At 39.8% G+C, this 72,089-nt stretch overlaps 3 protein-coding genes and 1 long non-coding RNA gene across 6 annotated transcripts in view; 1 reads left to right on the top strand and 3 right to left on the bottom strand.

Moving 5' to 3' along the window:
* LOC144026260 (protein diaphanous homolog 1-like) overlaps positions 1-7,163 on the bottom strand; it is a 15,210-nt gene extending 8,047 nt beyond the window's left edge. Inside the window, exons 1-10 of the mRNA XM_077532847.1 lie at positions 7,144-7,163; positions 6,340-6,527; positions 6,150-6,244; positions 5,519-5,620; positions 5,023-5,262; positions 4,355-4,484; positions 4,041-4,165; positions 3,769-3,933; positions 3,328-3,460; positions 13-102 (exon numbers count right to left, since the gene is read on the bottom strand). Of these exons, the coding sequence (XP_077388973.1) occupies positions 13-102; positions 3,328-3,460; positions 3,769-3,933; positions 4,041-4,165; positions 4,355-4,484; positions 5,023-5,262; positions 5,519-5,620; positions 6,150-6,244; positions 6,340-6,527; positions 7,144-7,163 (1,288 nt within the window). The remainder of the gene's footprint in view (positions 1-12; positions 103-3,327; positions 3,461-3,768; positions 3,934-4,040; positions 4,166-4,354; positions 4,485-5,022; positions 5,263-5,518; positions 5,621-6,149; positions 6,245-6,339; positions 6,528-7,143) is intronic.
* Positions 7,164-37,087: 29,924 nt separating this feature from the next.
* On the bottom strand, positions 37,088-64,701 carry diaph1 (diaphanous related formin 1). Of its 3 annotated transcripts, none has more exons than XM_077531772.1 (19): positions 64,512-64,701; positions 63,834-63,960; positions 55,565-55,591; positions 54,852-55,016; positions 54,332-54,433; positions 52,805-52,935; positions 52,574-52,657; positions 52,439-52,502; positions 51,642-51,781; positions 51,395-51,500; positions 51,157-51,267; positions 50,899-51,017; positions 49,928-50,044; positions 47,648-47,763; positions 44,743-44,807; positions 43,745-43,924; positions 40,725-41,324; positions 38,940-39,054; positions 37,089-38,779 (listed from the first exon to the last, which is right to left on the bottom strand). In XM_077531772.1, exons 2-19 carry the CDS (start codon positions 63,930-63,932, stop codon positions 38,685-38,687), a joined length of 2,436 nt encoding a protein of 811 aa, XP_077387898.1. In that variant the 5' UTR covers positions 63,933-63,960; positions 64,512-64,701; the 3' UTR covers positions 37,089-38,684. The 3 variants fall into 3 exon arrangements, with proteins under 3 accessions (XP_077387900.1, XP_077387898.1, XP_077387899.1); XM_077531773.1 differs by having other exon boundaries at positions 64,545-64,696; XM_077531774.1 differs by lacking the exon at positions 55,565-55,591 and having other exon boundaries at positions 37,088-38,779; positions 64,545-64,697.
* On the top strand, positions 63,614-65,238 carry LOC144025570 (uncharacterized). Its single transcript, XR_013284916.1, has 2 exons — positions 63,614-64,949; positions 65,021-65,238. It is a non-coding gene; the product is annotated as an uncharacterized LOC144025570 (long non-coding RNA).
* A 1,933-nt stretch (positions 65,239-67,171) lies between these two features.
* Positions 67,172-71,513, bottom strand: smim32 (small integral membrane protein 32). The gene is made up of 3 exons (XM_077532223.1): positions 71,109-71,513; positions 70,857-71,006; positions 67,172-68,845 (listed from the first exon to the last, which is right to left on the bottom strand). The coding sequence occupies exon 3, from the start codon at positions 68,819-68,821 to the stop codon at positions 68,474-68,476; it is 348 nt and encodes a 115-aa protein (XP_077388349.1). The 5' UTR covers positions 68,822-68,845; positions 70,857-71,006; positions 71,109-71,513; the 3' UTR covers positions 67,172-68,473.
* Positions 71,514-72,089: the final 576 nt, after the last annotated feature.

Below are 72,089 nucleotides of genomic sequence, written 5' to 3'. Positions count from 1 at the left end.
AGTTAAGTGTACCTGCTTGCCGGGGTCCTCTCTTTCTCCTGAAAGCAGCGCCAGACTGCAGTGCCTCCAAGAGGCCATCCATGATGCCAGTTTCATCACCCTCTGAAAGCACATCAAAACATAACGTGAGTTCTGCATCAAGAACCAATTAATGAGGAAATACATCCCCCACCGGCATTCATGTAATTTGTAATCAACACAGCACGTAAAATACATTCAAATTTTGAGGCGTTTTGCTATGCTGTCTGCCTATCAGTGATTTTCTTTAGACCCACGTGGGCAGGCCATGTTGGAAGATTTGCCATATTAACCCAGATAAGCACTGACCTAGTTGAGCTGCTGTGCTGTCACTGCAGCTTCATGCTGTATTTTTCAAGCAGCAGAAAGCTCAAATTTGTGTTAAACTGAAAAACATCTACACACCGGGAACTGTTGCCTACAGTTGATGAGGTACTGGCAGGAAACTGATCATGCAGAATTGCATGGATGACCTTTGTTTAAATCGTTTTGTTTTTCCCCCCAGTATTTCTCAATGTTTTTGACGGACCCTTGACTGTGTAAAAGTGTGTGTGAGTCAGTGAGTGGGAAGATTTAGTAGCACAGTTCTGCAGCCAGGCAGATGGTTTTAATTATTTCTGAATAGGATGAGAGGGGTCTGGAAAAGAAGGCAGCGGGGTTAAAGGTTTATGTCGCCACCCGCCAACCCCCACAGTTGTATGCGTGCGCACACAGAGGCACGCACACACATCTTCCAATAAGCCATGCGGCAGATGGCTTGCGGCTTCCCCTGTCATGCCAGAGAACGCCTCACACATTTGCTTTCCATGGCTCACATACACCGCTCTGTGCCGATAGTCGGTAACTACACTGATGCTTGGTGATGTAGGCTATGTTTTTCTCCTTTGAGGGAAGCACATTCGACACAAGTCTGCTTACACTAATCACATGGTTGCTTTAAACCGCCAGTGCTAGCACACTGCATGACAGTGTAAACAGTTGTTTTGGCGCTGTCTGGCCTTGAGCAAAACTGTTAGATAAAGACATCCCTCTTTCACTGAATGGAGCCCTTTATTTGCTTTGTTCAGGGTTAACAACAGGGCTAATTATTCCAGCATGCGATAAACATGTATTCTTTTAATTCAACTGCTTTCAGTGTGTGATCTGGTTAGTAGAGTAGCATGAAAGAGTGAAGTCAACATGAAGAGGGGTTATAAAAGTCACGTCCAAAGTTAAGTATAAGCTTGTCACATGTCCACACGTGCACCAAATGTGTTGTTTGTAAGGACTTGCTTGAGGCCACTAAGAACATAAGACAGATTAATTTGTGTAATAGCATTAGACCATGAGAGCTCTAAAAGATGACACTCTGGATCAAATTGATTCAAACAAACACAATTTAGCACATGCATAAATATAATGTGGGGGCAATTTCTTACGTGGAGCAATAGCCCCCCAAGTGGATGTTCATTTACATACGTTGTAAAAGAAGCTGCTGAAAATCAGAGACACGCTGAACAGTATAGAGAACTTGTGAAGTGATTGTGATTTTCTTCAAAGTCCCTCTCTCACCCATGCTTTCCTGTTGTCCTCGCCTCAACCTTCTCCTTTAACCTCTACGCATAGAGACAATTGTGTCTGTGTAAGCCTCAACAGGGCAGCTGCTGCAACCTCCGCTTCACCATACCCTCCCCCACCCTGGTCACACAAGCACTTGCGTGGAGCGTGAGCACTCCCAGTGGTGGTTCCCATACCAGCATCTGAGTGGGTGGGGATGTTACACATGCGCACACCCTTTTCTCTCAAAGCCATGCAGTATTTTTTGCAGACTCTAGTGACACCTAGTTGCATGAATATGGTATGTTCCATTTCCAAGTAAATGGGATGAGAGCAGTGTTTTTCCAGTGCATGGGGAAGTTCCATGTCAGAGCACTGAGGATACTGTGGAATATCCCTGGTAATATAACCACAATACATAATACGTTATTCATTAATCAACTTTAAGTACATATATAATATACAGAGGACTTAAATATGTTCCCAGGAAAAGAAAAAGAAGGGGTGGGGGGTGGCATCGCCACGGCCTTCACTACTATCTGACTCACAATGTCATGGCAAAGCCAAACTCACTGCCTGACCTTCCAGGGTTTAATCAACAGCTGGGGTGCTATGCAGACAGAGATAGTGTGTGAAGGAAGAACATTTGGTGATTTCATGAGATAAGACTACAATAGTAGACTAGAGGGACATAACGAGAACAGGGGGTAACAAGGAAGAAAGGACGTGCAAATGTGTCATTGCTGAAAACAACCATTGTGTCATAGCCATCCAGTGTGAGGGTTATAAACAAATACACACACCTGCTCTTTGTGCTGTATTTGTGTGTGGTTGAATTCAAATAGGGGGTTTAAGTGACCTGAGGCACTCAAATATGCCACCTGTATGTAAATGATCTCCTCAGACACATGCACACACCTTTGATGCCTTAGAATTTTCCACTTGCATGCCTCTAGATGCACAATGCAAACAAAAATGAACACGCTTGCTTTCAACATCAAAACCTTAGCACCATATGGCTAACGCACAGACGACATATTACATGTGGTGTTCTCTCGGCTGACTGTACCTTTATAGTGATTTAATTGAAAGGCACACAAAGGAGAAAGCTTGATGGAACAAAAGAAAGTGAGGAGAAATTAAATGAACTTTAGACTACATAGTTTACGAACAGTGTCCGCAAAAGAGAGACAGAGATAAGCACACGCAAACAATCACAAGGTTAATATGATTGAACCTGATCTGAGTGTATCTGAAATTGTGGAATCCTTGGAGATGCCAAACTGGAGCCACATAGAAGGAATGTACTGAAACTAGGTCACACTCGGAGTGGGAGAAAAAGTGTCTGCCAAGGACGATTCTTTCTGTGTATTAAGGGATGACTAGAAATACATATTTTAGCACAGTACATTTTGTTATGAAAACCATGAAATTATTTGCGTGTGGAAGCAGATTTCTTATTTGCTAGAAGAGTTACAAATAGGTCAGGCAGTTTCTTGTTCATGTATCCACTCTGAACTTGCTTTCTGAAGAGATTTATTGATACTTTTTTTCTTTTTTCTTTTTTTTTTTTAAAGCAAGTCATCTACATTAGATTATCTCTGGTCTTCAAATTGTTATGTTTGTGAATGTTGCACACACACATTCAAGCACATGCAGCCATTCTCCACTGAAGTGTGGACTCTGACTGCCCCCAACTGGAGTATGAAGGAAATAACAAAATGAGATGTATTTTTCTCCTAAAAATCACACATTTAAGAGCAAAACATTAACCTGTGTTGATGTCCAGGAGCTGATTCCTTTTGAGTTTCTCTTCCTTTTCCCTCTCAGCCTTCTCCCTGGCCAGCTTGGCTCTTCTAATCTTTTCTTCTGCCTCCTTCCTCTTCTGATTATCTTTCACTGCTTGCTGATGGAGGGACAGACAAAACTTCTTTCACATTATGTGACATATGTAGTTTCGACATACTACATCACAGATTGTAAGATTAAAATTCCTCTTAAAATGAAGTAGATCAGTTTGGTAAACACTTTAAAACCAGGATGTCAGTTAATCACAAGAGTTGGCAAAACAAGTCACCTCCGACAGGAAGCCTGTCACTGTCACAGTTGATGCATAAACAACAATACATGAATCAGACTCTTCCAACGTCATGTCAATAAACAGGGATTCCTTTGTCCAGTTAACTATAGGGCAATGCATGGATAACAACATACCTGGAACATGTTCTTAAAGGTGTTGAGGTCACCAAAGAACTCCTCCACTGAAAGTTTTCTCGGGTCAAAGACAAAATAGTCTCCCAGGTCGGTATACTGCTTCTCCATATTTTTATGCATCATATCCAGCTTCTCATACTGTTCATGAGCACTGCTTACAAAATTGTGAACACATTAAGTTAAGGAACACAGAATAAATATCCCCATCATAACATATATAAGGAATAATTCAACTGCTGAATTATTATAATCTTGTAAAATAAGAAGGATATCGACATCTTCTCCACAAATAGGTCTTTGTCATTTTGTGCAGGAGGGAAGGTTTCTATGTCTTTCTCAAGGTTCTTCATCTGACGACCCATCATTTCTACATTCTTCTGAAGTGTCTCTGCAGAAACTATACCGAGAGAAACATTGAAGATTGTATTATATATATATATATATATATATATATATATATATATATATATAATATTTAATATTTATTTATTTATTTTTTACACCTATGGCTCATTATTCTGTTGTGTTTGTTTTTAAAGGACAAATGAAGTGAGGACAGCACAGATCACTTTGATGTCCAGTGTACCTCTGCTGGCCTTCTCCACATGGATGAGCTCGTCAGTAAAGTTCATGACTTCCGGGTACTGTTCCATGCACACATCAGCGAGAAAGTGGAGCAGAGTCTGCTTCAGGTCAGCTGATTTGGTGTCACGTAGCTGGTTGGATGAACATTTAGTTTCAAAAGAGTCATTTGATGAAGCGATTGATCAAAAATCTATACAATAGCCAGTGCTGCCAAAATTGTAAAATGGAGCAGGAGCATTTTTAAATGAACTACGGTATGTAGTAAGCCTGAATCCGTTTGTGAGAACACTGCCTTCCAGGTGCCATAGTAACCATGCTCTCACTCACAAAGAATTCTTAAACTAAATCAGGTTGTACTTTTTTCTTCCCTCTAAAGCAAATCCTACTTATAAACCCTGCAAGGCAAATAGAAACTGTGGATACAAAACACAAACAAGACACACAAGATCATCCAGTTGAAAATGCCAAGAAAAAGTTTGTTAATGGAAGGGTCTAAAGCTAATGCTAGCAGCAGTTTCCATTCCCAAACCAGAACATATCTTTCAATAGCATTTTTCAGTTGTTGGTTTGTAAAAAGATATGTAAAAACATATGAAAAAAGGCCTGACAAGGGGACACGTCTTAAAACTAATTTGGAGATTTTATACAGTAGTCATTTATTTATTTTACCTTGCATAGGTATGATATGGAAAAGCCGAAGGCCTTGCCATTGCGGGAGCCTGCGTTCATATAATTGCCAACAAGGAGGATGATCTGCAACAACTTGGAGAAGGACGTGCTTTTTCTGAGCTCCTCGCAGGCTGCCGTCACAGACACCACATCCGGTTTAATGTTGTTCAACTGTTCCTCAAACTGTAGCTTGAACAGGATGGCCTGGAGCCGTGGCCGCAACCGCTTCACACTAGACATCTGTGAAAGGATATGGATAAAGGATGTGTGGGGGCTTGCATGACTGAGGTATTTGATCCATTAGACATCCTTTACAGTTGAACAAAATAGTGTCTGTTTTGCTAAATGAACCATTACTGTGACTAATCAACAAGAGTGTTACTTTATTATCAGTATATCTCCATTTGCTATTTCTCATTTGGCATCACATGTATACAGGATTGTTATTTACAAGTACCCCAAACAACGTTTTGTATATCATTGCATGCCTTCTTACCACCACTCCAAACTGTTCAGCTTCAGCCAAGTCGTCATATTCATCTTTCATCTCTCCAAGGACACTTAACTGCTCTGGTGAGGGGAGCTGTTTGATCAGGTTCTACAAGACACAAACAAAACACACAAATACACAATATAAACTATTTTTTGTTTTAATATTTTGACAAGCTTGCAGTATTATGGAGAGCAGCTCTATAGGACTAATAAGCATTGTTAAACTTATTACATTCTGTCACTCAAAAGTAAGCACTATTAAAGACAAAACTGTTAATATAACTCCTGCATTGATTCTCAATTAATTGTGTAGACACTGGCTATTACTGTATATACTGTAAAGTACAGCGGATCCCCGCTCTTCACTGGGGGAATAAAAGGACCGGGCCGGCCTGCGGATATCAAAAATATACATATTTATTCAAGGTTCAAAATAACTTTTGCTTTGAGAAACATTATTGCTGATCAATGATTTCATTTAAGGAGCAACTTTGTAATTTTTGTGTGTTTGGATTAAGACGGGGAACATGAAACATGATACTTAATAAGGAACCGAGGGAAAAAAGAAAAACCAAAGGATTCTATCGATTTGAAGACAAGATGAACTTTTTTAACCGACCGAGGGTAAGCTGTACCTGGACCAAGGACTCTGTGAGGACTTTCTCGTTAACTTCCAGGACGCAGTTGCTGATTTCTTCATATGGAAGACGGAAAGATCCAAGAAATATGGCTACGTAAACACAGACAAAAAAAGTTAATGTTGCATATAAAGTAATACCGTCATGCCTTGTGGTGTGTCTTTTTAAGCCAACTATTTAGACGTACACAGGTTTTGTGATGACTTTGAATCCAGAACCTTCAGCTCCTTGACTTTCTTCTTCTGCAACTGCTTTTCATCTGCACCTTCGAGTTCCTTTTTGGCTGGGGATGAGGACAGACAAGGCAAATTGAGGAGCAACTCATGAAGAATTTTGTTACAAACACAATCCCCCCCCCAAAAAAACAAAGTTGAACTTGAAAGCAAAGAAAGAAAGGGAAATGAGCTAGGTGATGCTAATCTCTGCGTTAGTTCACCTTAAAAGGTTCTTGATGTGGTTGAAGTAGGGGCTCTAAAGTTCTTACACACCAAACTCATAAAAGGACATTTGCTTGAACATATTCATGCTTAAAAAGGAGAGCCTGATCCAAACTGCTCCTATAAACTGGGAAGATTTGTTCAAACTGTTTTGTTTGTAAAGAGATGGGTCTCAGTAGTCAAAATATTTCCACACAGTGTGGGAAGTGACTCACTAACTTCCCAATTTGGTTAAAACGAAAGTGAATAAAACCAATCCTTCCTTAATAGCAAATGTATATACAGTGCCAGTTAATAATAACTAGGAATATATATATATATAAAACCTTGCCAATAGTATCATCATTTAGAAACTTCATCATTACTTGGTTATCTTTGTGAGATGTTAAAACTGGTGAGATGATCTGAAACATTTAAGTGTGATAAATATGCCAAAAAACAAAACAAAACTGGGACAGATACTTTTTCACAGCATGCCATGTATACGACTAACACAAACTGCACTTAGAGTCATCTCACCTAGCCATCTAATACTCACTCCATATAAACATCACCAGAGTTCATCTTTCTCCATCCGCACTGCACACAGAAAACTGGCTTTTATGAGTGAGACCATGATGTGAGATGATAATGTTGGGTAAGAAGTCCCCACGGCCTGCTAAATGTGCTCGGACGTTTGTTAGCTGTGAGGCATGTTAACTTTTGCAATAGGCTTGCAGATACAGTACGTTTTATGACACACTCACACTTGACAAACGTGTTTGTGTTAACAAGCTTGGACAAGGTCACATTTCTGACTAAGGATGCGTCATTTTCAGTGGGGTGGACAAGAATTAGGCCTGAAAGATGAACAAGTACATTGGATTGGTCCTCACCACATTGCAAGCCAAAAAAAACTGCACTGAGGAAAGGTCAATTCGATTTTAAGGTCAGCAGGACTAGGTCTATTTGTTGGAATAAACTTTGTATTGGTTTCTTTACCAGATGGTACAGAAACGGATTCATAAAATACACCAAAAGGCACACATATACATGGTGTACATACGTATTCATAATTAACCAATCTTTAGGCCCACATTTATTTTTATGTCAGGATTTAGTGAATGTTGCTTTACAACAGCGGGCTGGGCTGCAGACTTGATGCCATAGAAAAACTTTATTAAAAACAAACAAACAAAAAAAAACTTCAGAAGCTTTTTCTTTTTTTTTTTTTTTAAATGGATGTGAGATCACATGTTTACTACATAAAATGATGCCGATTATAGTATTTACATGTATTTATTTACTGACATTTTTTTTTTTTTTTAAATAACAAAGCAACTATCCCCTTGGACAACAAAGACATCTACCTCTTAAAATATGGCATCCATGTGGCAAGCTCATTATGAGTCAAAAGCTACTTTGTTTCCCGAGAGGCTACACAGTTCCCCATTCCAGGCCTCCTAATGAGACCCTCAACCCATCTTTTGACCACTGAGTTAGAACAGACTAAGGCCTCAGTATGATTGTTTTCCTGCATATCTGCTAACATTTTTTCCCTCATGAATCTTCAGCGATCATCTATGTATCATCTTACTACAATAAACTGATAGGCATGTCTATATTGTACTATATGCAGAATCTGTGTATCCTGGCACAAATCAACAACACCATGTCCTTAATGTTGATATAACAAACTGAGAGCTGGATATCAAAACAGGAAGACAGACACACATACACAAACACAGACAAAGATATAAATATATCCACAAAGGTAGGAGGGAACAAGGAAGTGACCATCACACATGGACAGATGTCACAGGACCAAAAAAAAAGAAGAAGAAAAAAAAAAAGACTTGAATAATTTAAATAGTGGCAGCCACCCAATAGGACACATAAACTTAAATTAATATCAGTTTTATATTAAAAGCAATCTGCCCACTACTCCACTTTTAAGACGCACACACACGCTGCAACATATGAGCCACTAATCTAGGTGACCTATAATCTCAAACAATCCTGTTAATCTGAGAGGAGACCTTTGCAGCATGTCACTACGAGGTCAATGTGTGAAAAATGATGAGGGAGTGTGTATGTGCGAGTAGGCATGCTTGTGTGCTCCATCAACTACAGTGCGGCTGCTTGCTAGCCAATGAAAAGAGAGTGAGACGTGCTGACATCACGGCTGATTCATGAAATGGGGGTTTGGAGTAATACGATTTGTAAAATGGCTGCTCTGTGGTTTCCACAGGCCCGTCTGGCTTCCATTTGTAAGCCAATGGCACCTCTAGTGGCGGCTATGGAGCAGTGCGCCACGTTGCAGTTAGTCACTGTGGGGGAGGTGAGGAGCAGGCTGAGCACATGTGATGAGAAGCACATAAACTTCAGCACGTAGATATATAGACTAATATATATATAATTATAGACTAATTTACAGACATATAGAAAATTATATATGTACATAGCACTTTAATCAGAAAATTGCTGTGTGAAAAGTAACTACACAGACACTTTTCCGGGAACAACTCCCCCCTCGTCTAGTTTCATCTGCCCAACAGCTGCTTGGCATTGAGTGATGTGGAGGAAACTTAGAAGGTGTGCAATGAGGGGGTTGTGCGTGTGTGTATGCTATGTGCCATAAAAGACACAATTCTTTCTTCATTTCTACCTCCTAATTTTATTAGAACTAAAAAGGCAGACGTGGATGAGGAGAGGAGGGGTGCACAAAATCACGAGGAGCAAGTCATGCAGAGGTCTCTGTCAATATGTGTGTTTGTGTGTGCGCACGCGTGCACAAAGAGGAGTCTGTTAGTCAGTCAGCAGACCAGTTCCCCCAACCCCCCTCCTCTTATTCTCTTCCTCTATCCTTAAAAGGAGAAAAAGTATGGTGGAGAAGGTAGCCATTCTTTGTGTGAACAAAGGGAAAATATGGGCATATTGAAACTAAGACAACGTTGGATAAACAGTATAAGGGTTTTCATGGCCTCTTCATTTTTCTCTCTCGTTCTACGAGGTCTACGCATCCTTTCATCACTGCTGCCTGTAGTTTATTTTTAACCTGCTAAAAGCTTTCAGATGATGTGCTCTATTGCATGCTGCACGACAATGTTTTCCATGAGCCCTCGGGAGACTTTTTTTTTTTTTTTTAACACTTATATAACTTTTTTTTTCCATTCCTGAAAGCATTCCAGCCTGGAGATTGTCGTAACTGGGACGGAGGAGTGGGTTTTAAGTTTCAACATGAATGTGTGTGTGTGCCTGATGAGAGCTTCTTTGGAAAAATCTGCTCAGAAAAAGAAAACGACACAAACAAATGTTTTGCCAACTTTTTTTTTCTTAGGAGAACAGAGGGAAACTTGTGCTTTTTAGTGTGAAAAGTTAACTTTGACTGAAAAAGAAAAAACAAACAAACTTGCATCAAATTCTTTGTGGAAAGTAAACAAGAGGCCAGAAGTATGGCAGACAGGGGAACAGCTGTAGTCTTGGTTCCTTTAAACTTTAAATGTCCAACATGCTGTCACTCTCTCTAGAAGTGTGTGTATGTGTCACAATCTAAGTGTGTTTGACAGAAGAAGAATAAGGGGGTTTCCACGGTAATTGTGCGCCTGAAAGAGCCCCTTCATCCTGTTTTTCTCTGTGAAAGGAAACGGGAAGAAAAGACTGGACTGTGTATGTGTGCGTGCGTGCACGAGCGTGATTGTGTGAAAAGGACCAGATGGCAGGGTGGGGCAAAGGGGAGGGGGTATGGGGGCAGGATGTGGGAGGGCTTGGATGCTGGGGGAAGGCTTATGGGAGGGGCTAAGACTGTGCTCCCTTGCGCTCCCCTGGCGCATGTAAAGCGTAACTGCAGGCACGACTTTTCAACTATAACAACTTTGATGTTATCCTCAAAATTAGGCTATATATATTTGTAGAAATTAATTAATTATTAATACCAGTGGTTAACTGTACATGACTTTAGTTTAATATCAGTGTTTTAACCAGTGATGACCCTATGTGGCTTGTTACAGTTCATTAAGAGGTCATGGAACATATCACTTTGTGTGCATTTTTTAAGAGGTTTCATTCGCATTTGAAACAAAAAATACAGTGCATAATTATCTTGGCTCTTACAACAAAATATATATTAATCATATACCGATCCACTGCATGATTGTTCTAATTTCTGTTAAAACACGAATATTTCCAGATTTTTTTTTGTATACTGTAAAATGTTTTGCTTTCCTAATTAATGCCCCAAGAAGGAATGTTAACAATATATAACTCAAAATATTATTTGAATTGTGTGTTATTTTATATATACAAAAAAAACAACAAAAAAAAAAAAAAAAAAAAAAAAAACACGGCTACTAATACAATTAAATTTACTTGATAAAAGCGGGTTGGAAAACTATGTTTTGAATTAGTGATTAGCGTTTTCATAGACTTTTTTTTTTTTTGTACACGTGTCTCTTTAAAATATGAATGTTCATTTATATGATACAAAAGTGAATACAGGAGACAAAAAGTGAGGAGCGGTCAGTTAGCGGCTGTTTATCCGTGGAGCCACAGTGCCCTCCACTGGACATATTCATGTAACTGCAAGTATGCACCCCTCTCCAACCCGACACAATGTTTATTACCCACACTCTCAATCTCTTCCATCACCCAAGTTGTGTGTGAGCGAGAAGAGAAGGGCAAAAGGCTGCTGGTGAAGTAAAAAATAAGGTCGGCAGACAAGAAAGGACGTCCACGTAAGCGTTTGGGATAGAGAATTAGAGGACACCCAATTGGATAGTGTGAGCATGTTGTTCTCTCAGGGCCGTTGTGACCTCTCTCTGCTCTTCTGGCCATGAAGGTCCTCAGCAATGACGCGCACAACAGAATTACTGATGACACCCACACATGAACACACAAATACATACACACACACAAACGTGATACACATGCTGCATTGCTGATAGGGGCAACTACATTTGACGTACCAATACAACACCACCTTGAACTTGAAATTCACACTTGCTGAAACCACACAAAAAGCTCATAAATCCCCATTCCGAATAACACACACACACTGGGTGAGGTGAGCTGCAAGGGTGTCCTTATTAAATCAGTCCTATATCAGCCAGTCTCATTGGGAAAGCAGAAAAAGATTTACTACAGCAATTACACCAGCTAATTACAAGGAGGGAAGATAGAGAGAGCAGAGGAGAAGGATGGAGAGTTAGAGTGCAAGGAGGGGAAGGAAATCAAATCAACGAACAGGAGGAAAATAAAGACGGGAGGGGGCAGCAGATACAGAGAACTTCTTTTAAAGGACAAAGATGATGAGGAAGTGACCTTGAGTGATTTACAGCAGCCAGGCCACGAACAGAGTAAACACAAAAAAACACACCCAGCACACAAAGTTTAACCTTGTCTGACTGCAAATGTGAGTGGGTGACTGACTAACAAAATGATTCACTGAGAGGGGGAAGAGGTGGGGGCACAGTAGCGATGTTGTGGCACCCTGATAATCTGTGTGGTACTTCGGTTTTCTATTTTTGATAAGTCAACGTCCTTGATGCAGGAGCCTTCACAGCGGAGTGCTCCCTCTAGCGGGAGGAGAGTGAATAGCAACAGAAGCATGGCATATGTTGATATTAATATTTGACTTTTGTGCTGGGATGTGGTAATGTCGTGACATTAACATGTTTGTAGAAGAATGTGGTTGCCAAATCACATTCATATTGGCACTTTTGGATGTTGACAACTAAACTCTGATAAGGTGAAATACATTGAGAACTCTGAAGTTTTTATCCTACACCCATGCAAACTCATTTACATGTGTGCAGTGGAGGAATTGATGACCTTCAAATTGAGTTTGAAAAAAAAAAAAAATCTAAATTAAAAAGTGAGATGATCTGGAAGACATTCACCCCGTGAGGATCATTTTGCCCTGAACAAAAAGGATTAGGTGTTCAGCTCCTGTCAGCTGTCAAATTTAAAATATCACCACAAGGGTAAGACAGCAGAGAATGAGAGAGCTACAAAAAATAGCCCACTTCTCCAATGCAAGGAGCTTGGATTTATGTAAAGCAAAAGAGATGAAAGGCGGACAGAGAAAAGTGGACGTCGTGACAGTGTCACGCCATGGAGGACAGTTAAAAGCCCGTTGTCGAACGGGGCGGACACGCTCATCCTCTGCTAATCCCTCACTTTCTGTCCTCTTGTCTCCAGCCATCCATCCCGTTAGCCGTCTTTATCTCTGCTTCAGTGATGAGGACAAAGAAAAGCACTCACTCATTTGCTACCTCCTTCTCTCATTCCCTCCCTCTTAGTCTCTCCAGGCAAAGGCTTCCAGGCCTGATTAGTAATTGTGACTTGACCGCGTGGTGGAAGGATTGGCACTCATGCACAAACACACACGGGAGTGTGTACAGACACACAAATGCTTGCAAGTTTAAGTGTGTGTGTGTGTGTTTGTATGCGTGGCAAAGATGACAACAAGGGCCAGTTTTGCTTGGTCTAATTAACCCTTGAGCGAACCCCCGAGACACCAAGGGACTCGAGAGGTGGAGGAAATTTTGCCCTTCATAATGTCAGCCATTGCTTCCAGGAAAAACACACAGACACTTGGAAAAAGTGTATGTGTCCACGGGCGTACAGATCAGGCTGATTTCTGGTGCTCGCCGTGATGTTTTTCTTCCAGGCAACATTGCTAACATGATCAAGCCTAGTAAAATGAAACAGAAACACTGGGAGGAAAGAAAGTTAAAAAAAAAAATAGCGTACTAGAGGAAGGATGAAGATGATGTACTGCAAAGTGGAGCATTTGTGAGAGATAGATATTATTGTGAGGAAGATTGAGGAGCAAAAAGGTTCAGAGGCGAGGTAAAAGATGAGGTCAATAAAGTAGGATTAATGAGTGGAAAGGAGATAGCTTGTCATGAATGTGATTTACACACTGAAGAGGCACACTCAATCCTGTATAATAGTTCTTTCCATGAACTACATTACACTGTCTTTTATTTACTGCTTTAAATAAAATACTACAAGTGTTCTGAATCTGGAATCACTATTGCATAGAGCACAATGAAAGCCTTATTTGCATTGGTGAATTTCTGTCATTGCTAATGCCATCGGGAAACTTCTGCAGGTGTTTGAACTACATCAATAACGTTGGATCATAGCCAAACTAAGTAGCTAGAGGGGGTTATAACCGTGATCTGACAACTTCCACCTCTATGTGGGAACCTGGGGAAAAGTGTCTCTCATCAAAGACTTTCTGGTTTGCTGCAGGGTTTCCAGGTTGTGAAATCAGTTTCACCCCATACCCAAGAGGGAAAAAAAGCACCAAACCTCAAAATAAATTAAACAAGAGGATCAGATATTTAAAGAGGGAGACAAAAATGCAAATCCGCTCTGAGAACATCTGTCTGTTGCCCCCTCTCAGGAATCGGCTGTGCTCTGGCTCGACAAAAAGATGCACTCGCATGCACACAAAAACAAAGACACAAACAAAAGCACACAATACAAGTACACACCTAATTCCGTCATGTGCTTAGCGAGCCATTGGGGAACGTGTTGCCAATCAGACAGCTATGTGAGGCTGGGCAAATGAAAACAATCAAGGAACACACAATATGGCTCACAGACTGGTGTGTGCATGTGTGTGCGTGTGTGTTTGCTGGAGCACGATTGAGTTCAGATTCGTACACACATACTGCCAACTAGACTCATCAGTCAGATCCAATGAATTCCTACAGGGACCCCATAACAAGAGATATTTTTTTTAGGTGTTCTGTAACTAAAAATGATTTATGTCAGGAGTGGCACAGACACACAAAAACAGCGCTTTATATCTTCTCCATCAAACACATCGTCAAGATTTAAATGGCACGTGCTTAGAATTAATATAGTTATAGCTATGAGTAAGTATTATACTACACATTTCTCCCCCTGAGTAAAGTTTAATCAGGATGGTACTTGTCATGGATCTCAATGCTAATCATATGGAATAACAGAAAAAAAAAGCCATTTTTCCACTTGCTGTGGACTTAAAATGACATCACTGTAGCCACAGCTCACCTGTTTTCTGAAACTCAATATGGAGTTATGCTCTCTCTTTTATGAAGATGAGTCATAGTAGGTCATTCATTATCTGAGCCCTGAGCAACTATGATGTCATTTTCAGCTGACAGCAAGTGGCAAAATGGCTGCCCCTAAGATGGCCCAAAACTGATGGATTTTGCTGCTTAACCTATATTCCACAAACACAGTATTGATCAGAATACCGTGTTTAGGCTAGTGGAACACATCCAATATAATGTAAAGAACATTTTTGGTTTGACTTCCCCTTTAAAAAGATGTGGACAAGCTCAAAATGGATGTGACAAAGCTGTGGAAGATCCTGGGAGAATCCTTCAAGGAATGTATGAAGGCTTGGTAGAGGAGGGTAGAAAAGTGTGTCATACTCCAGAGGGATTACTTCTGAGCAAAATTTAAATTACATAGTTTAATTCAAAATATACCCCCTCAACTGCTCCCACCCTTTTAAACACTAGTTACACTTAATAAATTTAACATTTAAAATGAAAAAAGTAGAATATAATAGAACTGTTGATTATAGTCTGCATTCATAAATCAATGTGAGCGAATGCACACTCTGCACCTGGTTAGCACAAGGACGACGTCATAACAATGACAAGCTTAATAACTCATTTTTTTTCTATTTAATCTTAAATTGGCTTACCTAAAAACAGAAACTAGGTTTAGAATGACACAAATAGTCACAAATCAAAATCCGCAATCACCGAACCGTGAAGTAGTGAGGGAACACAAGTTTAATATTTTCCCACAGTATTGTATATTAGCTCAAGTGAGGAAAAGAATAAATGCAAGTAGACTAAATGATCAAAATTTCCTTTTACATTTTATAAGCCAAGCTATTGGGAAATTCTCACCCCCGAAGTTCTCAATGTAAAAGCATATAAATTATTCCTTTATTCCACCTGTTGTGAATGCTTAACACTTGTGAGCAAGCATGTGAGGGTATGTCAAGCTGGCTATCGCTCTGCTGGCTGTCTTGTCTCTTCTCATGGCTCACTGAGTATGTCAGCCTACATTGGCCCTCGTTCAGCAGCTAGTGAAAGATGGCAGCACCATTAAAATTTAACCCACTCTCTCTCCACTCACTGACAAGAGCGTTAGAAAGAGAGCGAGTGCGAGCAAATGGCAGGGACAGAGCAAGCAGCCAAATAAGGGTATAGTAGCATTTATGCCACCACAGATATGCGCGCACACACACAAGCACACAAACCGACTCATTCCCTCCGAGTCAGTCAGATGTGATAGTGAGAGATGCGAAGCGACGGAGCGAAAGATCCTATACAGATGGAAAGTAAAGAACAAGATGGAACAGATTACCACTCGGAAAGCCGCACACACCTGATGCATGGGCGGCTATGGAAATGAGTGACATCAATTCAGCAGTGGAAATGGAGAATGTGAGTGGGCCTCATAGCATATCAGCTTCCTCTAAGCCCCCCCACTGCCACACTCTAACGCTACACTTTCTATAACTAGAACCCATCAGATTTTGGCTTCTCACTTCTCCACAAGCAACCATTCTTTTGCTTTCCTTTCTAAATCCATCCTCCTTTCTGTTGAATACTTTTTGACACGTTCCCTTTTCATTTCTCAGTGAATTTGTGCTCTGTCTGTCTGCATCTCTCTCCTGCTGTTCCTGTCATTTCCTTGCCCGATGAAGTGTGTGAAAGCAGGCGGCGCTCGGAGGCCTAAGGGTCCTTAATTAAGAATCAAGACGGAACACGGTCAGTTAACAAGGACACATTTGCATTGGTTTGCATTTGTAAGGCTCCTTGCTTTCGAAATCCTCCTGCATTCGTCCTCATCATCCCGTTGTGTCTGACCTGAACCTTGCTATTTCAAGTATTCATATAAAGCCAATTATAACATCAATCCAATTCCTCCAATTTCATCTCCACCAAACATGAATGATCAGTATGTCCAGATGCTCTTTTCAGTCCTCAAGGCCTAAAACATGAATTGGACTCGTGCACACCCCTCCACACATGCACACACCTAATCAGAGGCTGAGACTGGTGGAAATCAGTGGGACTTAATCAGCAAGTGTTTGTGCAGGTGTAATCAGACCCAAGACACACACACACACACACACACACAGCTAAAATTATACATACAGGAACACAGAAAATAAGCTCTGCCCATGATATTGAGTTGATCTCATCACTATTGTAAAAGTGCACGCACACAAAGAGATGCGGGAAGAAGGTAGCCATTTCTTGTGTACGTGTGTATATTCCCCATGAAGGTGACTTTGGGCTGGCTGGAGTGGTAATTGGGAACACATACACATGCCTTTTTCTTCCTTATCCCTGCGTTCATGTCAAATTGTCTTGCCAGCCTCACCACCACCACACTTGTAACTCCCACTCTTCCCCTCCTCTACCCCTTGGCGAGGCTCTGAATGTGATTACATTTCTGACACGAATAAGGGATGAACCAAAAGGAAGAGGAATGGGGGAAAAAGTCCAACAAATGACTGACTTTAAGCACAAAAGACTGACTACTGGATAGAAAAAACATTAACAGTTAATCCACATCCAGCATACAAAAAAAATATACTAGATACATATGCATGCCTCCAAAAGAGTACTTGGCAAGGTGGAGTAAAAGCAAAGTACACCTGTCAACCTGATCTTTTCTGTGGAGGAACATGCAGACCTCGCAATGGCCAGCTCATTTCCTCAGACGAGTGACATTTGCCTTCCCCCCACCCCACCATCGCTCTCCTCCCACACTGTTGCTGTGGTGATAAAATTAGCATTCCTTTCCTTCCGTCTCTCCCTCGACGGCTGGACAGGAGGTGAGGACCACGGGGACAGGCAAGACGAGTGAGAGCGCATGAGAAAGCAAGACAAAAGACGACATGAGGAAGAGATGGACAGACTTAAAACGGAGAAACAAGTGAGCGGGGTTTGACTGGCAGGTGAAGAAAGGGAGAGAAGAAAGATGTAATGAGAGCAAGGAGGACAGGGAAATAGAAGATGACAGGATGTAGACTCGTGGAGAAAGTAAATGGGGCGCAAGTGGTGGGTATACCCCCTGAAGGTGTTATCACCATGACAACACCTCGATTGTCTCCTTCACTGTCCAGTTGCATGATGAACTCTGCTACTTTTGTGGAAAGACAAAGCCCACACAGTGATTGTGTTTGTGAAACAAACAGCATAATGTGACTGTAAACTTCATAAGCCTTCTTGGAAACTAGAATCTAGCTATTGCTTAACCCATGAGAGCACACAGTTACAAATATTATATATATATATATATATATATATATATATATATATATATATATAGGGGAGGGAGTTAAAATGAAAACATGAAAACAAAGGGAAACTGACAACTGACCTTTAAAAATACAAACTAATACAAAAAAAAACTGTTGAGAAATGAAAGAGGTAGAGATGATACAGTGGGGGATAGACTGAATTAAATTATGGAGAATATAATATGGCAAAAAGTCAAAGGAAACAGGGAAGAAGAGTCATTATTGGAAAGAGTTCTTCATTGGGGAGAGCTAGTGATGAGGTCAGGAGAGAGGCAGAGAGACAGCGGACCTACACAGACAGCAAGCAAGAGAATCTTAATCAGAAATCTGACGAAGGGAATAATAAGGCTATCTGACAGCAAATGTCAGCTCGAGGAGAGGAAGGAAATGAAGGAAGAGAACAGAGGGAGAGAGAGGTTGGTAAGTGGGGAGAATAGAAACAGAAGGAGACAGGGGACAGCACCTACCAAGAGGAAGGAAGACAATATTTCTGTTGCTCAGACGCAACAAACCGCAAGGAAAGAAATATTCCCTAGATCCCACCAGGGGGAAATAGTAGCCTCGGGTCAGGTCGGTGAATCCTCAGATAAGGATGTAGACCTCTGTGCATGTACACCAAAACATTAAGTGCCTGTCTGAGAAATGTTGCCCTTGAGCCAACCTTGACTGATGTCTGCCTCAAGTTGAGCTCTGCTCTTTGTGAAATTGCGCTATAACTCCAAATGTTCACAGATGACGGGTGACAACTGAAAAGCTAAACATTAAAGCCACATGTCCATATCTCGCCATTAAAACAATGACCTATGGCCTTTGTCTTGAATTTTTAAACACTCCACAGTGTTAAAAGGCCAGGCAAAACCTACTAATTAATTAGCGGTTATATGCATTAAGGGCGGATGAGTGCTATGAATCTCAACTAGGAAATCAAACTTTAATGAATTTATTTTTTTTCTTATTATTTTAAATCATCCTAAGATCATCAGGGTGGTCATTGTAATTCAAAGGCAGAAGTTAAGAGGCAGTGAATCGCATGAAATTGAACTGATCTTAAGATGTGACATATCGATTGTCTAAACTCCCATACACGCCATCAGGCGCAACAACTGGTGAATCTCGATTTTGGTGCCGTTGCAAGGCTGGATTAGCATGTTTGGGAATTTGGCAGAAAGCACTGCACCATACTGGATGCGCCGATGGATCAAAGGTGTTTTCACACAAGATGGGTTGGAAGGCGGTCTCCAAGTGCCCACTTTCAAGTTGTAAATCTGTGACTTCCCTGGCCAACTTTAAATCATCCGCTCGTGGAAGTCTAACTTGCAGTTCCTTAAACACACTTTGCACACTTTGATCGCCTGCATCCAGCTGTGAGTTTCTGCTTGGCCATGCCAAAGACTGTGAGCCTGTAGTGCACCTCTCCTGCGTGATTTTAAAGGGAATGAGAGGAGCCTCTTCAACTGGACACAAAGCTAGTCGGCACAATAAGCCGTTTCTAACTGTGCATGTTTACAAAAATACCAAAAGAAAGGTAACTCCTTACTCCACCATGCACACAGTTAGCGCTCTTTGGGGCCTATTCACTAAAGGTTTGTGTCGCCTTTGCACCTCACTAACCGGGAAAAATGGAGCAATCTGCGAGCACCTAATTCACTAAACACGCGCAGATGGGGAAATCCGTAACTAAGTGCTCTGCCAAACAGATTGCGTCACAGTGCGCCGGTGTTATTTGCGCACATGTAAATTAGGTAATTTGCATACATTTGACGCAAAATATGCCCACACCAATGCAAATGAGACTCACTGATATGCAGCGTCTAAATCATTAATGCCAGCACAAATAGCCACACCTCGTTTGCGTGACGCAAATAACGTTTTTGGAAAGCATGTATTAACTGCTGCAATCTCGATCATGACAGCATTACGTGCCATTTGCAGCACAACATCCACGGCAGATCACGCAGCTGGGGGGGGGGGAGAGAGAGAGAGGGGGGGGGGGGGGATATATTTCCGTGTTAGTTTAGGACATAACGTAACCCGGGCTGATCGGCAATGGTGGGGAGGCATTTTACGATCATTTTTACGTGCCAGATGCATACTGTACGCCCACGCCAACCTCTGAGAATATATTTTTTTTAAATGATCGCACCAATAAATTGTACATTATGAATGAATGACGTCGTTGTCGTCCTCTCTGCTCTGTACAGCTTAATGGCGCTCTAAAACGCTTACTCTCGATCCAACCTCGCTTTCTGATAATGTCATCTTTCTCGCAACTGTTACTATAACAACCATGTTCTTGGCGCAAATCCTTTGGCGCTCATTTGCTCCAAGCTGTCAGTTTTGTGGGCGTGTTTGCGCCGGTATATCATTAGAGCAATATCCTTAGTGAATAGGTGGGTAACTGGGCGCAGACTGCGGGTGCAGTTGTGGTGCAATATTTCGCGCTATTACCTGACGCAGCGCATTCTTAGTGAATATGCCCCTTTGTGCTAAATTTGCACTATGCACTGAACAGAGCTTAAATGGTCAAATCATTACCAATGACTATGCAAAAATATTAATTCCTCAACAAACATGCCTTTTGTTGTTTTCTTCAAAAGTGCTGGATTTGGATAAGCAAGGATTCCACCCAACTGCAGCAGAATATATTTTCATCTTTCATTCCAGCAATCAATTGTTTTGTTAAGTGAACTTGCTGAGTGTGTCATTTGCAAAAAGTAACAACATTAAATATTTCATTGTTTACACACTGTATACATATGTGGACAAGACTGCAGTCTATCTTTGCTTCTGTCGGCATATTACAGTCACCTTTACAATGAAGGGATTTCTTAGAAATCTTTGAAAAGGCTGTATGTCACATCTGAATGTGAATAGAACTGGGCACTATTATGCTTCATAGTGCTGCTAAAGGTCAAAAATTTCAGACCTAACATTTCAATGTTGTTACTTGAAGAGTTTTATGTATCATAACTACATACATAAATCTTTTGCATTTACTGTGAAATAAAATTGACATTTTAGAACACAGTTTATATATAGCTGCTTGGCTAAAAGTGCCCGCTGAAAGGGCAAAATTAAAGCTTACAAAGGTAATATGATCTCATAGCTCAAAGGAATCAGTCAAGAGAATGGTACAAAAAATTATAGAGCTCAAACGTCAACTAAATTGGATTAAAATCAAATCAATATAATTATTTTTGATAATCAATTACACTTTTACTTTTCATTTAAAATGGTCCAATTCCTCAGAATTTCAATTTCTCAATATTTGTTCTCAGTATTTCAGTTTCTCATATTTCTATAATCCTCCATGAACGCAGACTGATAATCTTTGAGTTGCATCAAAATAAAACATTTGTTTCAACTTTGGAAAACAATGAGTTGATACGCTGCATCAACATGCCGGTGTAGGCTACACTCTTTTTGAATGAGTTAAGTGAATAGGGCTTTGCAAACATATGATGAAGATAAAGAGCAATAGGTGCACTCCATTAACCATTTAAATAAAATTGGACTTTTCATTTGTGACATGGTGACACGTTTTTTTTTTTTTTTTCTCCGGAGAAGTGCAAGATTGCACAATTGTGCAAGTTCATTCGCTGATGGAAAATACCAAAGGTGAGTGGGGATTTTGGATGAGAGTCCGAGCTCTATTAATCACTGTTTAGTATAGGCAAGATGCGACCGTAATTTTACAAAAACAAAAATAAAAAATAAATAAACAGATACATTCTGCTAAAACACACTTGTAATGTCACAAACACGTGAGAAAATGTGTTATGGTCCGATGAAACCAAAGCTTGACTTCATGGCCATAATTCCAATATTTGGCACAGACATTATCAAAAGACCACCCTACTTGCATTTATTTTCAATTGATTTGTAGACATTATACTGTAGATGATAACATTAATAGTGAGAACAATTTTTTTTTTTTTTATCTTGGTCTCATTATGTTAAATTACAAAAACAGGACACTGAAACGGGTTTTAAATCAGATTTTTGTGATGGGGGGGGGGGGGGGGGGGGAGATATAGGCCGTAATGCCCAGCATTAATGGCAGGATAAGATGTTAAAAATGATCAAATAGTTAGACAAAAAGAAAAAAGAAATGTTAGAAAAGTTTGAAATACTTACTTTGTTGTATTTCATTTGATCTCAAGAACGTGTACGCATCTTGAAATCCTATACCTAAACATACCTATTGAGCGTATGAGATGTAATCATCAGAAAGTACAAACAGATGGGAATCTTGACAAATATCCCGAGGGATGATAACGGCATTCATCCTTGAACTTCATTTTTGTAAAAAGGTTAAAGCAAGACATAGGTTATCCTTCTACTTAAAATGCTGCACCTGCATTTTCTCATAAACAGGTTTTACCACCACACCTCCACCATGCTTCTCACTAAGGACATCTTCCCAATCACTTGTTCTCTCCCTGCACTCGTTTCCCTCTCTCTAGACACACACAGTGAGTAATGGAGGGAGCAAAGGATAGTGGCAGAGAGCTATAAAAGTGTAATTTGCTCCATTTTACTGAGGAAACCAAATTCACTCTGTGCTGCGTTGTAAGCAGTTAACATTCAAGAGACCAGCATTACACACAATGCAAGCTCACATGCAATCAGCGAAAGGGCACCATAGATGTCATTGCGTAAAAAGCACACGTAAACACCATCTTTTGTCTTCAGAATTCAAGACTTAAGACTTATTTCTCTCTCCTCACTAAATCTCTTAAATTTGGGTTCACCTGTTCAAACCTTTCTTCGCTCTCTGTTTAAATCTTTCCTCCCAATTTGTTTCCTTCCTCCATATCTTTGTCACTTCCCATCCCTCACATCTGCACTCATCCTTTCCCTCTCATCAGGCCACCCTTACAGCAGTCTTTTCTTTCCATGTCCCTCTCCATTTCCACCACTGCACTCGCAGGGAGCTAATAGCTTCCTCCTTTGTTCTTGGCGAACAGCGGGGAACAATGGTGGAGTGGGGCTTGTCGTTGTGGCAACTGCATGTGGCAAGAGAGAGTGGAGAGGCAGAGAAGGTGTCGGGGAGGGGGGAAAAGACGAAAGGCAAAAAAAGAGCAAGCAGGCACAGAGGGGATGCTGATTGTTAGCCGGGCAGCGGGGAAGGAGCACCGGCTAATTACACTCGTTTCTATGCACACCACAATTAAACCCTGATGCACACACGCACACACATACATCACCTGCTAGAATCACACTTACTCTACTCCATCAGACAGAGTGGAGGTGGCAGGGAGGTAGGAGGGAAGGGGGCTTGCAATATGTGGAAAATATTCTTCCAATAATGTATCAACCCAACCCAAATTAGTAGTCTTAATTCACAGTCAAGATTATATTTTTGTCATTCTTCATTTTTAGGATGCAATATGATGTAAGGTTGCACACATTTGCCCATTTCTATGTTGCTCACCTTCTCATTGTTATAATTATGTCTCAACTAGTGTGCAATTTAAGGAGAAACATATCTTTCTCTACATGTTAAAGACTTTACAGTTTACACAAGTCCATTCTGAGAAGGCACCAAATGATTGATGAGTTTTATGACAGAAAGTGACAGAAAATAAGGAGACATCTTTGCAGGTCAAAGCATGCTGTACGATAAAAGTTACTCCCCGCATATACTCCCTTCCCTGCTTCCTTTATCCTTCACCCATGGCTTAACACTGTTTTCCATTAACACGCATCTCAGAGTAACATGTGTTCCACCCAATGTGCCTGTCTATTGTATTATTCATGCAGTTTAATGCTTGGCCAGAGTTTGTGCATGTGGGAGTTAAGAGGTGAAACTTGTTGTTGAGGAGCAGCAATGTCTCGCAACATGTGCAAAGACCAACTGACAAACATATTGCATGCCACACGCTCACACACAACGAAGCAAAGGGTGCTGTGCGAGTGTGGCAACACGCTCGCTAAAACCACAACGGGAGCATGGAAATTCTCACATGACCACGCACGGACATACGCGCACACAGGCTGCCAATGAGCAAGATGAGGAGTGAAAGGAGTCGCATTAAACAGCCAAACTTGTCCTGTTTCACTTTCATAGCCTCAGTCCGTTTTCATAATGCATTAAAACCAAAGCTGAAAAGAGAGACGAGGGTGTGTGCATGTGTGTGTATAAAGACAAAGCGGGAAATGAAAAGGGAGCGAGGGGACAAGAACCATCCTCAAAGTAACCTAAAGCTTCTGGATGTGTGAGGGGAGCGAGGAAACAAGATAAGGATGAAGGGAATGAAGGAGTAAGAAAAAGGGGAGCTTGTCTCTGAGGCAAGATATGGGAATAGAAAGTGTCGGGAGGAGGCAGAGACAGATTGGAGAGACGGCTAAAAGAAGATGGGATGCAATGATAAAAAGTACGAGAGATGGGGAGGATGATTTACTAAAACTTTGATTGTGTGTGTGATGAAAGCATGCAAGTTTCTTTGTGCATGCTCGTGCACATGCCCCTAGCCTTTCACACTGTGTGTGCGCGTGCGTGTGCATGCGTATGCGTGTGTGTGTGTCAATGTGCGTGTGTTACAAAGGGGGCAGAAGGTTCTCTGTTTCAGCACCAGCAGGCTGGTGAGTGTTCGAGGCCAAACTGCCTGGAGGAAGAGATGCCCTTGTTATTCGCTCATTTTTTACTCTTTCCCCAACAACACAGTTACATATTTCAAATAATACAATTTTGTGAAATAATCATTTTCAACTTTCACCTGGAGATTTTAATGATATACTGCCATGAAAAAAATCATTGCAATAAATTAATGAAATGTATCCAACCCGATTTAGGAATAGATTTTTTCCCTGTCACACGGCACGTCAAAGGCAATCCTTAGAGTAGCACTCTACTCTTGCAGCACCAAATTATACACTTGAACAAACCATAAAAACATTTGTAAAAAAAAAAAAAAAAAGTTAAGAATAATGCATTATTCATTGAGAAAACACTGTTTTCTTTCTATCAAAAAACAATGGAAAAAAGCCTATCCTTCAACAACTCACACTTCCAAAAGGTTACTTAGTGTATGTTACATTTATATGCTGTGCACAACACACATGCACAACAATCGGAGATTCAAACCTCACTGCAAAATGTATTTACTAGAGTGATGAAGAAACAATGAACCAACAAGTATAACAGCAGAAATTATTTTCACAAATACAGTACATTTAATTAATAATAACTATCTATGAGCCAAATATCAATCATATTTCCCATTTACATTACTTCAGTTCGATGTGTTAAAAAAATAGAGAGAGAAATAGAGAAATAAGAAAAAGACTAAGCAAAACAGAGCAAGTTTGCACACTACAATTGTTATGGTTTGGTGTAGAGCTTTTGGAGAGACCTCAAAACAAGTCCATGCCACATCCCGTGTCTAATTATCTTAAATGACTAATGTATTATCTGCCTTGACTAATAAGCTTAGAAGCTAAAAGAAAGAAAAAAAAAAATTAAATGAGGACTGAAATGTCTTCCAAAAGAAAATGGGGTGACTTTTGCACATGCCTGAACGAGACAAGGCTACCAGTAGTGCCATGCCAGGGAAAATAGGGAGCAGGTAAGGGCAGCAGGGGAAGGAAAAGATGAGAGAGAAAAAAAAAAAAAAAGACATTGGAGGCAGGCTACTAAAAAGGAAACCAATAAACTGAGCATAAACTAGAGATAGATGGATAATATTGTGTAAGTGGACCCAGAATGAAAATTGGAAACCCACTGCTGCTCAAATGAATGTTTTGCAGCTCATTATGGGAGAAAATGGAGGAGAGAGTTGAAAGGCAGCCTTGTATATTTGCGTGTTTAGAGGCCTGATGACTGAAAGAGAGGCACACTGTAATAAACCACTGAGTGCTCCATGAGCCACATATTGAAAATGTAATCAGCCATGAATAGAAACAATATCAAATATCAACATACCTCACTGGATCTGGACAGACTGGTACACAAAAAGCATCTCAGCTTGAGAAATCACATATGAGCATAAACACATTTTTTCCCTCTGTTGTAACTCCATCTCCATTCACAACCTTTCTATCAGGATATAGACACAGTAGAGCACAAATGAGCAGCTAAATGAGTGGAGCAGTGGGGAGAAAAAACACGACTTGAAAGCTTCATCTCAAGGACAAAAGGAAGCCACTCTGTTTGTTCTGCTTCATACGGCAAAGGGTTTTAAACCCATTTCAAGCAGTCCTGCTTGCAACAACGATGAAACAAAATGGACAACCAGAGAGGCGTACCATGCACACGTCGTCTTGAAAGCACGGCAGCGCTTTTGAAATATCTCTCATTCTCTTTCCATAAAAGCCAGGCAGGCACTTAGGTTTGTTTCAAGTTTTTTTTAAACATATAAATGAGAATAGTAAAAGAGAAAGCAGAGACGAGAAGAAAAGTAAAACATTTACACTTATAGTCCATAATGTGTCCAGAGGAAGGAAGTCAAGGTGCAATGACCAACAAGAGCGAGTGTGTGGTGTAAGGATCCTTTTAAAATAGTGCATACCTACATATAATCGGGACCAGCGTGCCACGTTAACACACTAAACCAATTACTCATCCTATACTTTAGCTTCAGGCCATATGCCCTGAGCAACTGTGATGTCATTTTCATTCGACAGCAGTGACAAAATGGCCGCGCCCCAAGATGGATAAAAACAGGTGGAATTTGCTGCTTAATTCATATTCCAACATAATATTAATCAGTGTAGCGTGTTTCGAAAATATTACTGTAAAGACAATTTTTGGGTTGACTTCATCTTTAAGAAATAACTAATAAAAATAACTCACCCTTCACTTAGGCGTGTGGTGTACCTGTATTTTTTTGTTTAAACATATTTTGGTTATCATCACCTTGATAATTTAAATTTACATTGCACAATTTGCGGCATAGTCACATTATTTTATCTTATGTGAATGACTTTAGAAATTCATTCATTTTCAATCATCTCAAAACATTACATTCATAGTTACCAAGTTGTCTGCTAAAAAAAAAAAAAAAGTAACGAAGAAAGTCGCCATTCACGACAATGTTGTGACTCACTATTTGCTTGAATAGAGCACTCTGGAGCAGCAGCCAAATGTTTAAAAAAAAAAGAAGTCATAATTAACACTGCCATAGCATCGATATCTGATGCTGGCGTATTGATACTGTAGCATGTGAGATAATGCAATATGTCGCCAGAGCATTTTTTTTTTTAAATTTTTTATCCAATATGCACAAGTTAAGGTTCCACCTAAAACAAACATTACCCTCTCTTCTACTACATTCACTGGAATTGGTTTGCGACGACTCCCTCCAATTCCCCCAAACGTAATAGAAAACGAAGGGTCCAGTCGCATGGAGGTGAATCAATAGTGTGATCTTATTTCGATTAGCTCCACAGCTCCGGTTGAAGTACAAGAAAAGGAACAGAGGGTAAGCAGAATTAGAAAGCAATAAAGTCAGACAAATCCTGGAAATTGCTTTTCATTTTTGTGAATAAAGTTTTTCTCAGGTACACACTCTCAAACACACAATGTATGTGAACGAAAGAGTATGTGTGTGAACAGATCACGTACCAATAACATTACACTCCTTAATTCCTAATTAATCCTCCTAAAACTGGATTACGGCACAGAGCATGACAAGGCCAGGATTCACCCTGATGCCTCTGTCTGTGCGTGCGTGTGTATAAAGGGCACATGTTTCTCTTTTTTAAGCTTTTGATCTCATAAGGCTCGCCTGTCCTGCCTAACATCATGCTGGAAAATGAAAGCTGGCACACTTGAGAACTCTAATGAGACAAAAATCACTTGTTCAGCAACATCCTCCTAACATCACAATAATACACATAACCAAGTGCCGAGAACATAGATTTTGAAGAGCCCCCCAAATTTCATAGTGAATGTCAAGAAGTCCTCATATTAGATGACAAATTTTAAGTTATATCTCCACAGAACAAGATGGCAGTTAAAGGAACCACAAGTTGTTTTTTTTTCTACCATTACGAATCTGCTACAATAATGGTGACCACGACTGGTTTTAGTTATCCATATGGTATTGCTTCTGTACAATAAAATCCCCGGCTGACCAGGTAATGATTACAGGAAGGGTGAGTTGATATTTACTAAACTATGAACACAGTTTAGTACTTATTATACTTCGTAGTAATAGTAGCTGTAGTAGTAGTAACAGTAGTAAATATGCTTGAATAAGAATAGGTTTGAAAAAAAAAACCAAAAAAAAAACAAGAGTGCAATATAATGCAAGGGTTTGTGAGTGCAAGGCGCCATCAACAAAGGAGAAGATGGAATGAGTTGGGCAAAATTAACAGGCTTTCATGCACACTGCGCCTCGTTGGAGCACCACAGGCCTGCTTGATGCCTGTAAGTGCCATGAAGTATTAAGCAGCCAATCTCTAAGGAGTCCCATTGGCTGTGTGCGTGTGTGTGTTGACCGACCATTAACTGTGTACAGTTTAAGTATGAAGACCTAAATAACCTATTTGGAGAGCGGGGGAAAAAACAGATTGAGTGGAGTGCCAAACTACAAGAGAGGAATAATGCTTTCTGTGACGTCGACAAGCTCTTAGACAATAAAAGCACACAAGCAACAAAGAGGTCACAAAGCAAAGGCATTTGCCCAGTCTGCCTGTAGTGCACTACATATTGTTTAACAATAGCACACAACAGGCAGGTGTCCAATTTTTTTGTGACATATCTTTATGTGTAACAGTACGGCAATTTAAGAAATACTACGCCTGGCAAGGAAACTCACATTATCGCTTGTGAACAAACAATGCCGAGAAGTGCATGCCCCTTTGTCAGATTCTTACTTTTTTTGCATTTCCTCACTTCAGTGTTTAAGATCATCAAAAATTAGCAAGGCTACCTGACCCTGTGTGGAAGAAGTACTTGCACCCTAAGCCTAAGAACTGGCCGGGCCAACCTCAGCGGCAACAACCAAAATCAAGTGTTTTCTCATACCAGCAATGAGACTTTCACATCTCTATGGAGATAGTACCCACTCTTCCTTGCAGATTTTCTAGCAACATGGGAGGATTTTAGTCAATGTCTGTAAATATAATTGTGAAGTTATGATCCTACATGACGGAGTGAAACATCACTGACATTTGCACATGTGCCTGATCACAAGATGACACGATTGATTGCTGCTTTGGTCCGGTGGCTGCACGGCTAGTTAGTAGCGACTAAATGGCTAAAGTTTATGTGGGCAAGCTGTGCAAATTCTGCTCGCATTTTGCTGTCAACATTATCATTTGGGTGGCTGTTTCAAATCATTCAAGAGGATTGTTGTTGCTTGTTTTTCTGGATATATCTTGCATAACCACTTCCATATACTCCACGTTGTTTTGGAGATACCGCTACACAAGTGATGGTGAGGAACTTCTGTTTACAAAAGAGCTTCACCTTCAGAAAATAACGCCAAGCCACGGATGCTCATTATGTGCTTAACTCTATGTTCAGTCATTGTTGGCTAGCGTCTTAATTTAACGTTCTGTTTACTTCAATGTGCAAACCAAAGTACAAAAGGTCAACTCTGACTGGCTGCTGCCACACATTTCTGTGTCTTTCAATTGGGGGGAAAAAAAAAGACGGCTAAAAAATTGTGTGCAATAAAATGATATTCCAAAGCGGCAATCACAAATATATTGTTCAGTAATTACTACCAATATCGTCAAAAATATCGTCACCACATATTTCCTTAAAATATAGTGCTATCATTTCATGTTGTTCCGGTACCGATATTGGTATCGGCAGAGGCGCCGATAATGCATTAAAACAGTGGAATCGGTATCGATGAGTACTCAACAAGTAACATGCCGATACCATAAATTCCAATGCTAATATAGGATTTTGGATGCAGCATCTTGTGTCTTGCTCGTGCAAGACATTCACTGATATGTGACATGCTCACTGCATGCCGATCTAAGATATCCTATTGGCCCTTGAATGCTCTGAACACGCACACCCAGATTTTTCATGTTGAGGGGAAAAAAAAACAACAGGTATCGGTATCGGCCGATACTGCAAAGCTGGGTATCGGAATCGGTATTGGGTGCCAAAAAAACGGTATCAGAACAACACTATTATCATTTCTAAACTATCACCCACCCCAAGTATGGAGCAATTACTTCTAATTCATTATTTTGGTCACAACACGTGTACAGAAATGGGCACGGTGTACTATTCACATTGAAACCGAACAGAAGTAACCATTCTCCAAAAGTGCACTCAGCAAAAAAGAACAAAATAGTTTTGAAAAATGCTCTGTTAAACTTCACTGTAATTTTCAAGATCAGTGAAGCTTTCCCGCTCTGTTGAACTGCTATCACTCCAAAGCCAACTCCCACAGTTCCAAACTTATAACTTCTTTCCCAGGATGACAAATTAGGGATGTCTGTCTTCCACTAGTAGTCCCCAATGCTCTGCTACCATCACCCTGCCTTGCCAGTCTCAGTTTCACCCTACATTTAATCTGCAAGGTGCGGTGATGAGCACTTGGGGAACTGATAAGATGAAGATGAAGGGGATGAAATGAAGGAAGGACAGAATGAGTTAAAAAAAAAAAAAAAAAAAAAAAAAAAAAAAAAAAAAAAAAAGAGTGGTGGGTGTGTGACTGAGAAATGGCCATGCATTATTGAACATACAGAGTGAAGTTTTACGAGGATAAATGTGAAGGCGTGTTTAGGGAAAACCTTTTCCCTTCAGCCTCCTCACCTACCTCCTTCCTTCATTACATGCCCACCCCACCACTCCTTTCCCTTTCCCCATGAGATCAGCCACATATCTTATTCAGAAGGGAGGTTAAAAATTCAAAGCTGGGAGGGAGGCGGTGGAGACGCGTGGGGCAGAGACACTACCTGAAAGTGGTCAAAATATGAGAATGTCTGAAGGGAGTTTTCTGAAGTATTAATCTAGAGAGCATCCTGCTTTGATTATGCATGCACGTGTGTGGTAAGGGGTGGGTGATGATTGCAACGGGGGAGTGTGATGATGGCAGGGGTGGGAGATGAATAGGGAGAGGGTGTAGAAGTACACATCCATACAGAGCAGTGTAGTATAACAGCATGGTGAAAAATTAAGGTGCCTTCTGGGCAAAGCAGAACCTACATCTCACAGAACACGACATACGCAGATACCATGGAATAGAACAAGGCTTCTGTATCCAAATCTACCCACATACACACCTAAACTGTGCTGACAGACACAGCAAAATAACACTCATAAAATGTGCATTCAAGTAAAACACTAGCTCGATCCAAGAGGCATGGTAAAATGCATGGTAAAATGCCTGTAGTAGAATGTAGCGGATTAAGGGCAGAAAGTGGAGCATGGCCTTGTGTAAATGCCACCGGGTTACCCATATTTGCACTCAAGCTACAAAACTAGAAACTACAGGGCAATTTGCCCTCACTGGAAAAAGAAATATGAAATTAAGATGTTAAGAAGTTGGGTAGACAATTTATCTGTGATTAGCTAGCTAACCCCAAATGGGTAGCGGAGAACTACTATTTAACAACTTGACTGAGATAAGACATTTTTCGATGCTTTTGCAACTTTAATCTTTCCATTATCAAATTACATCTTGCCTAGGTCCCTCATCCATCCTCCCCCACCAGTCTTTCTGCGACTGGATATATGCTTCCCTTGTTCACCAGCTTCTTTTTGCATATGAATCACCATCTATCAGGCATGGAGATAAGAGAAGAGAGATGAGTAAATCTGGAGACATATGAAAAGAAGAATAGCAAATGGGGGTTAATGCTCCGATCTTGTCAACCTTATCTTTGAAGTTGTTGACGTTTAAAGCGTTTTTTGTGTTTATATATATATATATATATATATATATATATATACACATACATACATATATGTTATCAATCCAATTCGTGTGTGTGCGTGCGTGCTATGTATGCGTGTTCCACAATCTTTAGGGACAAGTGGTAGCTAATATTATGACCTTAAAGTAATTTAAGTGGATTTGGGTGGCAGTTGGGCTCAAGACCACTGAAAGATGCCCCTCACATTTACATTTATCCGTCCATCCATCTTCTTGACCGCTTACTCTTCACAAGGGTCGCAGGGGGTGCTGGAGCCTATCCCAGCTGGCTTCGGGCAGTAGGTACACCCTGAACTGGTCGCCAGCCAATCCTTTACGTTTAATATTACTTAAATTCATATATTTCTGACAATGATTATGTACGCAGTATTTTTTCTAATACAGTGTTCCCTTGTTTTCTGCTGAGGTTAGGTTTAAAAAAATACCCAATTCTAAAAATATTCAATCATGACAGCACTATACATTCATAATGCCACGAAAAATTTCTAGCTACAATTTGCCTGCTATCTAGTAATCTAGCAAGTGATTGCTCTGCTTTGAGATTGTGTGCGTTAAGAGTTCACGCATCAAACAGCCTTCAGATACGTTTGGTACCTGTGGAGAGATGTCCTTTCACTTAAGACTCTGAAATCTCCTTCCCCGTGGGAGGGGTTTGAAAAAGGAGTGTGAAGGTTCTGCAAGGTATCTGATACGTGTGGCATTTATGGATAAGAGTAGAAGGTCATGCCCGGTAACCTTGAATGCGCGTTCATTACTCTTTCTAACCCCTCCTCAGGGTTGGCTGTGCTGAGATTCCAGGCAGACAGTGATGACGTTAAAACAGAGCAGCATTGGCACTCTTGTGTTATCTGCAATTTAAAATAATCTGCAGGAAGGATACAGGGATGTTGGTATTTTGAGTAGAACGTGAGATACGGCCAGTGCCATCATCCAGACGAGCAAGCTTTCTAATCATAGCAATGGATAGCTTTGACTTATCTTCCTTTGGTACGCTATGAATATCAAAATGAAAACACCTCTACCTTGACGAACACGCAATACCTCATAGATGAAACGAAGGAAACATAAAAAATAAAATAAAAAGCACACATAATGAAAACAGAGTGGGAGGAATAAGAATACATTGCTATGACCAATAGGAGCACAACGTGAAAGAGGAGTGGGTGGAAGGAGTGTAGGTATGTATACATTTCTCTCTTTAGACGCTCACATTCTAACATCGGCTTTTATGATTGTTTTTTTTTCCCTTCATGGCCTAAAGATTGAATACACCGAATGGAAAACAAGTCACATATTTAGCATCGGCAACACGATTTTGCGCTTATCACTCATTCCCTCAATGTAATCCATACACGCAGATTACAAAATCCAGACACATATGCTCTAAAGAGCTGCTAAGCTGTCATATTATTGAATACATTTAAATGTTAATAGGTGTTGCCGATTTGAAAACTGGTTGGCTGACTGGCCGGCAGTCTAGAAAAGGAGGGAGAGCAAGGAGAAGAGGCCCCATTCCAACTCAAAAATGGTATAATCTCCAAGGAGGAGGGGAAAAACAGCAAGGGAATTAGGAACAAACAGGGGTGATGCTGCAGGAGGAGTAAACTTTATTTGCATGTAAAACAGAGCCGAGATGCAACGAGGGAGTGAGTGAATAAAGAGAACGGGGACAAAAGTCTATGTTTGTATGTGTGTATCTGTGTATCTGGGTGTGCTTGCATTTGTATACACATTCGCGTGATTGTGCTTGCATATGTGAGCGGGTGCGTGTGTGGGCAACACAGATGTGTTTCAACCTGATAAGGCCTGATGAATGAGCAACGCTTTAAGGTTCTTCCTCAACCATAAAAAGATAGTGAAAAAGGGAGCGCTTGCAATTGCAACACCAAGAATACACACTAAGGCTTAGAGATCGAACACAGTCAATCTAATGCACCACTACTGATCAGGGGGGCTTAAGCTGTATACTTAGGATTTAAACTTGAGCACTAGAGCGCACATAAAGACCTAAATGTACACACAAACCCATAAGGTGCCCTATAAACAACAAACCATTTATCCCCACCCCAACGCTTGCAATTGAAAATCAAGTTATCAAAAAATCCTTTGTCAGTGCAATAATCACAATCCATGAATTTCCAAGAAAACATACCAAAACAGATCAGCTAAATCAATGTTTCTTAGTTTTTTGATGCAAGGGACCAACATTTAGAATTATTGTCATTCTACATTCCATTATTGTCCAGGAAGAAACTTAATTGCTGCAATTAGAGTGCCACATTTCCATCAAGCATATCTATTAATGTAAGTTCACCAAGGATATGCTTTTTAACAGTCAAGCTTGATCTTGCTTGTGGTAGCAACCTCCGAATGAATTATGTTGGTGTTTTGTTTGTTTGTTTTTAAATGTTTCTATTGTTATGAGCACAAAAATAGACTGGAACCAGCCCACTTGCCACTATCTTTATTATTATTATTATTATTATTATAATTTGGTTATCAAGCAGAATAACTTTGTTCATTTCATTTGTGAAATGCGAAGCCCCAATTGGTTGAATTGTCCTTTCTGTGTGACACCAAAATATAAGAGTGGAAGTTAAACACAACAGATACAGTACATAGGAGCATTTAAGAAAGAATGTCAGGGAAGATGTTATGCCACTTGTGAATCTTGTTTATGGATGCTTAGAGCACAGCGTCCACGTCACAACGGTAGTGTTACAAGAATAAGAAATGACGGGCAAACAAAGGGGATGAATAAAAAAAGAACAGAGAAAGTCAAGTGCAGTATATTTCCCTAGCTCTCTCTATTGCATTGGTGACCTTTGAATTAACCTGTTTCTTCCGTTCCAGCCTGAACGCCTCATGATTTATTCAGAACGGCTTCCACTGTGGACTTTCAAGATTGAGGAAATAATGGAAATGTTTTAAGTAACTTTTGAACACGCGCTCACACATAGCAAATGTCATACAAGTCATATATCACATCAAGGCTAAACAGTTAATATTCCAGTCATATTTACTTGTTATTGTTGTTGATTTAGACTTACTGTAATGAGCAGCCAGGACGGAGATGCTAATTACATAAGAGACCAAACTAATCTGTGCTATGGTCCAGAATTCTGGGTCCTGAAAGCAATTTTCGACAGGTTAGATTGGTTAATAATTCATAAAAATTACACTCACACATGTGGACTGACCAAAAATTACTACATTTATTTTATTGTGACTTATGAGGTTTCAACCCGACTCCAACAAAACCTTTCTGGAAAAGCTATTCCATGTTCTATAAACTCAAACTCAAGTAACACACGCAAACGCACATTAACTCCCACGTCTTTATTGGCTGTTAACTAGAAAAGCAGCCGTAGTTGGGCTGGCAGGCTGTAATATCATCCATTTAAAATATGGAGCTACAGTCAGGAAGTAGAGCAAATGGAAAACATGATTTGTCATTCAAACTGACAAAAGGGTGCATACTCTGACATTATTTTACATAGCCACTGGGGTGATATTTCAGTATAAATCCTACATTGTATCGTTGCACTTGAAAGGAAGAACATCAAGAGGGATTGACGTTTCCTTAACGTCTTCCATTAGCAGAGATTTTCATTGACCAAGAATACCCTTCGGCCCACGAACTGTTCAGAGTCTACAAATGTTAATTATTTTACATAGATGCTGTAATGATCTCATCAACACTGGGCTATAATTGTTCATACCCTTGGTCTTTAACATGCTGCATCTCTTATCCGTTTAACTGATTGGTCTAAGCCCCCCCAAGAAGCCAAAGGCAAGCATGTGCACCTGCAATCACACAAGGGCCCTTATTAATCAATTACTGCCGCATTAAGGTGAAAAATGAATTGGACAGACTTGAAAGGGGAACCAAGAACACAAAGTACACGCAGACACCTAAAAGGAACAAAATGTTTTTTTTGTTTTTTAAGAATTCATGGAGATCAAAAGGCTTATTAGAATTGTTTTGCAAATGTGGCTAAACTGAGCCGCCTACTCCGTTGAACAAAGCACACAAACATGCGGACCCCCTCCAATGATAACCATTGCATCCGTTTGTAATAAACCCAGTTTGGTTGCAAAGGGACAGAACATATTACAGGGTTATATATTACACTATGGGACGCTGTCATTGCATGTGAAACGATACAGTATAAAACCTCACTCGGGTCGGGATATTCTGCCAGTGAAGAAAAATTAGGTCACCTTACTACAACAGACCACAGAAATGTAGTAATTAAGACAGAGACCAGGAGGAAGAAAAGAGTGTACAGGCTGGAGAATTGGGATATGAAAATGATCCTTCCATTATGAGGATTAATAATCGTATATGCTCCTGGCCCTTTTCTCTTCTTTTCTCTCTCAAGTCAAATTAATCACTAACGTTCCCGGAGCCCAGCCTTCTCCATGTTCAGTGTTTTGCTTTTCCACCACTTCCTTTCTCTGATGTTCTGTTGCTAACTGTGCTATCAGAAGTCCAGGCTTCAAAAGCTAAGAACTATCGAACACTGAATAGCAAACAGAAAACAACAGACTGGAATAAACTGGTGTAATTTTTCACTATCACTATTATTGTCACCATGAAAGACAGACAGAACAAAGTGCTATATTATACAGAAAACAGACCAAAAAAATAAAAAATAAATAATTGGGGAACGTAAATCCATTGACAAGCTTACTCCAAGTAGGAAAAAGCCTTGCACTCACATGTACTAATGTGAACTGTGCTGTTTATTACTACATAAAATCACACCAGGTGTCTGATTACAGGCAAAACACCCACAAAGCCCACAGGAAAATATTGTTTACCAAAGTCACACAAAGTTGTACAAGGTTCCACAGAGCAACCTGCATGAAGTCGGCAATTACGTCTGAGAATGTTCTAGCCCACCCGATGAAAACATAGCCGTTTGCGTTTTTTTATTTCCCAAACCTCGCTCAGTTTAATGACAGAGAACAAAACACATATTGCTAATAATGCGTGAGCACCATCCTTGAATGAGTGGAAAACACCAGGAGATGATCTGTGAGTGTGCGTGCGTGTAAAGTCAACAGCAGCAGCTTAATGAGATCAGGCATATTAATAGAATTTAAATGAAGAATTAAACCAACACAACACGGCACATAACTTGTGCAACGTTTAGAAAGTGCTTGATGATGGATTCTCTCTAGATGCTAAGAGAATAATTACACACAAACACCAGATAATGAATGCTCTGTGCCTCCGAGCAATTTAAGTGTTGCAAACCAGACCTAAGAGGCTGTCAACATTTTGCTCTTGTCAAGGGGGGTGGGGGGGATATTGTAACCCTAAGTTAATTTGAATAAATCAGAGCAGAAATTTATATTTTATATCCTTGGCCCTTTTCCAACATCCTTCTTGTTACTGACAATATGTTGAGCAAACGCACACACCCTATGTGCTATGTCTGTCAAGGACTGTGTGCAGGCACTGGACGTGACTGTCACCATCCCATTGCTGCCCTTCCAAAAGGTTCAAAGTCCATAAGTCATAACCCTGCACTGAGCACAGAATTCCCCAGCATGCATGAAGTCTGTGTGGGTGGGTGTGCTGCTTGGCTGTTGATGGAAAGAACGAAGGGTCAGTAAAGGTGAATGATGGCTTGGTGTAGTGTCTGTCTGCCTTTGCGGCATAATAAGGAAAGGGAGGCGCAAGAGCAGGAGAAAGGGCACCGAGGAAGGAATCAAGAGGAATGAAGCTGGGTTCCCAAAGGTGAGGGATAAGGAGGATAAGGAGGTCGGGAAGAATGCATTAGGCCTTGGGATGTACATTTAAGTAAGAAGAGGATAGATGAGGGGTCACGGGTCACTCCACATATCTGGAGCTCTGTGTTTATAGGGCCACACAAACATGTATACAAATAGAGCGTGTGGGTTGAATTACATTTGCACTCTAAGCACATCATACATAAAGAAGATGCTTACACATTAGCTTCAATAAAAGCCTTCAGTCGTTTTCACAGGCAGAGACAAATTCAAAGTAATACGGCATACGGACAAATGTAAAATTCCCGAAGGGGGGGGAAAAAAAAACAAAAAAAACATTGAATGCAGGCTGAACCCCAACCGTCGGTATTATATGATTCTTGGTTCTAACAAAAGTTCTTCTACTTTTCCGACCTCTCAGATAGAATGCCAATGCCGTGCACACGCACACAAACAGACAGGTGGGAGCTTATGAAAAGGGCACAGTGTCTTTATAGTCAGCTCTCAGAAAAGGTTATTACACATCATCTGGAATAGGCGGCTGTCTTGGCCTATAAAAAAAAAAAATGGAAGTGGCGGTATATGGGTCATGGAAATGGGAAAGGAGGGGTTATCAAATTAAGGTGTGACAGGGGAACGTTACGATTTGCCATGCAGGTGAACGTAGTTCGGAGAGCTGCCAATGGTGACATTTTAACTGACATCAAGTGCCAGAATCAGCCGTGTGTGCAGGTGTTCATTTGTTTATTCATGACACATCCGTGTGCGTGTGTCTGAGACTATAGACGAAGGTCAGATGAATGCACACAAAAACATCATCACGTGTACACACTGCCTGTGAGCTGGTAGTGCTCTCATTATATGAATATGGAGGAGTTAGAGCAGAAGGCTCGGTGACACTGGGACAAGGTGATGCGATTGGACAGGTGTGCTTGTGAGAGTGAAGAGCCCTGTGTCAGCGCTTTGTGCCAGGACAGCAGGTGGCACGTCGAAGGGCATCAGCGACCTTCTCCTTATCTCTCATTTCACCTTCAGCCCAGAGTCTGTCCTTCCCATGAATCCCTAAAGTGCCATTTTATCTGATATAGCACAAGTCGAGAGGATGATCCCATACGCAGGCACATGTGGGTGACTTGTACATGAACTAATGCGGGATATTGTTTTGACAGGGTGTTCAGGACTAATGCAAATGAGTGGTGTGTCCTCTAAGTAGAAAATAGTCAGATAGGCTGAGAATTGGGGGGGATGAAATCAGACTATTCTTACCTTTAGTAGCTGGTAAAAGAAGAGCAGGAGGATTCAAATGGACGCATTGTGTCAGCGGGAGAAAGACAGAGAACAATGTGGGAGAAGTGAGAAGCAGAGAAAAACATTGCTGTCGCTGATTACACATAAATGATGACAGTTAATATATGTAAAGCAGTCACACACTCACTCTTAGTCTGAGAGGAGAAGGCCAAGGTGAGTTTGGCAAAGAGCTCATTGTTTTCATATTTATCCTCTTTGGCAGAGGTCCAAAAGCTGTTCTCAGAAAGGTCTTCAGGTCCAATCTAAAAGGAGAAACTGATGTCAACACACTAATTATGAAACAGACAGATGGAATGCCACATGAAAATAAGATTCATGTTTCAGAAACTAATCATTAAACCTATTCCACAACAGTGTTTATATGTGCACCTGCCAAGTTGTGAGCTAAAAACAGTGAGGCTATAACATAAAGAGGCAAGGGCATTGTAGTAAAGGGAGGGGATGCGGGTACAGAGGAAGGGGGGCTGAAAAGAGGAGGAAGAGAGGAAACAAGCACTCATTTTCTCTAATCTGCACACTGTCTGCACCACAAAGCAGCTTTAGCTTCAGAGCTTCACTTAGAAGTCTGAAGAAATAAAGAGGGTTGCACTTTTTCTACACCTCCCACTGTTTTGCACTTTCTATTCTGGTCACAAGTTACAATTAACTTTGTATGTGGTTCCATCACTTTCTGAGTGTTCTCATTAGGAAAAGGAGAGAGTGAAGGCACTGGTAGTAAATTTACAGATATCAGACGTTTCATTATGGACAAAGCCTTAGGGAAAGGGGGTGTAGTAGGATGGAAAAGGCCTAATGGCGGGTAGAGAAAGTAATATAAGGATGAGCAAAAGGAATGAGCAAAAAAGCAATAGAGCACACAAAAAGCAGGTTGAGTCATAAAAAAAAGAAAAAGTTAATTTAAATTACAAAAGAATACGGTCCTTTCTAGCTACGATTTAATTATCTTTCAGTGGAGCAGTTACAAGAAGAAGCCTTATTAAAAAGCAATTTCTGTGACATCCTCGTCAAACACTCGCCAGACTGTGCAAGCCACAGTGAGAGGGAGAGAGAGAAGCTAAACATTGATGAAGTCTGTTGAAGCCATTAAACAGTAGCTTGAGGCTAAAGGAAGACAGAGGGCCATTTTGATGTTTTAACCATCACAGATGAGAAGGAGGCACAGAGCATGAAGGATAGTCATGAGATACAACAAGTATGCAAGGCTGTGCACTCTTTAACCTCACTGTTAATGCTACGAATCAGAGCTGCGTGCAACAACACGATGGGCTACTTAAAACCCCTGTCAAACTTCACTCCAGGAAATGATTTTAAAAATATGAATACAAGGTGGAACAGGTTAAAACACACAAAAAGTAGCTATATGAAAAATTCCCTCAAATGTCAAAACCAATCTTGGTGTTCAAGCATCATCGTGCATGACGAGATGTGCTTTCATTAACAGCTACGAGGATCAACTATTGCCAACCACCTTGCCGTGAAAATGAATAAATGTGGCCAACAACTAGTTTTGCTCAATCTTTCATCTGCTGACACACAGCAAGCTGTTCTTCGTCTTTCGAACACATGTAGGTTTGCTACTATACATTATTGGAAAAACAATGTATGTTTGCTACAATACACTGTTGAAAAACAATCAGCAATATTCTATTTGGCTTTAAATGGTACTGTAATTTTATACCCCGAGACCGCCACGTGTTGTTTTGTTCGTCACTGGGTTTCATCAAGGTTACAAATTTGTTCTCAAACATTTTTAATGGTCACAAACAGTTTTTTTCTTGCCGCAAAGAAATTTTGAACATTTTCAAAATGTGATGGCGACAAGAAAAACTGTTAGCGACCATAAAAACTTAATGAGAACGTCTGGCGAGCGTCAATTGTACTGTAAACACTGTATATATGACTTAAATATGACCTTGCTCCAGTTGGCTCTCTTCAGTTGCACTTCAGGCTTGTAGTCCTTCTTAGGCTGGAGGCCATAAGGCAGTTGAACTGGTGCAGGGGCTCCCCAGCCTCCCATGCCAAACGGTGGAGGCATACCAAAACCTGGAGGTGGTGGAGGGATACCAGGACCACCTGGTGGTGGAGGCGGTGGGGGTGGTCCCATTCCGGGCAAGGGTGGAGGGGGGGGTGGTCCTGGTGGTCCTGGCATGCCAGGCAGGGGTGGAGGTGGTGGAGGGCCTGGCATGCCTGGCAAGGGTGGGGGTGGAGGTATGCCTGGTAATGGCGGGGGTGGTGGAGGTCCCGGCATGCCTGGTAACGGCGGGGGTGGTGGAGGGCCCGGCATGCCTGGTAAGGGAGGCGGAGGAGGAGGCATGCCGATTTGCCCTGGAGGAGGTGGTGGTGGTGGCATGGTTGCATGGCCTGGCAAGGGTGGAGGAGGAGGTGGTGGAGGCACACCCCCAATCTGGCCAGGGGCAGGAGGTGGAGGTGGCACACCAGCCATTGGCACAGGAACAGTAACTGTGACAACTTTAGTCTTCGCCTCTTCCAAATCTTTGGATAGCGTTTCAATCTGAAGGAAAGGACGTATGCACTATAATTAATACTATTTTCATGACATGTATTATCATGTTTAATAAATCACTTGTCTGCTTTATACTCCATTAAATCATATTTCCTGGCAAATTCTGCCTTGTCCAAGTGATGGGCATGCCAAGAAAGTGATTCGATTAGGCGGAACAAAGAAGGAAACAGAGTTGACATATAAAGGGATTAAAGTCTGGGCAGAACGGTGTGTTGAGAGAGATGAGAGGAGAATGGGGGACAGGCATAGAAAAGCCAGGGATAGCTAGGGATTTAAGCCTCAAAGAAAAGTGTGAAGAGTTTGGAAAAAAAATGACAAACTATCACAAATTGATGCTAATATAATAACAAAAATAAGACTTGACTGTTCTATTGCCTTACTTGCTAACATACTGGTACCTCAATTCATAATATATTTGACAGTAGTGAGGATTTAATGTGGATGCCATGTGTGGTTATGATAAAATGAAGGTTAAACCAAAGTCAAGTAAGTATTTATAAAAGTTCAGATACTACGTTTCTTCACATTCACTTGACAGAATGTGTTTATATGCAGCTTGATGAATAGTGTTGTTTTATCAGACTTTGAAAAGATGACAGTAACAGACTTTAAGGGCCTCTGAGGCAAGCTTCCATAATGAAGCAGCAGATGAAGAGTTGGGCGTCGCATCAAACAGAGGGATGTCTGAATATGAAGAAATCTTTGGTGGGCAGTGTCTCAAACAGAAAGAAAGGGAGCCATCTTAGTTTGAAAAGCCTGTTTGATGTTGATGCTTTGGACAACTCTGTGTGCATGTGTGCGTGTTTGGGCTTTTGAGTGGCAAGAAGATGATTCTGCTGGCTCCCAAAGCTTGGATGAATCTCATTTTGGAGATTGTGTAGTCCAAATAAAAAGGCTCACAAAGGCATGACAGGAAGAAATTTATGTGGTGACAAACACAAGCACGGCAGCAGATTGTTCTGGGTCACTTGGAATGTTAGTGAGTTTGAGTTTGGGTATCACAGTGCAGCAGAGTCCAGCTGGTGTAGCAGCAGGGAGCTGACAGCCAGAAAAAAAAACAAAAAAAAAAACGAGAATAGAGTCCTAACACATTGTCCAGTAAAAAGTGCCATTTTGCCTAAATGCAGTTACGAAAGTCATGCCACAGTACTAGTTGGTGTGGTTAGTAATCCTGTAACCACTATGGATTAAATGTGATTTCAGATAGATATATTGTTCCCCATATATGTTCCCCCCACTTGTACTCTGCTGGATTTAGCTACCTTCACAATATCCTTTCACTTCACCCCTACTACTATCGTTGAGTAAATCATTTAAACCCACAGGGAAACTCGTTGCTCAACTCTATGGCAGTTGGTTGATGTTAAACAAAACCAACGGTAGTACACATTAGGGGTGTGAATTGCCTAGTACCTGACGATTCGATTCGTATCACGATTCACAGGTCACGATTCGATTCGATACCAATTAATCCCGATTTATAAGTCGATTGTTGCGATTTTTTTTCATTCAAATTTAGAAAATACTAATCAGTAAGCTTGTAGAGTGTAAGATTTATATGAAAATGTATTATTTATCTGAAATTTCAGTCTTATAGAGGTTGTAATCTGTTTCATGTTTGAACAGCATTAAAATAAAATATTAAGGCTTAATGTTCCGTTCATATAACATTCTTCCATGCTCAAGGTGTGAATCCTTAAAAAAAATAAAATAACTAAAAATAAAATAAAATAAAATAAAAAATAAATAAATAAATAAAATAAAAATCGATTCTGCCGATTATTGAATCGATTCGAGAATCGCGCGATGTAGTATCGCGATATATCGCCGAATCGATTTTTTTTTAACACCCCTAGTACACATACACCATAAGAGAGTACCAGGCAGGCCGCAACATCCAATGACTGCCTGAGGAAATTGACAGCCGCCAAGGAGGTAATGATTAGCGACTAATTAGAGGAGTGGCTCCAAACCGTGTTTTGCAGCGCGAGCAGCTAACCACTTGCAACAAGTAACTTACTGAAGTGGCACAAGATATTATTGCGCACAAGAGGCCCCCAATAGTACCCGAGCAGTGGGGAAAGCACGGATGATGGCTGTTCTACATGGACGCACCGCTGTGCTGCTACTGTATATATCATTCTATAAGAACGTATGGATTTCATCCTAATTGCGAAATGTGTACAGGCCCAATCAGCCAGGGATTTTAAGGCACATGGTTACCCAACACAGTGCCATACTGGCCCAGGTCTATCATGCCACATTCAATGATATGACATGCAGATGCTGTACCCTGATAAGTACAATTAAAAATATGAAAAAAGTGAGACTATAAAAAGTGAAGGGATAACTGTACATTTTTCTCACTGTTGCTTTAAGACAACAAAAGGCAATGAGCCCTCATGTACCTGCTGTTGCAGAGTGCTTAGCTGTTGCTGCAGACCCTGGTTCTCCTTTTCCCGCTCATGCTTAGAGGAGGTCAGCTGCTCCTTTTCTTGGCTCAGCTCATGTAGCTTCTGTTCATAGTCTCCCTCGAGTTTCTTCATCTCGACCTGCAACTCGTGGCGTGCAGTCAACTCCGCATTCAGCTAATGCACATAACAATAGGCAATAAGTCTTGAGACCTTGTGAAGGCAGAAATGAAGTTAGTTCCAGGTCCTATCACATTAACTTCTGAGGCTTCAACATATATACAGATGGGATAAAACGAAAAAAAATATTAGCAATAGTTTTAATTCTCAATATTGTGGACATTGAAGAATCAGTTTTTATTACCCTTTAGGACAATATCAACAGAAATGCTCAAATTCATTAGCACCCATAGCTGCTCACTTTGCAGGCAGCAGATCCTTTACATTGGCTGTCAGCTTCCTGACAGCCTCAACCCTAATTCCTGCCAAAGACTGTCTGCAATTACCCCATCACACACAAGTAGAGCTAATATGTGTGGGTGGCCAATGACAAAAAAAAAAAAAAAAAAAAGTGTGCTATGTGTATGTGAATTTGTACAATGGATATGATCCAGTGTGTGACAGTTTGAATAAGGGCTAGTTTGAGCTCCCTCTGCAATTATCCCGTCACTGGGACGGAAACATTAGAGGAGCAGCACACCGCAATTAAAGCATTTAGCCCCTTATTCGAGGGTGTGTGATGCTAGTCTTCAGGTGTATTTTTGTGTCTAATAGCTGTCAAGCATGTGTGCTTGCAGGCGAGCACACTCATTCTTAGCATCATCTTCCGTCCCCCGCTCCCCTCATTTGTCAGTCAATGTCAGTCAAATACCAGCCACAGAGAATGTTATTAAATCCTGCTGCATAATATTGGTGTGGAGAAAATCTATTTTCTTCTGGGCCTTTATGATTATAAAGGCTTGAATGCAATGCGGATTAATGTGTGAGTATTGCACCTTCTTCTCAAGCTCAATAGCCTTGGCCTCACTGGTTTCCACCTTGGTTTGGTCGACCATGTTGTCTGTAAATAAATAAGAGAGAATGAGATTGGAGATTGCCAAGGTACAAACAAAATTCGTGTGACCAGTCAGTTAACATTCATAACACAGACATCATTTAAAATTTATGTATATAAGATTTTTTTAAGGTTACTGTAAACTACACTGACATAATAAACGTGGATGAATCAGTGTAATGAGATTTGAACATGGAAAATTATGAATTACTATTTAAAATAATAATTCTAGATGTGAAGGTGAGAAGGACGATGGATGACCAGCAGGGTCCTCTAACAGTATAATTGCAGCATCTACAGGTGGTTCAGTGCTCAAGGACTTATTGAACATGTTTGGTAAAAGGGCTAATTAACATGAAAATGAATGTCCTAGAGTGGCTGGATCAAAGACAGCTGGATGAAAAAGATAGTAATGACAGACACACCATAAAAACTTCAAACAGAGAAGGAAAATTATTTAAATGCACAGAAAGTGAAGCATACAGAATGTCGGTGGTGACGGGGTAGTTGGGGGTACATAATGTGGGAGCTTGCAATGCTGCAATGACAAAATGGCTCCTGGGCAAAAAACAAAACAACCCCCCCCCCCCCCCCCCCCCCCAAAAAAAAAAAAAAAAATTGCAAGTTAATCCGGTGCAAGTAAGGTAGAGCAAAATGGGAAATATATTTTGTCAGAATATCAAAATAATATGGCAACCCACAAACAGATTGTGCATGTGTGTCACCCTTTTTGCATGGTTATTCGATATATAATGGAGGAGGGATTCTTCTGTCATGGTGGCAAGGCTAAATGGGACAAACTTCGAATAGAGAGCACTAGGGGAGATAGAATGTAGGGGGGGAAACTGTGCTGAGTTTCAGAGTTCAAAGAAAAACACTAAATAATGCATGCGGGGCAGAATTGGGCTGCTTTCCACTGATAATAACTCTGGCAGCCTTAAAGGAGGCCAGACAGGCTCAATGTGTATGTGTGGGGGTGTGCGTGTGTGTGTACGCATTTAGAAACAGTGCAATTAGAGCCTCCTCCGGTGAACAACTGAGACCTTCTCATAAAGGACTATTGAACTCTGGAGACATTGCCTGCTCCACTGGTGCATTTGTGTTGATGACAGGTTTTTTTTTCTTCCTTTTTCTTTGGCCACACATTAAGGACCCATGTCTAAAAGGTGCCATTTTTAATATCTGAAACAGGCACAAAAACAATATTACAGAAAATATTTCATCCATCCATTTTCTTGACCGCTTATTCCTCACAAGGGTCGCGGGGGCTGCTGGCGCCTATCTCAGCTGGCTCTGGGCAGTAGGCAGGGGACACCCTGGACTGGTTGCCAACCAATCGCAGGGCACACAGAGACGAACAACCATCCACACTCACACGCACGCCTAGGGACAATTCGGAACGCCCAATTAACCTGCCATGCATGTCTTTGGAATGTGGGAGGAGACCGGAGTACCCGGAGAAGACCCACGCGGGCACGGGGAGAACATGCAAACTCCACCCAGGAAGGTCCGAGCCTGGACTCGAACCGGAGACCTCAGAACTGGGAAGCGGACGTGCTAACCACTCGACTACCGTGCCGCCCCGAAAATATTTCAATACTTCATTTATATATTTATACTTCATTTATATAATATAATTTAAGAAAAATGCCAATCACAAACTTATTCACTGCTAATAAGACACTCCATATTTTGTTAAATACGGGTAGTCGTAATATTCACTGAGCAGCACAGTGTCGAGTGGTTGTTAGCATGTCTGCCTCACAGTCGTGATGTTCTGTGTTGCCAGTGAGTGACATTCATCTTCTTCCTCTGCTTGCGTGTGTTTTATCTGGGTACTGTGGCTTCTTTCATATTCCAAAAACATGTCGGTTAGGTTAACTGAAGATGCCAAATTGTCCTTGAGTATGGATTTGAATGGCTGCATTTGTCGAGCTATGCTGTGCAGTTGGCTGGTGACCGTTCCAGGGTATACCCCACCTCTCAGCCAAATTCAGCTGGAATTGGCTCCAGCTCACCCAAGGGCCTCATGAGGACAAGCACGACAGAAAATGGATAATTACACTGTAACTTAAATGTTTCAACATCTACTTTTAACATACCACCCTCTTCTTGATTGAGCTGAGTGAGTAAAGAAGAAATAACATTAATTAGCTTGGCAGTTTCCCTAGCTATTTTTGAACAAGGTTCCCACGAATAGGCTACATCAAGGTCAACTGAAAAAATTATACAGGAAAAAAAATTGGGACAACTGACGTATACAAAAAAAAAAAAAAGTGCCACAAAATGTAAATAAATACAGCAGTATAACAGTCACCTGCACCAATTGAAAGGGTGGGGAGTTGTGCAAAGGTCTTCTCTTTTGCAAAAAACAAACAAACAGCAGAGATCCTCTCATTTGCAGGAGGAATTTTATAGGATGTGCTTAAAAACCAATAACAACTTGGTGTGATCATCCAAGAGGGTTCACGGATTAAATATCGGCGACATCAAGTTATTCTATATAGTCTTATGGGTATGGTGCACCAGTTTTCACTGTACTAAGGAATGGTATAGTCAGACTATTTTCTCTCTGGCACCACCCTGTGGTCTGTCTGAGCTGCTGCACGTTTCACTCAGGGACGCTGCAATTGCCTTGTGAGCAAATCAGCCTTGAATTCAACATTAATGAGGTTGCTACAAATTTTGAGTTATTTCACGTCTGACTGTGCAACCGACAAACACATAAATGTCTGTCAAAAAATGTCAATGAAGTTCTAGATCTATTTCATCACCATCACAATGATAGCACAATAAATGTCCTGGGGAGAAGCACAATTTTTGCGGTGCATTTTCTTCCAACTCACCAATTAAATTTTCAATGTTGAGCCTGATGTTCCGGCACTTAAAGTCGGGGTCTGCTCCATTCTTGTGAAGCACGATCTGAGCAATACACTCATCTATTAACTTGTAGTACTGAGGCCTGAGGGAAAGAGTGACAGATTGACAAAGCAATGATTAGGAGAAACGGGAAGGCACTAAAGGGGGAAGGCAGACAAGTGTCTAGCAATGGGGCATGACTCTACTATATCTCATGACAATTGTTGCAATTTATGGTTTTCATAAGACCAGTATGGCCTTTTTGTTACGGACAAAGAAGAAATGAATATGAGGGCAGTGTTGGAAGGAGCAAGTACGTACACATACTTCCAAGTGGCATTTATTGTTATTTTTTTCCGTCTATAACTGTGATTTGAAGTGTGTGTCAGCTTGACAGTTTCACTTTCTTGTGTACACAGTTTGGTAGTATGTGTTGATACAGAAGCGTGGCACTGTGTCTCAACTCACCTTTACAAACACTCCATTTTGGAAGGGTCTTATTCCTTGACCCCATTTCATGCAGTCATATGTTATTTATTCTGTCTGGCTACCTCACCTATCTTTCTTAGTCACTATGCCTTTGCAGGACACATTTTCCACTCCATCACCATACTTCAACAGCGTGCGTGTATGTGTGTTTTCTCCAAAACTAGAGATTTAAGCGTGGAGCGAGAGAGACACCTAGTGTAATTTTTTGAAAACTGTAATTAGAATCAGAATCACACTCTTAATATGGCATCTGTCTCCATGTTCCTCCCCAAGGGTCTGTCTTGCAGTGCACTTACACTCCATCTGCACTCTACTTTCATCAGTGTAATTAAAAAGTGTATATTTCCTACAAACAAAAACTCAGGCCAGCCTCCCCCGAGCCTGAATCCCCATCTTTTGCGCAGTGCTACATTCCTCTGAGCCACTTGTATGAAAAGATTTCAATCACAGTATTTAATTGTCCGTGTTGGTAATTAACAATAGAACACCCTTAAATTAACACAACAACATAGTCAATGTGAAAACATGAACACTTGCCTAATTTTCTGTGCATATTGGTCGTTTTCGGTGTTGCTATGAAACAATGCAGTTCTTCCTTCAGTGGTAATATGCAAAATATGTTCGGAGATGCACGACATAGCACAATATATTTCTACATCTGCTGTGCCAATCAATAATTATAGCTTGCTTCCCCCTACCTTTTTGCAGCAAGAGCTTTGAAAGAAACGGAGAGGAATAAGCATTTTGCTAGAGATAAGGGTTGATAGGCACTTATTTTTATTAAAATTGAATTGGCATGTAATTTCACAAATTTGGAATGATGGCTCAGAAAAACAGCAAATTGAGAGTGTGTGTGCGCGTTTGTGAGAGCGAGAGAGAATTGTACGGATGTATTTTGTACAACTCTACGGAGCTGTCAGACTGGGAATCACCGAGTAGAAGAGGACTGTGGGCTAGACCGTGTCATTGCCAATAAGTTTGTGTAAATATGTTTAATATGCATGAATAACGTGAGGTGTGTGACTGAAGTTTGAAGCCATCAAACAGGAGTTTACTCTTTGAATTCTTAGCAGTACTATCACACTACAAACTTTTATAGCTACTTTATTGCATTCATTGTGATGAGCCAGTGAAGGGTATAAAGCTTATATTCTATTTTGGAATAAAAATGGAATGATGCAAAATTTCAACCAACTTCCTCTTGTCTGCTGAGTGTGGTCTGATTCTTGTGTGTAAATCATGCAACAAAAATATTGAAAAAAAATAATGTCATAAATAATAAACTAATAGTAATTATTTGAACTCAATAGGAAATATATTTATTTAAAAATTTCCAAACAAGAAAAAAAACAAAAAAAAAAACACCTTTGTTCGTTTGTTTTTGAATAAGAAAAACAAACAAGAATACTTGGTCCTGAGTAATATATAGAATTGGAGTATCACACAAAGTGGGATAAAATAAACACTGAAAATTATGTAGCCGCAGGTGTTTGGGAGAAGCAGAGATTATGATCAGTTGGTTCTGCCGTGATCGTCACAGCAATGATGTGGAGATCAATACCACATAACACTTTCCATGTTTCATATCAGACTTCTTGTTATGCCATGTTAAAGAAAAAGGACCTCCAACTGAGATTACAAAACCTGGCCTCTTGCCTAAGATAGGGAAAACTAACACAAACATAGGTTTGCAGCTTTAATATGTAAATATGTCCTCCTATGACCAATGCTTGAGACAATAATAGGATGACTGAAGTGCGTGTCAACACGTGCATTACCTGACCAAATAATCATTGCGGATCAACAGGAGGTGCTGCATTACGGACAGGAAGTTGCTTTCAGCTTTGGACTCCTTCACTGTGTTGACTAAAATGTCAAACACTTCCCTCACATCAGTAAAACAAATACAGTTAAGGCAAAATGTTTAGTCACGTGAGACACTCAAATTCAACCCAATCTGCCAAAAAAACAAAAACAAAAACAAAACACTGTTACTGTACCATATTTACCATACGTGGTTCTTTGTGTAGTGTGTAACAAAATACACATCAGTATTGAACTGAAATTTCATCTTGAGGGAATTTAATCAGTCCAATAAGAACAAACAAACAAAAAAGTAGAGAACGTTTGTGGCCATGATGGGGACATTTGAGACACCTGGTGTTGAAATCTGTAACTGCAAATTGCATCAAAAGATATTTTAAACCACTAAGGATTAATTTGATAAAATCTGTCAAACCCCTATTCGATAAGATTGTCATATGCCAGTCAGAAATATAAATATTTTTGTGTCAGACAAACAATGCATGTTTGAGCACAGTATCCATTTGAAAAGATTCAAGAGACTATGTAATCTTAAGAGTTATAGAAGTGATTTTGTATTTAACATTTTCCAGTAAGTGAGTTTTTGCGTCAAAGTGAAGGGGAATAGCACAGTTTGGACTAATTATATTGGGGCAAGGACAAAGCTGACCACAGGCAAGATGTTTGCACCACTGCATGACTAATGCATGCCTGTAGGATGCCAAATGTCATGACTCAGTTTAGATGTAAAAGGAAAAAAAAACATGCTAGATTAAATTTAGCAAGTATGACTCCTGTAATTAAGCATTGGTTGAAGGCAACATCAGTCAAATTAAAAACAGTAATTATTTCAAATAATTACAAATTATTGCAAATATTAAATGAACTTTCTTTTGTTAGCAAGGTCATAACTAGGCACTGATGCCACATCGACCTGAAAGGATATTCCATCTCAATGCGGATGTCGTCAAGGCGTGCTTTAAGCTCCTCCGAGTCGTCTTCGGCCTGCTCATCAAAGACTGTGAGTTGCACCCTCAGCTCTTCATTTTCTATCGTCCGCACCTCCTTTAAAAGACAGCGATGACAGAAGTGAAATCTAACATTTTATTTTATTTTAAGATTTGTTTACCACAACATTAGCTTTTGACTTGGGCAGCATCAATGTGAATGTTTAAAATGCACTGTGAGAAAGTATTTTCTGTACCTTAAGGCAGTCTCTCAGTCCTAATCTTAGCAGTTCAGAGCGAATATGGATCCTGAAGTCCAATTCCTCTCCGCGACTAATCAGTGCATTGATTAGCTGCATGCATCCACCCTGAAAAAAATAAATATTAACATGATGAGATAAAGTGTCGATAACTATTTCAAAAACAAACACAGCAAAGCAGGTGTTTTATAGTGTCTATAATTGCGATCTATCGAGCAAGTGTGTGTTTTTCTACCTTCAGGGCAATGTTGGAACTGTTCATGCCAGCCAGAAGTGGCTGGAATCTCTCAATGTCCTGTCTTTCAGCCTCCTCTGTGATGGCCTCTAGAACACGCTCGTGACTGCAGAAATATAAGCATTTAGCATGTTATTATTTTTCCATGATTACATACATGAAGTGACAGGGCTACATTTTTTAAATTGAAGAATTTAAGATCACTGAATATCATGTGCATTCATTTACACATCTGCAAACTTCTTACAGATTCTCCAAGTGTTCCAATATGGAAATGGCAGAGAGCAGCTTGACAGCATCCACCATCATATGAGGCACCCTTGGGTTTATGGCTCTGACCAGCAGAGGAATTCCCTCGTCTGACTCCAGCATGGATTTTAAACCATACTAAAGTGAAAGAAAAAAACGGATGGGATAGCAAGGTTAAGATGATCACACTAAGAAGGGTTCCGAATAATTGTGAAGTCAATATATTTGCATGTATGCAGTGATTCTCCAATTTTTTTTTATCCAGTAAAGTACATTTGTTAAGTATAGTTCAGTTGTGGTCAACTTTTAGGTACAATACAATTTGTATTTAATCTTCTAACATTTATTTACAGTAGCTGCAATTTTTGTTAAACTTTTATGCTTAAAACATTTTAATTTAAGCATTATTTAAGTACAGTTTTCCCCTCCTATACTAGTGCAGTGCTAAAATCGGTGCATTATATTAGTGTCTTATACAATAATAAAAAATTTAAAAAAAACTATACAATGCAGAATAAAACCTCTGCCCCGTTTTTAGAGGATCTATCTATCATGATGGTTCGAGGAGAGTCAAGTATTTTTTTTTAGGGAAATATTTGACAACCACAGCGTTATGATGTTGAGTCAACCTTTGCTTTTATCTTTGGGATAATCACACCCTCTAGTGGAAGAATTTCTAAACAACACCAACGAGAGAACAGCTATACACACATCGCAAACAACTTTTATTTTAAAGGCCTACCCAACTACAAGAAGAATAATGTATTTTAAAAGGAAGTAATAAATCACTCCTACCTTGTTGTTCATGAAGGCTTTGAGACAGCGTATGATCTCATGTTGACATTTCACTCCCATCATTCTAGGATGGCGTACATTATTAAAACACACCATTTACATTAACTTTTGCGCAATGTGTTTTGAGTATCTTACGGGAACTCGTCTTTCTCCTCTTGCAGTCTTCTGAGCAGATTTAACAGCAGGGCCAGGCCCTCATCTCCAAAATTCTGCACCCAACTACAAGACATAAGATAAAGTGATTAGAGAAAAAATAAAAAATAAAAAATAAATAAAAAAAAATATACGGTGTGTATTTGTCCAATTATTTTCATTGTCAAGACACCAACTGCATCTAGATGCAAAGAATAGAGATGGGTACATCACCTGACAGGGTTGTTATTGAGTGAGACCCGTAGTGATTCCAGACAGCTCAGCAGCTGTGAGTCCCGGTAGTCTGACTTCAACTCCTGGATATACATCATGGCTGACTTTGAGCTTTCTTTCTGGTCTTGACCCTGATGTACAAATAAACACCAAAACAGCCAGTAAGACCAGTGTATTCAAATGTTCTTACATATGTTATTCTTGCAACCCCCCAACAAAAAAAAAAAAGTACAGAACGAAATGTAACAATAACAAATGATTTACGTGTACATTCTTTATGTTGTTAAAAGGATTAAACCAGCTATTGCATAAATGTCATTTTGATCTACCAGTTCTTCTAAATCTCAGCACGGAGATTACTGTATTTATTTACTATAAATAGTAAGTAAATAAATAAAGTAGCGCATTCCATATTGTACTGAGTTCAAGGGTGTAACTTTGTAATTCCAAAACTTTTGTAGCATGTTTTGACCTCATTCATTACACAAGTTATGTTCTAGAAACCCCGCCGCAATAGACAAAAATCTGTGAGTTAGTTAGCGCATACTTGATTATGGCCTGTTGTGTGACCTGTCTGCAAAAGAGAGTGTAGTACAGTATTGGCTCAGCTAGTGTCTGAACAAGTTTACTTTGTTACTGTTAATAAAAAATAAATAAATAAAATAAAATAAAATAAAATAAAAAAAAGATTGAAAGTGCACCAGCGGCTGTGTCTATCCTTGACCACCTGTTGAACAATTACAATTCTTTTTAACTAGCGGCGGCAGGGTATTATTACATTAGCTAATGATGTTTACTGGAGTTGTGATAGCCATTTGTGCTTTGCAGTAGACACATTGCACTGTTTTCTGCTTTAAATATGAAATGATCCCAAACTTGGGACATTCTCCATCATTGAGACACTTCCTGCTTGTTGGTGCTTATTGCTATGTGAGTTTACAGCAGTGTTTCTCAATTCCGGTCCTCAGGCCCCCCTAGCCAGCCTGTTTTCCATGTCTCCCAATTCCCAATGCAGCTGATTCCAATGACCGCTCATCAGCCAGCTCTGGAGAAGCCTGATAAGGATCCTCACCTGTGTTGCAATTGGGAGACATGGAAAACAGGCTGGCTAGGGGGGGCTGAGGACCGGAATTGAGAAACACTGGTTTACAGTAACATTAGTCCATGTGTAAAAATGATCATTGCACGATCCTGCGATATAGATATATGCACGATTTAAAAAACAAAACAAAAACAAAAAAAAACCACAATATAGTTGGACCATGATATGACAACGGATGACTGTACTAGGCTTTAATACCATCTAGTAGAGGCCAAGAACACCTTGTAAATTGCCGTATTGACCGTCCTAGACTTTGTCAATACAAAGGCAATTGATCAGTGCTCATTGTGAAAATCATGTCATGTCATCATGTTTAAAAAAAAAAAAATACATATAAAAAGCATTCAACTGGAAAGTTGTGCTAAATTTTAACAACCAAGATGTCCTGGTTCACTTCAATGACTGATAATTGACCTTTTACTGACCGCTTTAGAGGTGTGGAGGTATTGGGAGACCATTTCACGTTTAATAGTGATGTCTTTTTCCCTGAGGGGCTGCTGTTTCTCCTCATTCAGGTTCATATCCACCTAAACAATTCAAACAAGATTGATGACATTAATTTGATAGCACGATGAAAAATCTGTTAACTTGAGTATTTAACAAACATGAAATAAATGTGCTTTTCAAACATTCAGGTGGGTCCACTGACACTTCAGTACAGTAGGATATGAGTCAAGTCAATTTTAGTGATGGCATCATCATCCTTTCAAGTCATATTATATTTTGAAGACATTAATTGTAGTACAATGTAATTCACTCGAGAAAAAGTTTTATTCTGCACTTATTTACCAACGACATCACACGAGACTGTGGTGTCACATTTTGCTGTGAACGGCGTTAAAAGACAGAAGGGTCTTTATTCACGTAAGATAAACCAAACTGGAGATGATGACTCGCTCAAGCACCATATGCTGCAATTGCACACTTATCATTGTGCTTTCTCACCAGCATCTGTTCAAAAAGTTCCAGGACATATTCATCTGTGCAGTCGAACAGCATGGCACTAGCAGCGTTGATTTCATAGTTGGCGGCCGCAGAATGCCGCTGACCTGGGACATGGCTCGGTTTCTCCTTGTCCTTCTTTATCCTCATGCTGGTGAAACGTTCCAACTAGATTTGAAGGCAAAATGGCACAAGTTAGATTGGGCAGCGGAGAATGAAAAACTGCAAATACGAACGAGGCAGCAAGTAATCCCTAACCATCTTGTGGTCTGTTACACAACTGAGTTGATTTATGAATCAATAGTTTTTAGGAAGTTTTGTACATCAATGGAAACCTCATTTCAACAACTTCATAAGACTGATTAGGGATTTAAACATGTATCAAAACAAACAAAGTCAACATGGTGGTGATAGAACATGCAAGTGCAGAGGAATTGTTATTAAACAACAGAGATGCTAATTTCCCTTGGGATGCTAATTTCCCTCGACTGCCAAATGGGAAATTAGTAGAAACTTGTGGTTAAGCTGCATCTTCCAAAGCATGCAACCCAACACGAGTGCACTAGACAACAAGTATGTTTATGAACAAGTGTGTTAGGGTGGATTAGATTGTGATAAACAAACAGTGGCAAGGTGAGTTTGTTTTTCCACAGATGACAAGATGGATGAGGCAAGCAGACTGGTGATTGTGTCATTCATTCAGTTATAAAACCTACCTCATCTGGAATCAGACGTTTCAGTGTCTAGGGATGAAGAATGAGCAAAAAAGGGAGGAAGAGATTGCCATAAAAAGGATAAGAAACATAAAACAGATGTCAGAAGGGAAACATGGCAACAAGGGAGGCATGTTGAGTGGGAAAAGGAGAAAAAAAAATCAATTAGACAGAATTAACTTTAAACTATAATTGTTTCAGTAATTCAGTGAAGGACAGGTGGAGACTGTTGTTTAATTCTAAATAAAGCAGTAATAAATAGATGCTAACACATTGAAATCACAGCCAAATAAATCTTAAAAGTGACAGTTGTGCAGATAAGATTGATTACAAATCGTCTTCATGGTAAAGCAGGGCTGGTCACATTTTTTGTGTGTGTAATAGCTGATCATGACACAAGGTGTCAGACTACACATACAAATGTTCATCCAGAGACCTCATTGAAGCCATAAAAGCCTTTCAAGTGGAACATTTAACCTTATTAGCAAGTGTACTATAGGCCGCAAATAAAACTGCTTTAGGAAATTCATCCAAATACCAAGTCAAGGAATTTACACGAAAATGTGCACCACAAAAAACCTTGACATTGTAATACTATATTAAAAATACATGACCAAAAAAAAAATATGTATACCTTATGACCTTTTAGAGGCGTGTGATGAGGGAAAAAAAAAATGTATAGTAATTTTGATTCTCGATAACAATATATTCCAGTACTTTTTCTTAAAATTACTAGATATTATGGCCATTTTCCTGCACTTTTCCTGTGTTTATATCTTAGAGTACATTTTTATATAGTTCACACAATAAGATGGAGAAAAAAATAAAGTTTAATAAAAAAATAATAATAAGTGGACAAATAAATGCCATTGAAAATATCTGATTGTATAACTACTTTTGAAGAAATGCAGTCAAATGCAAATAATTAAAATAAACATGCAGTGCTTCAAGTAACATTTAAGTATACCAAGCACATACCAAGTAGAAGACTTTGTGTTAATAAACAGTTTCAGAGGTTGAGGTTTTTTTTTTAGGAACACAAGCTTATTATCTTGTTCTGAAAGTCTGGCTGCTATAAACAGAGATGCAGTATGAGAAGACTGTGGTTGAGAATAAGATGGTAGTGGTGATTCAGTGTGCCATCAAACTAACCATGAGAGTTGCTTTTGCTTACCATGTTGCCATAGCGACATTGTAAGCTGAATTACATCACATGGAGGGAAACTGTTTCGTGCAGACACACCCAGACAAACGTAAAAGCAGGAAATGACACACCAAAAGCATTTTTTTTTTATAAATGTAAGTGTTTTCATGTGAAAGTAATGCACCTCGAATATGTTGATTCATCAGGAACACTGACTATTCATGTAAATGCAAATTGATATATACTGCATATAAGGTAAAGAAGATTTATTTATAGAGCACAATTCATACACAAGGTAGAAGACAGTAGGTCCATTGTCTATGTGACAGACAGGCTTTGTGTTTCCTTAATGGCAATCAAAAACACCAAAGCAAGACAAGAATCTGAGATCGGGCGCTGAATGATTTACTGTAAACTAGTTCCCCTCCATTCATATATAAATGGGCTAAACTAGGTTGAACGTGGCAGATAGGCTTGGTGTTCCAAACAACAGCGCCAGATTAACTGGAATCTGTCAAAGGGAGATTGAGAAACACAGAGGATGACCGATTTATAATCCTATCTATTGTAAAACCGCCCCAGTGCATACACAACATAGACACCAGGAAGGTTTAGTACTGTATAGCCAATGCTTACACACAGTACACAATATGACACACAATCATATGCAATAAATAGGATATTTAGTTATTAGTATTGGGGGGAAGACCAGCCTGAAAAGGGGTATTTTTGAATAATCTGATCCATCATTAGAAGAGGCAATGGTCCAAGATAAAATCTATCAAAAGCGTACTGATCCGAAATGTTTGCATAAACAGACCATACAGCATACAGCAACGTAAGCGTTAGTTGGTTGGAGGCCACAGTAAGGATTTATTTCATTTTAGAAGAGACTGGGGCAAATAAGAAAACTGTCATAAAAGGGACTGTGTAGTCTAATACTGCAGTTAGGGATGAAAAGATACATAGTGAGTGAACACCCGCAGATTCACAAATTCACAACTCAGTATTTGGGAACTTGCATGCTCGCATTTGTTTTCTGTGATTTCTAAACAACTAATTGTTGAAAAACTTGTGTAATGGTGGCTATCGGCATATTCTTTGGCATTTTTAAGTAAGGCCATAAGATTAACCTGGCAATAGCCAGATGGATATGTGCTTCACTCAACTGAGTTCTCCGCAATATCTAACTGGTACCGCTCCACGGTAATTTGGTTGGGAAAGGCGGGACATTCTGTACAATAATTTGAGTTGATTGGACGATGCAACATTCTACACGTTTGTTTTAACCAATAACGGGTGAAAATTTCGTCTTTGTTCATGTCGAAGGGGGAAAAAAGCACACACATCTAAAAGAAAGAAAGAAAGAAAGAAAAAAAAAAAAGGCCCGACCGTCACGCCCCACACATTCAAAGTCACAGATACTACAATGTACACCGTAGAATGGCAACCTCAAGTGGACAGAGCTAATATGTGTAGCTCATGAGCATATTTTGTATGGGTTATGTAGAATAATTACAAAATCAAATTTTTATCCGAATACTTGATCAATCAATGAGATAACTGGTAGAATAATTGAGTCTAATATTTCCAGCTGGGTGTCAAAATGTTTTGATTGACAAGTAATTCCTCATCAAATTAATTACCTATTGACTAATCGTTTACAGACATTGTTTAACTTAAAATTGTCCGAATCCTGCAATTTCAGCCCCTCAGCAGCAATTGTTCTGATTTCTGCAGCACTTCGTGAAAGCAACCTGATTATCTTTGTGTTGATTCAAAGAAAGACATTTTCAAACATCTGCTTTTACTCCATCTATCTCTCTCAAAATATACATCAATGCAAATATACATCAATGCAAAAATAAAATTGCATCTGATTAATCAATGGAATAATCGATAGAATAATATGTCAGAGAGAAAACATAACTGAATAATTCTGAAGTAGAAAAAAGTTTTTGTTGAGGTAAGTTAAAATACTATTAAGGAGTCTGATCCAGAACGTTTCAAATCTGCCCTGTGTCAAGTAATAAAACTATCCCCCGTTTTCAAACATCAACCAGACCTCGAAAGTATTCTGACCTCCACAGTTTTGAGAGAGGGTGTAAGCATATTTATTAGTCGTCTGCTAGTACCTCCTTGCACAAGGGACCGGCAAGTGGGGAGAGATAAGCGTATTCAATAATGGGGAAGAATAAGAATATATCCTGTTTGCTATTTTTGCACAACTTCCTGACACAGCCCTCCGAAACGTGCTCATATCGCATATGCCTGCGGGTCCACATGTACAATGCACAAAAGCATATTCTTAACACAACTAGCATTAACAAGTAGTGGGCTTTTAATATGCCCATAAATAAGTAAACACTCTGAACAGTCTGCTTTTATTGCTTTTTCTTGAAAATAAACACGTTAAATTGAATTGAGACTTTATTATTGTGGCAGGTCTAACAGATGTAATGCACATCTCACCAGGATCTCAACAAGAAAGGCCACTGTGGCCTTGCGACATTATGGTTCCTTCAATTATTATATGACAAGTATTATTTGTTTACACCACTAACAGTCATTAACAACTCTCTCCAAAATGAAGTGTCAAGTACTGGCAAGCCATTCAGCCGAAAGTGTTTGTTCTCAAAAGTAAAGATATATTTGGTTGTTGGTTTACAAAACCACATTTAAGTCTGTGATTATAAATATTAAGAAACAACGGTAAAAGAACGTCCTGTTCAAGTAGTCTGAAAGTGTTTTGTCATGTTTAAAGCTACAGGCAAAATGAGAATGCGTTTAAAATAATATTAGCTCATTTGCATATGGTAGACCCAAAGAACTGAATAATCCCCCTTGATTTTGCTTAGAAGTGTGGGAGAGAATTATTGGATATTTGGTTTTAGGTTTTCTAAATACAGAGCATCCAAGGAGGTGAAAAGTTACCAGTAACTTTAAACTACATTTACAAGAGAAAAGGATATTACGTAAGTGATTGAAAGGATAAACCAGGTGAAGTGGAGTGTAATCTGAGTGTGGCATTTCACTTGTGTAGTGACTCTGCATTCCTTGGATCGCCTGCCTCAACAAATTGGTCAACAGTACCCTTATTACACAACTCTGCTCTCACATCCAGTCAGAACAGGCACTGAAGAAAACCAAACAGTGGTCTGACCGTATCCATAAGCACAGAATACAAAACATTCATCATTATGTGGACTTAACCACTGTGCTAGATTTACATATACAGTGGCTATAAAAGTCTGCACACCCATTCAAAGATTTCCATTTTTACCCAATCGAGTTGTACAGGTTATAGGTCTCAATAATGGTGAAAATGATTTATCTTCGTCTCAATTGTTTTATTTCACAAAAAAAAAACAAAAAAAAACAAACAAAAAAACTGCAACATTTAACACAGGTGTGTAGATTTTTCATATTCACTGTAACCAATCCAAAAACAGGAGGCTGGACTTCCTGCCTTGTCATGTATTCTTGCACTTTGTTAGTGCCATGTGATTATGTAAAAAAAAACAAAAAAATCATAATCTCGATTATTTTTTATAGATATTGAAATAAATAAATAAATAATGTCCCAGTCACATTTTTTTTACACCCGAGTCCGAGTCACCTGATTTTGAGCATCTGCCTATACTGAGTCCTAATCAAGTACCTCAGCACTGTATTAAGGACTCAGGAGAAAAATAAAGTGCATCCAAATTGTATTTTTTTTTTAACAAAACTATTCCAACTAACACCTTTTATATGGCTTGTGCACATTAATCCTTTTTCTTAAATTGTAATGCTATTATGATTGTGACGCCAGGATCAAAACCACACATTTCGTTTAATTGCCTAACCCTAGTGTCACAGTATTATTATTTCATGGTTTTCAGAATTAGTAACTGAATTCCACTAAACAGACCACATACCATTTCAGCCTAAGTCTCACAGTACAGTGAGTTCTGAATCTGTGGTGTAAGAATATATATATATATATATATATATATATATATATATATAAAGAAATAAGGAGGTATATACTGGATCTACATTTTATTTAGACCACCTCACCTTTATGGACTTGTTGAGTCATTATGTTAAATTAGGCTGTTGCTGAGGTGGTTCCCCCAGGAAGTGGATGCACTGTTGCACGAAGGCACATGCTGGCATGATTTTATGCTTGACAAGAGGGTCCACTTATTGCCGAGATGAGCCACATGCTCCATGTTACACACAATAATACTTATAATGCACAATTCATACAGATGCTTAGTTGTTTGGAACTACAGTGCCTTTGCACTGACTAGAGAATGACTTTTTTTTGGGGGTCCCACAGGATGGGACTCAACTTCATCTTTGATCACGGGACTGGGGCGGTACTAAAAAGGTTCATGGGAGTGGGTAAGAGCATGGTTATCCAGTAAGGAGAAAAACAATCTTAGACTAATACAGCCATTTGTATTTGTCTTTCCATATGCGTACACACTCACGTTGGCCAAATGAACTACATCACCCACGAGGCAATGTTTTTTGTTTTTTGTTTTTGTTTTGTTTTTTAATAACTATGGTCCAGGCTTGGGTTAAGGATTTTTTTTTTTTTTTGTGTGTGTAAATCGGATGGGACAAGGGAAAATCCCGTCCCATATCACCCTCTACTTTGTATTCTATCTACAGGGTATGGCTAGATGCTCCAGCATATCATGGCCAAGACACTGTACATGTAGTGTAGTACAGTGTAATACCAACCACTATGTATTGGGCCTCACAGATATTAAAATATATTTTTTTATTGGAACTTATCATGCTTGAGTGGGACTATCCGTCAACACCCACTGCCAGCTGTGGACTGAATATTGCTCATATACCTACGCAGAAATGTATATTGTGGTTGTAAACGCTAACTCATTATGATATGACATAGGGCAGGGGTGGCTAACTCCTCGAGAGAGCCACTATCTAGCCTGTTTTCCATGTTTCTCTCCACTAATACACCTGATTCAGGATCAGGATCGTTTTCAGGCTTCCGCAAAACTTGCTGATGAGCTGATCATTAGATTCAGCTGCGCTGAAGGAGGGAGACGTGGAAAACAGGCTGATTAATTTAATTTCCATTCATTTCAATTCTTAATCTGAACAAACAGAAAGATCACCAGCACTCTGGGATTGTTTATGTTCAACAGCAAGGATCCTGACTATAGACTAGTGCTGTCACTATCGAATATCTTTAGAATCGATTAATCTATCGATTATTCATTTTGATTCATTTTAATATTGCACTAAAGTTTATTTAAAAAAAAAAAAGAAGTATTTTTCTGTTTCTTTAACCAATGATTGGTGTTTATTATGGACGTGAACTTCATATTTGTTTCGCTATTAAAAAAAAAAAAAAGGCAGAGGGGCGAGGGGATTGATGTACTATGTTACCTACCGGCTTGGTCATTGTTTTCCCAAAGTAAAGACAGATGTTTGCAAATGTCACATTTTAATTAAATACAGAAGATTATCAGTCTTCTTTAATGGTGGACTACAGAAATCAATGACAAATTGCTGTTGATATGATGAAATAAGAGGATGAGAACAATTTCAAATTAAAAAAATGTCTCCAAACAATTACTTGATTATTAAAATAGTTGTTGATTGATAATTGATTACTCAATTCATTTTGAGAGCTCTACTTTAGACTAATTTCATTTTACATAATGACTCAACTATTTTTAAACACAGTTTCCTCAAACCATTTTAGTTCAAGATCTGAAATCTGGTATGTGTGTGTGTTGCATAATAAAGATTCTATCAGGACAGATTCAAATATCAGAATGCCGGCATCAAGGACATAGCTCAAGTCTATGGAGGGCATCGTAGTCATGCAAACACAGACTCGTGTACTTAGTGTTAGCTCTGGGCACAACAGACTTCTGTCTATCACTCATGTTTACTCATACTTCTATCCGAAGTATGCATATATTGGCATTCCTGAAACATTTTGTGATGTCTGCACTCTGCAGTGTTACCTATTTTATTTTCTAATGCAAAAGCATAGAGTAAAGAAAAACTGTAATGAAACATTTAAAACAAAGAGGCATGACACAAAAGGTGTGGAATTACTGAAATAATACTATATAATAATATAATAATAATATCATCATCATTATTATTATTATTATTATTATTATTATTATTATTGTTATTATTATTATTATTGTTATTATTATTATTATTATTATTATTTTAAACTTCCTTATGTTAAATGTTTTCAAATTTGTTGAATAATGTTTTAAGATTGTTATTGTATTTTCTTTTTAGTAAATTTTGTAACCTATTTTCATTTATTTTTCTTCCTCTGAATGTTAACTACTGTTTCTGGATGCTTATGTGTTGTCTTTCCTTGTGTAAAGCACATTGAGTTGCCTTGAGTATGAAATGTGCTATACAAATAAACTTGCCTTGCCTTGGCAGGATTAAAAAGTTTAGTTTGAGTAAACGTGTATGTGGTACTACTGTTTACTTTGTGATAATGTGTTCCCCGTTGCTCCTCTATGGTTACTGATTGTCAGTGTGTGTGTGCTATCACTTTTCACCTGTTGCTAGACATGAGTATGCCTTGGCTGGTGACAGGCACCACAGCTCCTATATTGACAGATACCTCAAGTGAATCACATGCTAACTTCATATGAGGTAATGAAGAAACATTCATGGGCTAACCTTGTCATCATTGCAAGTTCATTTAACACAGCATAGCATGTGACATTGATTAGAAAGTAATTAAAGGCAATACATTATACAAGTTACAACTATATGTATAACAACTCGTAAAAAAAAAAAAAAAAAAAAACATACACCAATGGAGGTTTATGTTAAGTGAAACAACTGGGTGCAAAGTGCTAAGGGGGGGCAGGTACTTCCTTCTATTTTGACACTTCCTCTTGTATGATACTTCAGAGATATATGATGACATGTCAGACCGTGGGTTAACGTTGGAACGTAACCGTAATTGCAGGCTGAACGATTGATGGCTTTGTAGTTTCACTGAAAACGCGTGTTTAAACAACGACAAGCGACATGTCATGAACCGAGAAACCATGAACCCAAGCACAATGTGATTTGCCAGCAAATGACGGATACGAACTGGATACTCACAAATTTCTTTTTGGGCTCTCCATCCTCGTAGCCCTTCTTGGACTTCTTGTCTTTCTTGGGACCAGGAGCCGAGGCGGCGTATCCCGTGTGTGGATCCATAGTTGAAAAGTTAATCCTTTTCCTTCAACTGGAAGTCAAAATAGTTTGCGCGTGGAGGTAAACTCAATGACGGAAGAAAAAAAAACACTCAAAGTAAATGACTGTTCTGACGAACTACCAAGACAGTAGGAGCCAAGTCATAATAATGATAACAATCTCCTTTGGCCTGGGATGGTGCCCAGGCTAACTAGCCACAATTAGCACCGAGTTGCTAATGATCTGGTCGGGAGCCAAATTCGCCGAGTGAACTCCTTGCTAAGCCGCCTGTCTGTCTTCCAGAAGGAGGGAAATTCAAAGCGCTGCTCGGCGTCTTCGGGAGCGACGTACTTAGAATCATTCAAAAGTTTGGGGTTTAAAAAAAAAATACAAGCCACGACTTCAGCGAACGGCACCGCGTGTAACGTAAATAGAAGTTCGTTACGGGATGATTTAAGTTCACCAAAATTCAAAGCAAACACGGTTAGCTTTAGCTAGGCTACTCTGTCTCGCTACATTCGGTAAAACCCCTGGCTGAAAAGTCCACTTTTAGATTGAGGGGGTGCTTCGTCAATGCTGCCCTGGCACTACGTAGGCTCCCACCTGACTTTCCATGCTCGATACGGGTCGAGTCACCTTCGGTGAGGAGATGGCTCGCCGAGACAGTCGTCTTCCTGTACTTTCTTCTGACAGTCCGCCTGAAGCGTTTGGGGGCGGAGGCAGCGTCACAGACAACTTCACCTGAACTGCTTCCTGGTGTGCTGCTTACACTTGGCAGTTGGCACAGCACCCTTGTTGCTAGATAATATAGCAATTTTTCCAGACTGCATAAAAACTATTTCCACCCCCCCAACCAAAGGATCCCGCAGCGATAATTTGAGCTACTTTTAAAATGTGAGTGGTAACTCAACTTTTGAGTTAATGGTAACTTTTCAAAAGTTTACAACGATAAAGCCACGCCACCTGAATGAAACATTCTGAATGAACTTTCGCCGCTCCGTTATCTTCAAGTCAAATTACATTTTGCATTGGGAGATACAGGTAACATTTCTTAAATTAAGTTAAGTAAGACCGATGGAGTTGAACCTGATATGCATGTTTTTGGTATGTAGGAAATGAAAACCGGCGCAAGCAAGGAAGAATGCAAACAGACATGCAGATGTTTACAAGACTGATGTCAACATTCGAACCAATCTGAGAATTGTGAATTGTAATTACACTTGGATGGTCTGAAAATCATTGTTAATTTTTAGCAAATAACGTATCTATGTGTCTATCCACTTTTAACATTTTTGTTTAAAAAAATAATAAATCTAAATGTAAGTATGAAGTGTATGTCATTTTCTTTCGTTAGTTCCTTATTAATAAGAGTCAGTCTGTCTGTAGTACCCTTTACATACCCTTGTGGTATATAAACCTATATGTGAACACCTGTAAATGTAAATGCTAAACATCGCTTAATGACAAAAAAAATGTTATGAATTGTCACCAAAATTCTTCAAATAGCAAAAAGTCAAGTTGCACACGCCAAATTCTGCAGAGGTTAGTCATGTTGTATCGTACTACTAAAATTACCAATTTAGAAATAAATATATCGGTCAATATAAATCAATTGAGTTATTACATCGGCACCTAAATTTAATTTATGTGCATGTTTCATCGGTTTTGTCTCAGCACATACAGCAATCAACAAAAAGATATAGGGCGCCACCAAATGGTTTAACTGTGAACTGCAAGGTAAGCACCGTGCACAGTGCAGCGATAACTAAACCCTGGTACACATACACCCAATTGGGCGAAATTTAATAATTTTTACTCTTTTGTAGTCAAAGACACTAAAGGCCGAATTATTGGTTGTCGCTAAAGCTTATCCTCAGTAATTTTTCAGTTATTTGGGATGTGTTAAGAGTGTTTGTTTTTTTCCCCTCCTGATGTTCTGGAATAATAGTTGGGTGTGACAATCATAACTGTCAAAGCTGTTCATTATTTACGAATGTATATCCTTATATTTGTGGTAAATACCGAGTTTAGGCAAGTCACAGATTTTGCAATTGTGACATATGAGATGATAATGATAGCCAATTAAGGTTTTGGTTGTGCCAGTTTTGCTGCCACTAGCGGAAACAAAATGTCAGCACAACAGCACAGTTGACTAAGTCAATAACTAATTAACTAAAATACCAGTGTACTGGCTAAAAATGTTGCCAACTTGCCATTATTGTTTAATATGACTTAGATTAAAAATGAAATTAAATTAAAAATGACAAAGAGAAAAGTTTGTCACAGCAATGTAGTCACCAGATATATCTGGAAAAAAAATAAAAAATAGGCAAGCTAACACCTAGCCTATTTTTTTTTTCTTTTCGTCTTTGTATTTTCCATCATTCTAGATGTCCTGTATCACCGTCCATGCTGCCCATCTCACAGGTGGGTCTTTGTATTATGACAGACAGTGTGGTGTGTTGTGTTGGTCATCTCAAGTACACTACACATGATAAGAGCTGCATACACAAACCGTGCATGCTACAGTCGAAGCAAATAGGCCACGTGGCTTGTTTATTTAAGTGTGCATATTGGTTGTTTTAGTTTGTGTGTTATTGTGGGTGAGTTGAGATGTTTTGCCAGTGTTTTTCAAATGAAAGTGGTCATTTTAAACACAGCTTTCAGATGAGGTCATGTATACGCTGCTTTGTTACGTTGTGCTTCTCAAATGAAATCCAGTAAAAGTTTTAATTACACACCGTAAACAATAGCTAGCGTGTTTACTTTCATTTTAGTGACATTATCGTTCAGATAATGCACAATGAATGAATACATGTTTACTGGAATCCAACCATTCCGCCTGTTTTCATGTAATCCCCAGAGTCCAATACAAATGTGCTTTACCTCTGAAAAACATACACACACCAGTCTGCACTGGATTACAGTGATAGACTCGTTTATCCGTCGTGGTATGTGAGAGATGTTTCCAACAACAAGGCTGAAGAGGATTTGAGCATGACTGGTGGCAATGAAGCTGACAGTGCTGCAGTTTGGTTTATTGCACACAAGTTGTCTTGTACTTCAGCCTCAAGTCTTACTTCCTCAGGACACTGATGCTATGAATCGGGGAAAGGTTAATTAAAAGTGAAAAATGGTACGGCCGGCAGCCAGATGGCTTTCATAAAAATGCCCTATGAGGCTGTATTAAATCACAACAGTGACCTCTGCAACAAAAACGCCAGCATTCATTCATCAGATAACACAAAGTCTGCACTTTAAGAGATTTTCAAAATCTTTATGTCATGGTGTAGTCTTGCAGTCTGCCATTTAAACACTATTGTACAATCTACAGAAGGATACGAAACGTGATTTGGTCGCATCATTGCACAAGACAAACATTTCTAAACTACAGATGTTAGCTTCCATGAAAAATAGAACTTTCAAGGCAATGTTAAAACACTATTAATGCAGAATTCCAGATATCTGGCAAGTCGGAAATTTTCTTTGACTATAAGAAAAGTGTACAGTAATGGGCCAGAGTTCCATTTTACAAACTAGGGGCAAATAAATGTTCCCTTTCAGTGAGATGTATTAATCACAGAGAGATGCACTGAAATACTTTAGAAATTACATTTATGACATACATTTGTTCATTATATAAAATTTTGCTGTCAACACCAAATTTTCTTGACGTTAATATGTTCTATGCAGCCCCACTACTCTAAACACAATATTCTGATTAATGATGAGTTTGTGGAATATGAGGTATGTAGAATCCATTCATCCATTTTTTTTTTCATCTTAGGTGTTGGTCATTTTGCCATAGATAACGACCAATCATGACTCAGCTTCATAAAACAGGTGAGCCGTGATTGGTCATTACCTGAGCCCTGAGCAACTGTGATGTTCCACAGCAAGCGGCATTGGCAAAATGGCCAGCCCCTGAGATGAATAAAAACGAGTGGATTTTGCTGCTTAACTCATATTCCAAAAACACAATTTTAATCAGAATGCCATGTTTAGACTAGTGGGTGTAAATACAACATATGCCTTGAACCCAGTTGGTTTTGCATGAAAATTGATGCGTATCATAGATCTCTACATGTCTACACAATCTCTGTATGAAATACGACCAAGGCTCCAAAAATATTCATTTTCATTTGTGTATTCACAAACAAAGTCAATACTAGCTCATCAAGGTCACCCACAACATTTTTGTGAATTATTTGACTTCTCAGAAGGCTTGGATAAAACAGGCATTCAGTCAAATGTGTCAACAAAGAAATGATAAAAGCAAAGTTTGTTGCAAACATGTGAGCTTTCGGTTTTTAGAGACACATTGCCCAGTAGGAAAGTTAATAATTGGGTCTGCTCTCCGCAGTAGGCCCAATCTTCAAATATTACACTATACTCTGCTCATTGACACAGAGAGAAATGTTGCATCTTTTGATTTCAACCTAGCCTCGCCCATTTTGTGTGTGCGCATATATGGCATATATATCCACACAATCCACTGTCCAATAGAAATGAGAAAGGCGACACCTTCATTTGAAGAAGTAGTCCATGGTCCAGGCTACTTCAGGCTACTTGTACGACGTCCGGGCCTCTCTCAGTGACCTGTCATACGGCATGGAGGCGAAGAAAGAGTTCCGCAGCTGACAGTTAATGAAGAACACAATGATCAGCACCAGCAGAAACAACAGGAGGCACATGACGATGTAGGTGAGCAGGTCCGGTTTGTGGAGCTCGCCATCTCGGAGCCCCCCTCCTCCTCCCCCGCGGCCCGCGGTGGGTCTCAGTAGGGCGGCCACGCTCACCAAGCTGCCGTGAGACACATTGACAGTGGTGGGGGCGCTCGTAGAAGACTGGGCCATGAGCGCTAGGTCAAGGTGTGGGGCACTGGTGGAGTTGAGGAGGACCTGCCTCAGCATGACCTATGTGGGCTCAACAGCTGACTGGTTGGATGAGAGGGGAAACAACAGACAATGCTTTTTAGACATTTGCATTGAGGCATCATGCTTGCTTATGAAAGTGTTTTGATCCAATCATTGGAAAACTTTGATGATACTGCCAGGTCAAGATCTGTTAAAAGCAGCCCCAACGTTGAGCCATGCATTAAATAAAGTGGAATACAATTCATTCAGAGGACTGAGAGAGCACCAATTTGTTTGTCTTTCAAAACAAGTTTCCATGAAGTATCAATCATTTGCTCTGCACTCGGGGCACACCCACACAGCCTTGAACTGACCTGTCACCTCGGGCAACGTATCTTCAGGAAAAAAAAAAAGTAAATCCCTTGTTTCCCAACAACTGGGCATAGGACTAATAAAGACAAGCAGAGTGAAGGGATCTCAAGCAGTTGAAAGGATTCAAAAGTGATGCATAGAATTAGCAACGTTTCTACTTGACAGGTAAGTTTAATCACCTGTTTTAAATTGTAATTGACTTTACATTCCAAAACATTAAAGTTCAAACAGATAGCATTTAGGGCACTATTTGCATAGATGGTGCCTCTGTGCTGAGGACCAAATGCCAGCAGAAGGAATTTCCTAGAGATGCGAGCTTACCTACATTGGGTCTAATCCGCCTCCACGCTGAGCTACACTGCGTGCCGTGCAATCACGAAAATAGAAATCCAAGATTATAGTGTTATAGTAACACTTCAAACTTCATAACACTACAAATAAGCATAGCACCCATGGCTATTGTCGGCTGGGTTAATGCTATCTTAGCAAATCTTGATAGCTGTTTCAACACTACAAACTCCCCCTTTAAGGACAAATGTGTAGTGTGAAGATGCATATAGTGGTTCGAACTCAAACAAAAGTTTTGTGCTACTTTATAGATATATTTTTCTGAAAAGAATTTGAGGGACTTCTGAATTGTACCACAGGAAATCAGGGATGTTTCACTTCTGGTTGCACTCCATTTAAAGAACAATAGTGTTTTTCTCCAAAATTCAATTAATGAGGTGCTATTTTGATATAATGTAGATAATATGATGAAAACCTGCCCATTTTCTGTTCTCTCAAATTTTAAAACATGCTGCTGAAGAGTAAAGGAGCTTTTGCCACAAGTATAACAATTTATAGGTACTATAATCGTTCAGCTGTCCATTCAGCCAAAGTGCTTGTCTTCGTCACGCCCATAAGAGGCGGGGTACATGATGGCTGGTCACCAATGGCAGGACAAGTCAGATAAACAATCATTTACACTCATATTCACGACAATATAGAATTTGTTTCTCAAAAAAGAAAGGATACTAAAAAAATAATGCTGCAATTTAACATTTAATTCAGTGATTCTTCATATACCACTAGAAGTTGCCCACGTACCAATCGGTATAGGCCTTGCATACAACATGTTGTGAGTATCTGAGTTTTAATGATCATGCTTTTGGAATGTGGGAGGAAGCTGGAGTATACCCAGAAAAGAAAGGAAAAAAAACACACACACAAGCACTGGGAGAACATGCAAAATGTACACATAGGAATCAAAGCCAGCACCTCAAAACTGAGAGGCAGATGGCGAACAATATCAAGGTGCTGCATGCAGGTATAACCACTACATTCATAATATAGGCTATCATGTCAGAATTATGTTCTAGTTTTCAAGAAGCTGTCATTAACGTTGATTCCTGATTGGCAGTGAGCACTCACGTGGTCCCTCCAGTTCACAGCATTGCCCAACAGTTTATATGTTTGTTTGTTTTTTAATGCAGCAATGCAATGTTCTTATAACCACAATTTTAATAGGACAAAACTACACAAAGTGTATTTGAGGGTCAGTTAAACTTGATAACAATTGCTTTATGTACACACCTGGCTCTGAAATCAAATTGGTTTGGTTCAGCAGGACAATGCCCTTGATTGCTATACCATGTGACTTTGCTCTTTATGAAATGCTATCAAAACCTTAAAAATAAATAAATAACAATAATAGTCACGACTCAAAAGAGGGACTTACTTGGGTGCGCACTGCTGACAGTGTCACAGGTGAGAGTGGATAGGACGAATCCGAGCTCCGCATTCCTGTCGGTTCTCTGTTGGGTGCCGACAAGACTCGCCGAGGACGCGTTGTGGAGAAGCAGCTGTGCGACTGCTTGCACGCTGCGCCCTGCACAGTCCATATGTATCTGGGTCGGATTCAAATGAAAAACGCACAGACACCGACCAAACTGAACTTCAATCCAAGGTCTTATCAGGAGCAATTACCCACCAAAGAATCCGACCAGTATGTAGAAATTACTGTTATTAAAAACTATCTTGAACCGACTTGACGCTCCTGTGAGCGATCGCGCGCATGATTTCCTCTTGTGCGTCGTAGAATGCATCGCAACAAGGCAGCATGCGCTTATGCGCGCAGCATGCGGAGCGCTGAGGAAGGACACGCCGAATCTTGCCTCTTCGAGTCCGCGTTTTGCTCCTCCAGTGCCGTTGGCACAACCAGAGAGACGTGGATGCGATTAATGCCCCGGTGAGGTTAGAATGAGCAGAGCAGTGAAATTAATGAGTCACATAGCCTAGGTGGAGCAGCAGGTCGGTTGCTCCTATCTTCGCCCTTTTCTGCATGTCTGTGTCACAGGGGAGAGAGCAGATCAGTGCGTGCGTGTCGGGGGCGTGTCACCTGACAGGGATGTGCTACAGTAAAGTCACAAAGTAGACATAAATCTTAGGTTCTCTATCTCTCTCCCCAAAGTAATGAGAGGATGTTGAATGAGCTATTTGTGGTGGGGGCATGGAAGGGAATGTCTCACATTGCAGTGACTGAGGGAGGACATATAGGAAGGCTGTGAGATTTCATGTCTGGTTATCAAGGAATTCTTATGACAGTATATAAAATACAAGAGAGAGAGAGAGAGAGAGAGAGAGAGAGAGAGAGAGAGAGAGAGAGAGAGAGAGAATATCACATTTCTTCTATTGCAAATCAGCAAATGTCCTTTATTATTATTAATTATTAATATTATTATTATTATGGAGCTCATTAAAAAATGACCTTGCATAAATCTCATTATGGACATAAAGACAATGTGGGCTATACCTTCAAGTTTGGCACATACTTTCTTCTCGAATGCCTGCCAACCTCTATTTAGTTAGAAAACAATGTCAGTTAACATGTCAAAGTCAAACTGCCGGCGTCACAAACAAATGTAGGCTAACCTGTAACATGCTGTGGTATGAGCGGAAACGGTAGCGAGCC

This window comes from Festucalex cinctus, chromosome 9 (genome assembly GCF_051991245.1).
Source record: "Festucalex cinctus isolate MCC-2025b chromosome 9, RoL_Fcin_1.0, whole genome shotgun sequence".
In the NCBI taxonomy this organism is placed as follows: domain Eukaryota; kingdom Metazoa; phylum Chordata; class Actinopteri; order Syngnathiformes; family Syngnathidae; genus Festucalex; species Festucalex cinctus.
This window is presented reverse-complemented; position numbering and strand designations above follow the sequence as displayed.

Excerpts from the sequence above, each read along its gene's own strand:
- smim32 (XM_077532223.1), bottom strand. The coding sequence starts at position 68,821 with ATGCTGAGGCAGGTCCTCCTCAACTCCACCAGTGCCCCACACCTTGAC.
- diaph1 (XM_077531772.1), bottom strand. The coding sequence starts at position 63,932 with ATGGATCCACACACGGGATACGCCGCCTCGGCTCCTGGTCCCAAGAAA. Across the intron at positions 55,017-55,564 it reads AACGTCTGATTCCAGATGAG|TTGGAACGTTTCACCAGCAT; the intron begins GTAGGTTTTATA and ends CTTCAAATCTAG. Across the intron at positions 43,925-44,742 it reads CTATTGAGCTTGAGAAGAAG|CTGAATGCGGAGTTGACTGC; the intron begins GTGCAATACTCA and ends TATGTGCATTAG.